General features: G+C 42.0%; 3 protein-coding genes and 1 pseudogene across 3 annotated transcripts; 1 reads left to right on the forward strand and 3 right to left on the reverse strand.

Moving 5' to 3' along the window:
• Positions 1-9,195: 9,195 nt before the first annotated feature.
• Positions 9,196-10,860, reverse strand: LOC129817050 (trace amine-associated receptor 13c-like). The gene has a single exon (XM_055872035.1). The coding sequence runs from the start codon at positions 10,634-10,636 to the stop codon at positions 9,674-9,676; it is 963 nt and encodes a 320-aa protein (XP_055728010.1). The 5' UTR covers positions 10,637-10,860; the 3' UTR covers positions 9,196-9,673.
• A 29,044-nt stretch (positions 10,861-39,904) lies between these two features.
• On the forward strand, positions 39,905-41,275 carry LOC129816194 (trace amine-associated receptor 6-like). Its single transcript, XM_055870433.1, has one exon. It carries the CDS (start codon positions 40,304-40,306, stop codon positions 41,273-41,275), a length of 972 nt encoding a protein of 323 aa, XP_055726408.1. The 5' UTR covers positions 39,905-40,303.
• Positions 41,276-59,996: 18,721 nt separating this feature from the next.
• LOC129816730 (protein DVR-1-like) lies at positions 59,997-70,582 on the reverse strand. The gene is made up of 2 exons (XM_055871549.1): positions 69,935-70,582; positions 59,997-60,921 (listed from the first exon to the last, which is right to left on the reverse strand). The coding sequence occupies exons 1-2, from the start codon at positions 70,209-70,211 to the stop codon at positions 60,059-60,061; spliced, it is 1,140 nt and encodes a 379-aa protein (XP_055727524.1). The 5' UTR covers positions 70,212-70,582; the 3' UTR covers positions 59,997-60,058.
• A 181-nt stretch (positions 70,583-70,763) lies between these two features.
• LOC129816195 (protein DVR-1-like) overlaps positions 70,764-72,089 on the reverse strand; it is a 6,015-nt pseudogene continuing 4,689 nt past the window's right edge.

Genomic DNA, 72,089 nt, shown 5'->3' on the forward strand with positions numbered 1-72,089 from the left:
GTGAAGACTGTGCCAGCACCACGCACCAGGCCTCCTGTGAGCCTCCCTAGCCCTGCACGTCCTGTGCCAGCTCAGCGCACCAGCTCTCCTGTGGCAGCCCCACGCACCAGCTCTCCTGTGGCAGCCCCTCGCACTCGCCCAGTGGTGAGTGTTCCCAGCCCAGTACCACCAGTGCCAACACCACGCACCAAGCCTCCTGTACGTCTCCAGAGCCCTGTACGCACTGTTCCTTCTCCCCGCACTCGCCCTGAGGTGCGTGCCCTCCGCCCGGTACCACCAGTGCCGGTGTAACGGATGTGAAATGGCTAGCTAGTTAGCGGGTACGCGCTACTAGCGTTTCAATCAGTTACGTCACTTGCTCTGAAACCTAGAAGTAGTGTTGCCCTTTGCTCTGCAAGGGCCGTGGCCTTTGTGGAGCGATGGGTAACGATGCTTCGTGGGCGACCGTTGTTGATGTGTGCAGAGGGTCCCTGGTTCGCGCCCGTGTCGGGGCGAGGGGACGGTTTAAAGTTATACTGTTACATTGATGCTGTTGACCCGGATTACTGGTTGCTGCGGAAAAGGAGGAGGTTGAAAGGGGGGTGAGTGTAACGGATGTGAAATGGCTAGCTAGTTAGCGGGTAAGCGCTAATAGCATTTCAATCGGTTACGTCACTTGCTCTGAGACCTGAAGCAGGGTTTCCCCTTGCTCTGCAAGGGCCGTGGCCTTTGTGGAGCGATGGGTAACGATGCTTCATGGGCGACCGTTGTTGATGTGTGCAGAGGGTCCCTGGTTCGTGCCCGTGTCGGGGCGAGGGGACGGTCTAAAGTTAAACTGTTACATTGATGCTGTTGACCCGGATCACTAGTTGCTGCGGAAAAGGAGGAGGTTGAAAGGGGGGTGAGTGTAACGGATGTGAAATAGTTAGCGGGTACGCGCTACTAGCGTTTCAATCAGTTACGTCACTTGCTCTGAAACCTAGAAGTAGTGTTGCCCCTTGCTCTGCAAGGGCCGTGGCCTTTGTGGAGCGATGGGTAACGATGCTTCATGGGCGACCGTTGTTGATGTGTGCAGAGGGTCCCTGGTTCGCGCCCGAGGTCGGGGCGAGGGGACGTACTAAAGTTATACTGTTACACCGGTACCACGCACCAGGCCTATAGTGCGCCTTGAGAGTCCAGTGTGCACTGTTCCTGCTCCCCGCACTCGCCTAGTGGTGCGTGTCTCCACTCCGGTACCACCAGTTCCGGCACCACGCACCAGGCCTACTGTGCGCCTCAGCAGGTCAGAGTCGTCCGTCTGCCCAGCGCCGTCTGAGCCGTCCGTCTGCCCAGCGCCGTCTGAGCCGCCCGTCTGCCCAGCGCCGTCTGAGCCGCCCGTCTGCCCAGCACCGTCTGAGCCGCCCGTCTGCGCAGCGCCCTCTGAGCCGCCCGTCTGCCCAGCGCCATCTGAGCCGCCCGCCTGCCCAGCGCCATCTGAGCCGCCCGCCAGTCAGGAGCTGCCAGAGCCGCCCGCCAGTCAGGAGCTGCCAGAGCCGCCCGCCAGTCAGGAGCTGCCAGAGCCGTCCGCCAGTCTGGAGCTGCTCTTCAGTCCGGAGCTGCCCTTCAGTCCGGAGTTACCTTTCAGTCCTGAGCTACCCCTCAGTCCTGAGCTACCCCTCAGTCCTGAGCTACTCCTCAGTCCTGAGCTGCCCCTCAGTCCGGAGCTGCCCCTCAATCCTGCCCCTCAAACCTATTAGATTAGGTGACTCTCCAAGATTTCTCCGGACAATTTTGTGCATTTTGACTACGTATTCACATTGTAAAACCACGATTTGTACCTCTAAATATGCACATTTTTGAACAAAACATATATGTATTGTGTAATATGATGTTATAGGACTGTCATCTGATGAAGTTTGTCAAGGTTAGTGAATAAATGTATTTCTTTTGCTGGCTTTTTCGCTATCGCTACCTTTGCGGTGAATGAATGCGGTTGTGTGGTTGGCTATTGTAGTAAGCTAATATAATGCTATATTGTGTTTTCGCTGTAAAACACTTAAAAAATCTGAAATATTGGCTGGATTCACAAGATGTTTGTCTTTCATTTCCTGTACACCATGTATTTTTCATAAATGTTTTATGATGAGTATTTAGGTATTTCACGTTGCTCTCTGTAATTATTCTGGCTGTTTTGGTGCTATTTGTGATGGTGGCTGCAATGTAAAACTACGATTTATACCTCACATACGCACATTTTTGAGAAAAAAAACATAAATGTATTGTATAACATGATGTTATAAGACTGTCATCTGATGAAGTTGTTCAAGGTTAGTGATTCATTTTATCTCTATTTGTGGGTTTTGTGAAAGCTACCTATGCGGTGGAAACATGGTGAAAACATGGCGTTGTGTGTTTGGCTATTGTGGTGAGCTAATATAAATACATATTGTGTTTTCGCTGTAAAACATTAAAAAAATCGGGAATGATGGCTGGATTCACAATATGTTTGTCTTTCATTTGCTGTATTGGACTTGTGATTTCATGAAATTATATTATATGATATCCCTGTCGTGTTAGGCTAGGCTATGCTAGTCAGCTTTTTTGATGAGGAGGATCCCGGATCCGGGAGGGTGACTCGTTAGAGGATATTATTAACTTCTTGTCAATATGGGGGCGCTGTTTTCACTTTGTAAAAATTTGTTCCCAAATTAAACTGCCTCGTACTCAATTCTTGCTCGTACAATATGTATATTATTATTACTATTGGATAGAAAACACTCTCTAGTTTCTAAAACCGTTTGAATTATATCTGTGAGTAAAACAGAACTCAAGTTGCAGCTAACTTTCTGTCAGGAAGTGAGAAATCTGAAATCGGGCACTCTGTTCCAGGGTCAGTTTATTAATTTGCATGTAATCTATGAGTCGACATGCACTGCATACGATTTCCCCTAGATGTCAGTAAGCAGTGAGAATTGGAATGGTGTAGCTAGGTAGATCTGAGGCCGTATAAAGGCTCTTGGAACGTGGGGTGCACTCTTTTCAACGTTCGTCATGGCGCAAGACAGACCTCAGGATGGCATTCTGAAAAGCTCTCGTTATAGGCCTTAGATATATCCGGCTCTGATTTTATTCCATATAGGTGTTAAAAACATCATAATGTAGTTATTTTAAACCGAGTTATATCAGTTTATATCAGTATATCAGTAGGAATTTTCTTTGTGCTGCGTTATGAAGAGTTGGACACGTCTGGGCCACATAGCTAATGTTTGCTGCTAATTCCTAAGTTGAAGACGACAATCTACAACCGAGCAACGATGATTCTGGACAAAGGACAACTTGCACAAGATTCTGATGGAAGCTCATCAAAAAGTAAGAACTATTTATGATGTTAATTCGTTGTTCTGTTGAAAAATGTTACACTACTATTCCGCCATTAATTTCGGTGCGGTCTCGCTTTAACGCACGCTGTATGTCGTAGTAACGTTAATTTTAAAAATCTAACACAGCGGTTGCATTAACTTCTTCTGGCTGCAAGCCCGAGGCCGCCCACAATATGACAACAGCCACTTCAAGTGCAGGACGCGAAATTCAAAATATCTTTTTTAGAAATATTTAACTTTCACATATTAACAAGTCCAATACAGCAAATGAAAGGTACACATCTTGTGAATCCAGCCAACATGTCCGATTTTTAAAATGTTTTACAGCGAAAACAGCACGTATATTTATGTTAGCTCACCACCAAATACAAAAAAGGACAGACATTTTTCACAGCACAGGTAGCATGCACAAAGCCAACCTAACTAACCAAGAACCAACCAAACTAACCAACAAACAACTTCATCAGATGACAGTCTTATAACATGTTATTCAATAAATCTATGTTTTGTTCGAAAAATGTGCATATTTCAGGTATAAATCATAGTTTACATTGCAGCTACAATCAGAAATTGCACCGAAAGCAGACAGAATAATTACAGACACCAACGCCAAATACCTAAATACTCATCATAAAACATTTCTGAAAAATACATAGTGTACAGCAAATGAAAGACAGGCATCTTGGGATTCCAGCCAATATTTCCGATTTATTAAGTGTTTTACAGCGAAAACACAATATAGCGTTATATTAGCTTACCACAATAGCCAGAAACACAAGCCATTTCCCAGCAGCAAAAGTTAGCGATCGTAACAAACCAGTAAAAGATATATAATTTTTGACTAACCTTGATAAGGTTCATCAGATGACAGTCCTATAACATCAGGTTATACATACACTTATGTTTTGTTCGAAAATTTGCATATTTAGAGCTGAAATCAGTGGTTATACATTGTGCTAACGTAGCTACTTTTTCCCACAACGTCCGGATTTTTTTCTGACACTTTTTCTGACACACATATTCTGACCAAATAGCTATTCGTAAACATAACTAAAAAATACATGTTGTATAGGAAATGATAGATACACTAGTTCTTAATGCAATCGCCGTGTTAGAATTCTAAAAATAACTTCATTACCACATAAGGCTTACGTTATGGCGACCGAGTGCCCAAAACCTAGGCGCAAAACTAATAGTACACAGTTCGACAGATATATGAAATAACATCATAAAATGGGTCCTACTTTTGCTGATCTTCCATCAGAATGTTGTACAAGGTGTCCTTTGTCAAGAACAATCGTTGTTTGGATTTAGAACGTCCTTTTTCTCTCTTGAATTAGCAAGCGCACTAGCCAAGTGGCGCGAAGCTCTCCTTTCTGAACAAAGGCACACAACGCAACACGCCTAACGTCCCGAATAAATTTCAAAAATCTAAAAAAACTATATTGAAAAAACATACTTTATGATGACATTGTCACATGTATCAAATAAAATCAAAGCCGGAGATAGTGGTCGCCTATAACGAAAGCTTTTCAGAAGGCAATTCCAGGTCCAACCTCGCGCTATCCTGAAAACAGGAAATGGGTGACACGTCATTCCAAGACGATTTATTCCAACTCAGACCAAGATAAACACTCCATTTCTTCTCTCACAGCCTCTTGACATCCAGGGGAAGGTGTATGACGTGCATGTATACTAATACGTATCATGCCCATTTATAGGCAGGACCTAGAAGAGAGCATCGATTTCAGATTTTCCACTTCCTGGTCAGGAAGTTTGTGCCAAATGAGTTCTGTTTTACTCACAGATATAATTCAAACGGTTTTAGAAACTAGAGAGTGTTTTCTATCCAATAGTAATAATAATATGCATATTGTAAGAGCAAGAATTGAGTACGAGGCCGTTTGAAATGGGCACCTTTTATCTGGCTACTCAATACTGCCCCTGCAGCCCAAACAGGTTAAGAACTAATGTATCTTTCATTTGCTGTCCAACCTGTATTTTTTAGTCAAGTTTATGATTAGTTATTGATTAGATTAGGTGCCTCTCCCAAGATTTCTCCCGACATTTTGTTGGCAGCTTGGCTACTATTCTCATTGTATAACCACGATTTGTGCCGCTAAATATGCACATTTTCGAACAAACAATATATGTATTGTGTAATATGATGTTATAGGACTGTCATCTGATGAAGTTTTGAGAAGGTTAGTGAAAAATGTAATATCTTTTGCTGGTTTATTCGCTATCGCTAACGTGCATGAATCAATGCTGCTGTGTGGTTGGCTATTGTAGTAAGCTAATATAATGCTAAATTGTGTTTTCGCTGTAAAACACTTAAAGAATCTGAAATATTGGCTGGATTCACAAGATCTTTGTCTTTCATTTGCTGTACGCTGTGTATTTTTCATAAATGTTTTATGATGAGTATTTAGGTAATTCACGTTGCTCTCTGTAGTTATTCTAGTTGCTTTGGTGAGAGTTGTGATGGTGGCTGCAATGTAAAACTATGATTTATACCTGAAATATGCAAATTTTTCGAACAAAACATATGCTATACAATAAATATGTTATCAGACTGTCATCTGATGAAGTTGTTTCTTGGTTAGTGACTATTTATATCTTTATTTGGTCGAATTTGTGATAGCTACCTATGCAGGAAAAAAATGGTGGAGAAAAAAAAGTTGTGTCTTTTGCTATGGTGGTTAGCTAATAGAAATACATATTGTGTCTTCCCTGTAAAACATTTTAAAAATCAGAAATGATGGCTGGATTCACAAGATGTGTATCTTTCATTTGGTGTCTTGGACTTGTGATTTCATGAACATTTTATTATATGATATCCCTGTGGCTTTATGCTAGGCTATGCTAGTCAGCTTTTTTGATGGGGGGGATCCCGGATCCGGGTTTGTGACTCGTTAGAGGTTTTAACAAGTGCAGTGAAGTTGATCTGTTCAATACAGCATGATATCAGATAACGTCCAAGTCTATCTCAATGGTGTAATGTGTAAGTAGTTGAGTGTAAAATGCAAGAATATGCAATTATGTGTACCACTTTATAATGTTCAGTAATAAACCATTTGTAAGGCATTTACAGTTTACTCACCTTTTATTATTAAGCACACATTTACTAAATGTTACTCACCTGGCTATTATGACATTTATAAATAACTACTATATGTTTTAATTATTCAACACAACAGTGCAGGAGACCGCAGTAGACACTCCAACCTCATTATACTGGGTACGAACACTACCACTGCTGTCACTACATCACTGCTGCCAGGTCAGGGGTCACGCCAGAGCAGCTCTCCCAGAAGCTGTTTTGTGTGAATGAATAAAGAGATTGGGTAACACACTAAATAATTAATAATGGATAAGTATATAGTTTATTCATAACTTCTTTATCATTACTCCTGCATCTGTTTTAGCAAGCTAGTTATTCACACATTTTTAAACAACTTTCATAGTATGTAATAATGTTTTATAAGATCATTCATAAGATGTTTAATACATGTCCTTATAAACCATTTAATAATCATTAGTAAAGTACATTTTCAGTCCCTAATCTAAAGTGAGGACTTTTCATACTTTCTAAATACTTTTAAATGTTTTGAACAGAGACCAGTGTAATTTATCACAAAAAGATGGATATTCCAGCAGTACCTGATGCTTCTTAAGTTCTATAAATGACCTAGAACATATCAATGGTTAAACAATAAGCACACAACACAGAGGATGTTAAAGGAAATATATTGAGTATTTTATTCCAACACAGTCACACTGTTGTAGTAGTGTGCTGAAGGAAGTCATGTGTTTGTCTGAAAATGATAACATTCTTGTTTGTTGGCCCTGACTACCTAAACCAAAGTGTTGATTGCAGTCACTCTTTAGAAAACAAATCACATTTAATATGTCACAAACATGTGTTTATCAGATGTTATTGCGGGTGTAGCGAAATGCTTGTGCATCTTGTTCTGACAGTGCAGCAATATCTAACAAATTCACAACAAATACCTAATACACACAAATCTAAGTAAAGACTGGGTTTAAGAATATATGGATGAGCAATGTCAGAGTGGCCCAGACTAAGATCAGTTCATAAACTGCTTACAGGGTAAGGGAACCAATATCCAAATACATCATTTAACTGAACATTACGTTTCAAGTGTTATTACCTTTAACACACTACAAAATCAAATCAAAATCACATTTTATTGGTCACATACACATGTTTAGCAGATGTTATTGCGGCTTTAGTAAAATAGTTTTTACAGTGCAGTAGTATCTAACAATTCACAACAATACACAGAAATCTAAAAGTAAAAGAAGGGAATTAAGAAATATGTAAATATTTTGACAAGCAATGTCTGAGTGGTATTGACAAAAATACAGTAAAATACAGTATATACATATGAGATGAGTAAAGCAGTATGTAAACATTATAAAAGTGACTAGTGTTCCATTATTAAAGTGACCAGGGATTCCATGTCTATGTACATAGGGCAGCATCCTCTAAGGTGCAGGTTTGAGTAACATGGTGGTAGTCACCTTGTGATGGGTATTTAACAGTCTGATGGCTTTGAGATAGAAGCTGTTTTTTGGTCTCTCGGTCACAGCTTTGATGCACCCGTAGTGATCTCGCCTTCTGGATGATAGCGGGGTGAACAGGCCGTGGCTCGGGTGGTTGATGCCCTTGATGATCTTTTTGGCCATCCTGTAACATTGGGTGGTGTAGGTTTCCTGGAGGGCAGGCAGGTTGCCCCCGGTGATGAGTTGGACCGCACCACCCTGTGGAGAGCCCTAAGTATTCAGACCCTGTACTCAGTACCTTGTTGAAGCATCTTTACCAGCGATTACAGGGTATGATGCTACAAGCTTGGCACACCTGTGTTTGCGGAATTTCTCCCATTCTTCTCTGCAGATCCTCTCAAGCTCTCTCTGGTAGAATGGGGAGCGTCGCTGCACAGCTTTTTTCAGGTCTCTCCACAGACGTTTGATCAGGTTCTAGACCGGGCTCTGGCTGGGCCGTTCAAACATGTTCAGAGACTTGTCCAGAAGCAACTCCTGCATTGTATTGGCTGTGTGCTTAGGGTCGTTATTCTGTTGGAAGGTGAACCTTTGACCCCGTCTGAGTTCCTGAGAGCTCTGGAGCAGGTTTTCATCAAGCCTCTCTCTGTACTTTGCTCCGTTGATTTTTTTATTGTTTACAATAGGGTTTACAGCGAAAACATATATTACACTGTTCACTGTTCCAAACATTTATAAAGTATTTATAAAGTATGAATAGTCCTCACTTTAGATGAGGGACTGCAAAACTACTTTACTAATAATCAGTAAATGGTTTATAAGGATATTTATTAAACATCTGATGAATGATCTTCTGAATCATTATTACATAATATAAAAGTTGTTTATAAATGTGTGAAAAACTAGCTTACAAAAATAAATATGGGAGTAATTATAAATAAATGATGAAAACTATTTACTAATCCATTATAAATTATTTAGTGTGTTACCCAATCTCTATAATCCTTCAGAGTAAACAGTATCTGAGAGAGCTGCTCTGGTGTGACCCCTGACCTGGCAGCAGTGATGTAGTGAGAGTACTAGTAGTGTTCATACCCACTATGTTGAGGTTGAAGTGTCTGCTGTGGTCTCCTGCTCTGTTGTGTTGAATAATTCATGTATATACTGTAGTAGTTATTCATAAATGTGAGAATACCTAGCTGAGTAACATTTTGCAAATGTGGCCTAAATATTAAATGGTGAGCAAACTGGAAATGCCTTACAAATGGTTTATTACTGAATGTTATTATAAAGTGTTACCCATAATTACATATTCTTACATTTTACCATCAACTACTTACACAATACAGAAGTTATTTAGACCTGGACGTTATCTGATATCATGCAGTATTGTACATTTCAACTTTACTACACTTGATGTAGACGTTGTGTCACAATTGAGCCACTAGAGGGAGATGTTAAACAACAAATAGAATGACTCATGACGTCCTCAAAATGTACTATGAGAATACTTACTTAGGATTTATCAATAAGTACAACGGAACAACGACAGACTTAGGTATTTGGAGTACACAATCCACAAGGACTACAATGTCTTTTATAAAACAAGTTTCTGCCTTCTTATGCCTTTTCCAAGTCGTTCCAATCCAATCCAGACAAATCATTCTGTATCAACACCACATGTATCTATGATGACAACACTGAGATAAGTCATGTCGGTGTATTGTTACATGAAATAATTACAACAATTGTAGAACAAAACTATATCAAACCTATGTTTGCCGAACTAGTGAATCATATTATAGGAACTATAAACGTCTTATCTTCAAAGTTAAAATAAGTTTAGCTGTCACTTTGAACCATGGATAAAAGAAAGCATAAATTATTGGATTAATTAAGGAATTAACAAGTGCCAAATAACTGGTGAAATATGATATTAAATGATCACCTAAAACTGAAGAAAAAAAGTAAATAAATAGAGATGGAATCCAACAAATGAAATAGGTGAAAACAACAATAGCTAGAGTTTTTGCTGCTTTTCTCTCAGACTTATTAGCCTGTACAGTTTTAACACCAGACACACTGGCAGCCTCTTTAGAAAATACCTTTCTGGCCTGTGATCTGGCCACCACAAAGATGTTCATATAAAGTGTTATAATAATAGAGCAAGGGACAACCGTTGTAATTACAAAGTCAATGATATTAACCCATGTTATTCCTTCAACAATAACACATTCTGTCAAACACCTACTGGGTACATGCACATTTACAAAGTTTTTTATTACAACAGCATCGTATATGATACAACAACACCAGGTAATGGATATACAACAGATAGTTCCTGTTATTGTTATTTTAGAGTGGTACAATAAGGGATCACACACAGCAACATAGCGGTCAATAGATATCAAGACCAAATTACCCAGAGATAAAGAAGTACATAAAAAAGTAAGGTAGAAATGAAACGCACAGAAATATTCCCCAAAACCCCAGCATGATTCCATTATTGCTATACTCATTACTGGTATCACAATCAGTCCCACCAGGAGATCTGACACAGCCAGAGAGAGGATGAGCAGGTTGGTTGGAGTGTGGAGCTGCTTGAAGTGAGAGATGGAGATGATCACCAGTACGTTCAAAAATACTGTAACCGCTGAAATCAATGAGAAGAAGATGTACAGTGTTATGTAGATAGATGTCGATAGCAAAGCCTTTCTGCAAGAAGAGTTTCCGTCTTGAAAACAGTAATGAACATCTTCCTTTTTCTCCATTTGTAATAAAAGGTAAAAATGCTGAGGTCCTGCTCCTGCTTGGTCCTGTGTGTGACCCTGTCAGGTCCGCCTTCTGACAAACTCTGAGCTCTGCCTCTCTATTTATCCCTGAGTTACTGACAGACACTCCCCTCCCAGGATCCTCTCTACACACACACACACACACACACACACACACACACACACACACACACACACACACACACACACACACACACACACACACACACACACACACACACACACACACACACACACACACACACACACACACACACACACACACACGTGAGCACAGAAACGAGCAAACGGTTGGATAAACAAATAATTAAAGAAAGCATGATGTAATGTAATACGGGATTGGATGTTGCTGTGCCCAGCTAGCCTGTCCTTCAGCCTTACTGATAGTTAGAGATGAGAGAAAAGGTACATTTTCTCCAATTCAATTCAAATCAAATGTTATTTGTCACAAGCACCGATCAGGTGTGGACCTTACAGTGAAATGCTTACTTACAAGCCGTTAACCAACAATGCAGTTTTAAGAAAAAATAAATGTTAAGTGAAGAATAGATCAGTAAAAAATAACAGTAACAAATAATTAGAGCAGCAGTAAAATAACAATAGCAAGGCTATATACAGGGTGTACCGGTACAGAGTCAATGGCCGGGGGCACCGGTTAGTCGAGGTAATTGAGGTAATATGTACATGTAGGTCGAGTTAAAGTGACTATGCATAGATAATTAACAGAGAGTAGCAGCACCGTAAAAGAGGCGGGGGGGGGGCAATGCAAATAGTCTGGGTAGCCATTTGATTGCCTGTTCAGCAGTCTTATTGCTTGGGGGTAGAAGCTGTTAAGCAGTCTTTTGGACCTAGTCTTGGCAGTCCGGTACCGCTTGCCATGCGGTAGCAGAGAGAACATTCTATGACTAGGGTGGCTGGAGTCTTTGACCATTTTTAGGGCCTTCCCCTAACACAGCCTTGTATAGAGGTCCTGGACGGCAGGAAGCTTGGCCCCGGTGATGTACTGGGCCGTACTCACTATCCTCTGTAGTGCCTTGCGGTCGGAGGCCGAGCAGTTACAAATACCAGGCAGTGATGCAACCAGTCAGGATGCTCTCGATGGTGCAGCTGTAGAACTTTTTGAGGATCTGAGGACCCATGCTAAATCTTTTGTCTCCTGAGGGGGAATAGGCTTTGTCGTGCCGTCTTCATGACTGTCTCAGTGTGCTTCGACCATGTTAGTTTGTTGGTGATGTGGACACCAAGGAACTTGAAGCTCTCAACCTGCTCCACTACAGCCACGTCGATGAGAATGGGGGCGTGCTCGATCCTCCTTTTCCTGTAGTCCACAATCATCTCCTTTGTCTTGATCACTGGCACCACACGGCCAGGTCTCTGACCTCCTCCCTATAGGCTGTCTCATCTTTGTCGGTGATCAGGCCTACCACTGTTGTGTCATCGGCAAATTTAATGATAGTGTTGGAGTCGTGCCTGGTCATATGGTCATGCAGTCATGAGTGAACAGGGAGTACAGGAGGGGACTGAGCGCGCACCCCCGAGGGGCTGTGTTGTGTTGCGGATGTGTTGTTACCTATCCTTACCACCTGGGGGCAGCCTGTCAGGAAGACCATTCTAAGCATTATTAATGGGAAAATATAGTAGGGGTGATGATTTGGTCACTAAAAGGTTTTTAAACATGGGAAATAGGATAACTGTGCAGACTAACTGTTTTTGGGGATGTCAGTGCTCAGTTTAGAACATAATCCACAACCGCAGGAAACGAGATGGTACGTCACATGTCAGCTGGCTTGTGTAGGAAAGCTGACTGTAGGGAAGTTGATGAGAGGGCATGACTTCATGGTGTACACGCTTATAGCACATTCAATCAGAATGAATAGTGGGATTCCATAGGAACATTCCATAGACGTTTAATAATGTCCATCTGAACTGAATTATGAACCATACTTCTTCAAGTTGAGGGACACTTCGTCTCAGTTCCATCATGGGGACAAGTACTTTTTGTCAGACATCAGAACAACCAAAATGTATTGTGACCCAATCACCCATTGATGTTTTTTTAATGTGACTAGAAATGTGATTTCCAGTTCAGTTTAGTTGTATCGATCAGTGATCTCAAAAGCACTTCAAGTAATTAGGGGCAGTTCAAAATGTACTGGGAATATTTTCATTGAACTTCCCCTTGTACTGTAAAAACAAATGTACACACCCTCTCCCCTCATAGAATTAACTCTAAATAATGCTTAGAAACGTGGTTATCGACACTTCAGCATACTTTGTGGCACAGTCGATGCCACGCAGGGCTACGGGCCAGAAGGTTGAGGGTTCACCGACCACCACGGACGAGCTCAATCTCCTTGCATGTTTCATTAGGCCTACAACGCGATGAGAGCTGGCAATTATAATCTAGGGAGATATTAGATATCCAACATTTTGATGCCAATCATATAAAATACATGGAACGCAACATAAGTTTTCACCAATAGTTTTCTGTGCCACTGCATCACACAACTAAAAACAAAGCATACCGACTTCGGGCGCTTCAATATCACGGCTTGCATTTTCAACATCACAATAATCAGACTTGACAATAGCGACAAACAGAAAATACATCCCTCCCTACCTTCTAGGCCTGACCAGTATCGAAGGCTTAGCTTTAAAATCTGTCAGGTTCATTAAATAGTACCCGCAAAACACCAGTCTCAACGTCAACAGTGAAGAGGCGACTGTGGGATGCTGGCCTTCTAGGCAGAGTTCCTCTGTCCAGTGTCAGTGTTCTTTTGCCCATCTTAATCTTTTCTTTTTATTTGCCTGTCTGAGATATGGCTTTTTCTTTGCAACTCTGCCTAGAAAGCAAGCATCCCGGAGTCACCTCTTCACTGTTGACGTTGAGACTGGTGTTTTGCGGGTACTATTTAATGAAGGATCATCAAAAGTCGTGCTTTAAATTCTCGGACAACACAAAGATTCCTAGATGCCCTTCCAGACGCCCTCCGCCTACCCAAGGACGTCAGAGTACAAAATCAGTTAACCACCTAACTGAGGAACTCAGTTTAACCTTGCGCAATACCCTTGATGCATTCGCACCCCTAAAAACAAAAAACATGTGTCATAAGATGCTAGCTCCCTGGTATACAGAAAATACCCGAGCACTGAAACAACTTCCAGAAAATTGAAAAGGAAATGGCGCTACACCAAACTGGAAGTCTTCCGACTAGCTTGGAAAGACAGTACCGTGCAGTATCGAAGAGCTCTCACTGCTGCTCGATAATCCTATTTTTCCAACTTAATTGAGGAAAATAAGAACAATCCAAAATGTATTTTTGATACTGTCGCAAAGCTAACTTAAAAGCAGCATTCCCCAAGAGAGGATGGCTTTCACTTCAGGAGTGATAAATTCATGAAATTCTTTGAGAAAAAGATCATGATCATTTGAAAGCAAATTGCGGACTCCTCTTTAAATCTGCGTATTCCTCCAAAGCTCAGTTGTCCTGAGTCTGCGCAACTCTGCCAGGACCTAGGATCAAGGGAGACACTCAAGTTTTTTAGTATTATATCTCTTGACACATTGATGAAAATATTCATGGCCTCTAAACCTTCAACCTGCATTCTGGACCCTATTCCAACTAAACTACGGAAAGATCTGCTTCCTGTGCTTGGCCCTCCTATGTTGAACAAAATAAACGGCTCTCTATCCACCGGATGTGTACCAAACTCACTAAAAGTGGCAGTAATAGAGTCTCTCTTGAAAAAGCCAAACCTTGACCCAGAAAATATAAAAAACTATCGGCCTATATCGAATCTCCCATTCCTCTCAAATGTTTTTGAAAAAGCTGTTGCACAGCAACTCACTGCCTTCCTGAAGACAAACAATGTACACGAAACGCTTCAGTCTGGTTTTAGACCCCATCATAGCACTGAGACTGCACTTGTGAAGGTGGTAAATTACCTCTTAAGGGGTCGCTGTTCTCACTTTGTAAAAAATCGTTCCCAAATTAAACTGCCTCGTACTCAATTCTTGCTCGTACAATATGCATATTATTATTACTATTGGATAGAAAACACTCTCTAGTTTCTAAAACCGTTTGAATTATATCTGTGAGTAAAACAGAACTCATTTTGCAGCAAACTTCCTGTCAGGAACTGAGAAATCTGAAATCGAGGGCTCTGTTCCAGGGTCAGTTTATTAATTTGCATGGAATCTATGGGTCTACATGCACTGCATACGCCTTCCCCTAGATGTCAGTAGGCAGTGAGAATTGGAATGGGGTGTCTAGCTAGATCTGAGGCCAAACAAGAGCTCTTGGAACCGTGGGTGTAGTCTTTTCACCGTTCGTCTTGGCGCGAGACAGACCTCAGGATTGCGTTCTGAAAAGCTGTCGTTATAGGCCTTAGATATATCCGGCTCTGATTTTATTCGATATATGTGTTAAAAACATCATCAACTAGTTATATTAAACCGACTTATATCAGTTTATATAAGTTTATTCCGATTTTCGGTATTTTCTTTGTGATGCGTTCTGGGGATTTTGACACTTCTGTGCCGCATGGCTAACGTTGGCTAGCGTTCTACAGATGAAGACGACATTCTACAACCGAGCAACGATTATTCTGGACAAAGGACAACTTGTACAAGATTCTGATGGAAGCTCATCAAATAGTAGGAACGATTTATGATGTTTTTTCGTATATCTGTCAAATGTTTAGACGTAATTTGGGCGCTGATTTTGGGCGCTGTATCCCTATAACGTAGGCTGTAAGTCGTACTAAAGTTAATTTTAGAAATCTAACACAGCAGTTGCATTAAGAACTAGTGTATCTTTAATTTGCTGTCCAACATGTCTTTTTTAGTAAAGCTTATGATTAGTTATTTGATTAGAATAGGTGCCTCTCCAAGATTTCTCCTGACAATATTTCTGCATTTTCACTACGTATTCACATTGTTCAACCACGATTTGTGCCACATTTTCGAACAAACCATATATGTATTGTGTAATATGATGTTATAGGACTGTCATCTGATGAAGTTTGAGAAGGTTAGTGAAAAAATGTATATCTTTTGCTGGTTTATTCGCTATCGCTAACGTGTCTTGAATGAATGAATGCTGCTGTGTGGTAGGCTATTGTAGTAAGCTAATATAATGCTATATTGTGTTTTCGCTGTAAAACACTTAAAAAATCTGAAATATTGGCTGGATTCACAAGATGTTGGTCTTTCATTTGCTGTACACCGTGTATTTTTCATAAATGTTTTATGATGAGTATTTAGGTATTTCACGTTGGTTTCTGTAGTTATTCTAGCTGCTTTGGTGAGACTACTGCAATGTAAAACTATGATTTATACCTGAAATATGCACATTTTTCGAACAAAACATATGCTATACAATAAATATGTTATCAGACTGTCATCTGATGAAGTTGTTTCTTGGTTAGTGACTATTTATATCTTTATTTGGTCGAATTTGTGATAGCTACCTATGCAGTAAAAAAATGGTGGAAATATGCGGTTGGGTCTTTTGCTATCGTGGTTAGCTAATAGAAATACATATTGTGTTTTCCCTGTAAAACATTTTAAAAATCAGAAATGATGGCTGGATTCACAAGATGTGTATCTTTCATCTGGTGTCTTGGACTTGTGATTTCATGATATTTAGATGCTAGTATTTACTTGTGGCGCTATGCTAGGCTATGCTAGTCAGCTTTTTTACTGATGAGGGTGCTCCCGGATCCGGGATTGTGACCAAGTAGAAGTTAATGGCATCAGGCCGAGGCTCTGCATCCGTCCTCGTGCTCCTAGACCTTAGTGTTGTTTTTGATACCATCGATCATCACATTCTTTGGAGAGATTGTAAACCCAAATTGGTCTACACGGACAAATTCTGGCCTGGTTTAGATCTTATCTGTCAGAAAGATATCAGTTTGTCTGTGTGAATGGTTTGTCCTCTGACAAATCAACTGTACATTTCGGTGTTCCTCAAGGCTCCATTTTAGGACCACTATTGTTTTCACTATATATTTTACCTCTTGGTGATGTCATTCGGAAACAAAATGTTAACTTTCACTGCTATACATATGTCATGACGCTGGCCTGGGGGTAGGTTTATGACAGTCATAAATACCTCTCCCCCTTTTTTCTCCTCTCTCTACCCTACTGATGTGACTATTGGAAATCCCTTGGTTAACATAGAGATTCTGGGAACATCAGAAGGTGGGGGGAAATGAACTATATTTTGGTAATCCAACCAGTTGAACATATGCGTTGGTACATATGCGTTGGTACTTCTCTGCGCTACGGATCCCTTTTACGGGATCATTTTCCTAAACAACCGCTGAATTGCAGGGCGCAAAATATTACAAAAAATATTTATAATCATGCAATCACAAGTGAAATATACCAAAACACAGTTTAGCTTGTTGTTAATCCACCTATCGTGTCAGATTTTGAAAATATGCTTTGCAGCGAAAGCAATCAAAGCTTTTGTGAGTGTATCAATCAATGCTACAACAGCTAGCCCCAAATTAGCATGGTCACGAAAGTCAGAAAAGCAATCAAATTAATCGCTTACCTTTGATAATCTTCGGATGTTTGCACTCACGAGACTCCCAGTTACACAATAAATGTTATTTTTGTTCGATAAATATTACTTTTATAACAAAAAAACGCCATTTGGGTTGCGCGTTATGTTCAGAAAACCAAAGCCTCTTTCCGTTCGACGAAAATTCCAAAAAGTATCCGTAATGTTCGTAGAAACATGTCAAATGTTTTTTATAATCAATCCTCAGGTTGTTTTTAATAAACATAATCGATAATATTTCAACCGGACCGTAACCTATTCAATAAAAGAAAGAAAGAAAATGGAGAGCTACCTCTCTCGCGCGCATGAACTAATCAGAGGACACCTGTCACGCCCTGACCATAGTTTGCTTTGTATGTTTCTATGTTTTGTTTGGTCAGGGTGTGATCTGAGTGGGGATTCTATGTTGTATGTCTAGTTTGTCTGTTTCTGTGTTTGGCCTGATATGGTTCTCAATCAGAGGCAGGTGTTAGTCGTTGTCTCTGATTGGGAACCATATTTAGGTAGCCTGTTTTGTATTGTGGGTTGTGGGTGATTGTTCCTGTTCCTGTGTTTTTGTATGTTCACCGTTCAGGACTGTTTCGTTTCGTTCTCGTGTTTTGTTGTTTTTTGTGAGATTATTCGTGTTCATTAAAATGGATAATCATCACGCTGCATTTTGGTCCTCCTCTCTTTCTCCTAACGACGATCGTGACAACACCTGACTACATTTGAAAAATCTTGCTCATTTTTCAAAATAAAAGCCTGAAACTATGTCTAAAGCCTGATCACAGCCTGAGGAAGCCATTGGAAAAGGAATCTGGTTGATACCCCTTTAAATGGAAGAAAGACGGGCCAGGAAACACAGATAAAATAATTAAAAAATCACTTCCGGGTTAGATTTCCTCAGGTTTTCGCCTGCAGAATCAGTTTTGTTATACTCACAGACAATATTTTGACAGTTTTGGAAACTTTGGAGTGTTTTCTATCCTAATCTGTAAATGATATGCATATTCTATGATCTGGACCTGAGAAATTTGTCCGTTTACCTTGGGAACGTTATTAAAAAATATATATATAGTGGGGCAAAAAAGTATTTAGTCAGCCACCAATTGTGCAAGTTCTCCCACTTAAAAAGATGAGAGAGGCCTGTAATTTTCATCATAGGTACACTTCAACTATGACAGACAAAATGAGAAGAAAAAAATCCAGACAATCACATTATAGGATTTTTAACGAATTTATTTGCAATTTATGGTGGAAAATAAGTATTTGGTCAATAACAAAAGTTTATCTCAATACTTTGTTATATACCCTTTGTTGGCAATGACAGAGGTCAAACGTTTTCTGTAAGTCTTCACAAGGTTTTCACACACTGTTGCTGGTATTTTGGCCCATTCCTCCATGCAGATCTCCTCTAGAGCAGTGATGTTTTGGGGCTGTTGCTGGGCAACACGGACTTTCAACTCCCTCCAAAGATTTTCTATGGGGTTGAGATCTGGAGACTGGCTAGGCCACTCCAGGACCTTGAAATGCTTCTTACGAAGCCACTCCTTCGTTGCCCGGGCGGTGTGTTTGGGATCATTGTCATGCTGAAAGACCCAGCCACGTTTCATCTTCAATGCCCTTGCTGATGGAAGGAGGTTTTCACTCAAAATCTCACGATACATGGCCCCATTCATTCATTCCTTTACACGGATCAGTCGTCCTGGTCCCTTTGCAGAAAAACACCCCCAAAGCATGATGTTTCCACCCCCATGCTTCACAGTAGGTATGGTGTTCTTTGGATGCAACTCAGCATTCTTTGTCCTCCAAACATGACGAGTTGAGTTTTTACCAAAAAGTTATATTTTGGTTTCATCTGACCATATGACATTCACCCAATCTTCTTCTGGATCATCCAAATGCTCTCTAGCAAACTTCAGACGGGCCTGGACATGTACTGGCTTAAGCAGGGGGACATGTCTGGCACTGCAGGATTTGAGTCCCTGGCGGCGTAGTGTGTTACTGATGGTAGGCTTCGTTACTTCGGTCCCAGCTCTCTGCAGGTCATTCACTAGGTCCCCCCGTGTGGTTCTGGGATTTTTGCTCACCGTTCTTGTGATCATTTTGACCCCACGGGGTGAGATCTTGCGTGGAGCCCCAGATCGAGGGAGATTATCAGTGGTCTTGTATGTCTTCCATTTCCTAATAATTGCTCCCACAGTTGATTTCTTCAAACCAAGCTGCTTACCTATTGCAGATTCAGTCTTCCCAGCCTGGTGCAGGTCTACAATTTTGTTTCTGGTGTGCTTTGACAGCTCTTTGGTCTTGGCCATAGTGGAGTTTGGAGTGTGACTGTTTGAGGTTGTGGACAGGTGTCTTTTATACTGATAACAAGTTCAAACAGGTGCCATTAATACAGCTAACGAGTGGAGGACAGAGGAGCCTCTTAAAGAAGAAGTTACAGGTCTGTGAGAGCCAGAAATCTTGCTTTTGTAGGTGACCAAATACTTATTTTCCACCATAATTTGCAAATAAATTCATAAAAAATCCTACAATGTGATTTTCTGGATTAATTTTTTTCATTTTGCAAGTGTACCTATGATGACAATTACAGGCCTCTCTCATCTTTTTAAGTGGGAGAACTTGCACAATTGGTGGCTGACTAAATACTTTTTTGCCCCACTGTATATATGACCCCTAGCGTTAAGAGGTTTAATGGAAACATCTAGGAGCAACAATGTCTCAGTCACGAAGTGGTAGGCCACACAAGCTCAAAGCACGGGAAGGTGGGAATCCTCTGTCCTCGGTTGCAACACTCACTACCGAGTTCCAAACTGCCTCTGGAAGCAACGTCAGCACAAGAACTGTTCGTAAGGAGCTTCATGAAATGGGTTTCCATGGCCGTGTAGCGGCACACAGGCCTAAAATCACCATGCGCAATGCCAAGTGTTGGCTCGAGTGGTGTAAAGCACGCCACCGTTGGACTCTGGAGCAGTGAAAACACCTTCCCTGGAGTGACAAATCTGGATTTGGCTGATGCCATGAAAATGCTACCTGCCCCAATGCATGTTGCCAATTGTAAAGTTTGGTGGTGGAGGAATAATGGTCTGGGGCAATTTTTCATGGTTCAGGCTAGACCCCTTAGTTCCAGTGAAGGGAAATCTTAACACTACAGCATACAATGACATTCTAGACTTTGTGACAACAGTTTGGGGAAAGACCTTTACTGTTCCAGCATGAAAATGCTCCCATGCACAAATTCAGGTCCATTCAGAAATAGGTTTGTTGAGATCTGTGTGGAAAACATGACTGGCCTGCAGAGAGCTTTGACCTCGACCCCATTGAACACCTTTGGGATGAATTGGAACGCCGACTTCGAGCCAGGCCTAATCATCCAACATCAATGACAAACTTCACTAATGGTCTTGTGGCTGAATGGAAGCTGAATGGAAGTCCCAGCAGCAATTAGCTATCATCTACGACCAACTCCGTATTATTGCCCATGATTTTGGAATGAGATGTTCAATGAGCAACTGTCCACATACTTTTGGCAATGTAGTGTCTAAAAAAGTTCAGGAAAATCTAGGAAACAGAACTAGAGAAACAGGAAGGTGGAAAAGAACGCTGGTAAGACCTGACTAGACAAGACGAACTGGCAACAGACAAACAGAGAATACAGGTATAATACACAGGGGATGACGGGAAGATGGGCGACACCTGGAGGGGGGTGGAAACAAGCACAACGACAGGTGAAACAGATCAGGGTGTGACAATCACACCTGTAATATCGCAAACGGACATGGCAGTTTCACCGATACGAATTCCATCTTTAAAGGAACTGGCAACTTGTCATCTCCCGTCTGGATTACTGCAACTCGCTGTTGGCTGGGCTCCCTGCCTGTGCCATTAAACCCCTACAACTCATCCAGAACGCCGCAGCCCGTCTGGTGTTCAACCTTCCCAAGTTCTCTCACGTCACCCCGCTCCTCCGCTCTCTCCACTGGCTTCCAGTTGAAGCTCGCATCCGCTACAAGACCATGGTGCTTGCCTACGGAGCTGTGAGGGGAACGGCACCTCAGTACCTCCAGGCTCTGATCAGGCCCTACACCCAAACAAGGGCACTGCGTTCATCCACCTCTGGCCTGCTCGCCTCCCTACCACTGAGGAAGTACAGTTCCCGCTCAGCCCAGTCAAAACTGTTCGCTGCTCTGGCACCCCAATGGTGGAACAAACTCCCTCACGACGCCAGGACAGCGGAATCAATCACCACCTTCCGGAGACACCTGAAACCCCACCTCTTTAAGGAATACCTAGGATAGGATAAAGTAATCCTTCTCACCCCCCCCCCCCCCCCCCCCTTAAAAGATTTAGATGCACTATTGTAAAGTGGCTGTTCCACTGGATGTCATAAGGTGAATGCACCAATTTGTAAGTCGCTCTGGATAAGAGCGTCTGCTAAATGACTTAAATGTAAATGTTAAATGTAAAGGGAAATGTCACTCAAAAACAAGAATCAAAGTGTCGACGGCCACAACATCATGATGATGCAAAATATTGTATGATGCAAAACGCATCGTACTGAATGATGATGTGGCCGGTGACACTTTGATTCTTGAAAGTCCAATATCTTGAAAAGTTGACATAAGACATACAAATTATTTTGGGACTCTATCAACAGTGGACTAATAAAACAAATAACTAAAGATGGTTTTGAGTGTAATTTCCCTTTAAGGGCGTAATTGCTAACCTCTTGGCAACTCCACACTATTAGCCACAACCCAAGGTCAGCGGTGGAGAGCCACACAGCCACCCTGGGCTCTAATCGATTTGACACAATGCTGCAAAACTCGCAGAGCCGTCAGCAACGCAGCCAAGGAGTACAGCCTGGAGGTATATGGTACGTAAACAACAACCTCAAAATGCTACAAAATGTATATGGACGTGTGTGTGTGTGTGTGTGTGTGTGTGTGTGTGTGTGTGTGTGTGTGTGTGTGTGTGTGTGTGTGTGTGTGTGTGTGTGTGTGTGTGTGTGTGTGTGTGTGTGTGTGTGTGTGTGTGTGTGTGTGTGTGTGTGTGTGTGTGTGTGTGTGTGTGTGTGTGTGTGTGTGTGTGTGTGCGTGCGTGTGTTAATACACAGTATGTGTGTTTTGTCCCTCCAGTCTCCCCCATTATCTGTGGTCAGAACCAGGTCCAGAACATGTGAGTGTGGAGGTGAACAACCCTGTGTCTCTAACCTGTGATTTCCCTCTTCCTGCTGTCACCTGGCTGAACGATGGAAACACAACAGAGCAGGAGACCACAGCAGACACTTCAACCTCAACATACTGGTTATGAACACTACCACTACTCTCACTACCACTACTCTCACTACTACTACTCTCACTATCACTACTCTCACTACCACTACTCTCACTACCACTACTCTCATTACCACTACTCTCACTACTACTACTATCACTACCACTACTCTCACTACCACTACTCTCACTACCACTACTCTCACTACCACTACTCTCACTACCACTACTCTCACTACCACTCTCACTACCACTACTCTCACTGCCACTACTCTCACTACCACTACTCTCACTACCACTACTCTCATTACCACTACTCTCACTATCACTACATACACTAACACTACTCTCAACACTACTCTCACTACCACTACTCTCACCACTACTCTCACTACCACTACTCTCACTACCTCTACTCTCACTACCACCACTCTCACTACCACTACTCTCACTACCACTACTCTCACCACTACCACTACTCTCACTACCACTACTCTCACTACCACTACTCTCACTACCACTACTCTCACTAACACTACTCTCACTACCACTACTCTCACCACTACCACTACTCTCATTACCACTACTCTCACTACCACTACTCTCACTACCTCTACTCTCACTACCACCACTCTCACTACCACTACTCTCACTACCACTACTCTCACTACCACTACTCTCACTACCTCTACTCTCACTACCACCACTCTCACTACCACTACTCTCACTACCACTACTCTCACCACTACCACTACTCTCACTACCACTACTCTCACTACTACTACTCTCACTACCACTACTCTCACTACCACTACTCTCACTACCACTACTCTCACCACCACTACTCTCACCACTACTCTCACTACCACTACTCTCACTACCACTACTCTCACTACCACTACTCTCACTACCACTACTCTCACTACCACTACTCTCACTACCACTACTCTCACTACCACTACTCTCACCACTACTCTCACTACCACTGCTCTCACTACCACTACTCTCACTACCACTACTCTCACTACTACCACTAATCTCACCACTACCACTACTCTCACTACCACTACTCTCACTACCACTACTCTCACTACCACTACTCTCACTACCACTACTCTCACTACCACTACTCTCACTACCACTACTCTCACCACTACTCTCACTACCACTGCTCTCACTACCACTACTCTCACTACCACTACTCTCACTACCACTACTCTCACTACTACTACTCTCACTACCACTACTCTCACTACTACTGCTCTCACTACTACTACTCTCACTACCACTACTCTCACTACCACTACTCTCACTACCACTACTCTCACTACCACTATTCTCACTACCACTACTCTCACTAACACTACTCTCACTACTACTGCACTCACTACTACTACTCTCACTAACACTACTCTCACTACCACTACTCTCACTACCACTACTCTCACTACCACTACTCTCACTACCACTACTCTCACTAACACTACTCTCACTACCACTACTCTCACTACCACTACTCTCATTACCACTACTCTCACTACCACTACTCTCACTACCACTACCACTACTCTCACCACTACCACTACTCTCACCACTACCACTACTCTCACTACCACTACTCTCACTACCACATCTCTCACTACCACTACTCTCACTACCACTACTCTCACTACCACTACTCTCACTAACACTACTCTCACTACCACTACTCTCACTAACACTACTCTCACTACCACTACTCTCACTACTACTACTATCACTACCACTACTCTCACTACTACTACTATCACTACCACTACTCTCACTACCACTACTCTCACTACCACTACTATCACTACCACTACTCTCACCACTACCACTACTCTCACTACCACTACCACTACTCTCACTGCCACTACTCTCACTACCACTACTCTCACTACCACTACTCTCACTACCACTACTCTCACCACTACTCTCACTACCACTACCACTACTCTCACTACCACTACTCTCAATACCACTACCACTACTCTCACTACCACTACTCTCACTACCACTACTCTCACTACCACTACTCTCACTACCACTACTCTCACTACCACTACTCTCACTACCACTACTCTCACTACCACTGCTCTCACTACCACTACTCTCACTACCACTACTCTCACTACCACTACTCTCACTACTACTACTCTCACTACCACTACTCTCACTACTACTGCTCTCACTACTACTACTCTCACTACCACTACTCTCACTACCACTATTCTCACTACCACTACTCTCACTACCACTATTCTCACTACCACTACTCTCACTACTACTGCTCTCACTACTACTACTCTCACTACCACTACTCTCACTACTACCACTAATCTCACCACTACTACTACTCTCACTACCACTACTCTCACTACCACTACTCTCACTACCACTACTCTCACGACTACTCTCACCACCACTACTCTCACTACCACTACTCTCACTACCACTACTCTCACTACCACTACTCTCACTACCACTACTCTCACTAACACTACTCTCACTACCACTACTCTCACTACCACTACTCTCACTACCACTACTCTCACTACCACTACTCTCACTACCACTACCACTACTCTCACTACCACTACTCTCACTACCACCACTCTCACTACCACTACCACTACTCTCACTACCACATCTCTCACTACCACTACTCTCACTACCACTACTCTCACTAACACTACTCTCACTAACACTACTCTCACTACCACTACTCTCACTACCACTACTCTCACTACTACTACTATCACTACCACTACTCTCACTACCACTACTATCACTACCACTACTCTCACTACCACTACTCTCACCACTACTCTCACTACCACTACCACTACTCTCACTACCACTACTCTCACTACCACTACCACTACTCTCACCACTACCACTACTCTCACTACCACTACTCTCACTACCACTACTCTCACTACCACTACCACTACTCTCACTACCACATCTCTCACTACCACTACTCTCACTACCACTACTCTCACTACCACTACTCTCACTAACACTACTCTCACTAACACTACTCTCACTAACACTACTCTCACTACCACTACTCTCACTACCACTACTCTCACTACTACTACTATCACTACCACTACTCTCACTACCACTACTATCACTACCACTACTCTCACCACTACCACTACTCTCACTACCACTACCACTACTCTCACCACTACCACTACTCTCACTACCACTACTCTCACTACCACTACTCTCACTACCACTACCACTACTCTCACTACCACTACCACTACTCTCACTACCACTACTCTCACTACCACTACTCTCACCACTACCACTACTCTCACTACCACTACTCTCACTACCACTACTCTCACTAACACTACTCTCACTACCACTACTCTCACTACCACTACTCTCACTACCACTACTCTCACTACCACTCTCACTACCACTACTCTCACTACCACTACTCTCACCACTACTCTCACTACCACTACCACTACTCTCACTACCACTACTCTCAATACCACTACTCTCACTACTACTACTCTCACTACCACTACTCTCACCACTACCACTACTCTCACTACCACTACTCTCACCACTACTCTCACTACCACTACTCTCACTACCACTACTCTCACTACCACTACCACTACTCTCACTACCACCACTACACTAAAAATGTTTTAGTTCTGTACTTGTGAAAATGTCTTGTTATTTGACAAAACACTACAGAGAGGGTGTAGGATTGAGACTTGGGGGAGTTTAGGGGGGAGGATTAGTCTGAAAACCTACCTCTTAATGATTATCTTTATCAATAACACAACCCCCCCCCCCCCCCCCCATGTGCTAAATGACTAAAATGTCAAATGTGTAGCAGAGGTGAGTCAGACACATGGTCTCGTAATGAGACCTGTTTAGGGGTGAGGGTTGTACTGAGGCTGAGGGCTAATGGAAGTTGTGCTCATGTAACCGGTGTGAAATGGCTAGTTAGCGGGATGCACGCTAATCACGTTTGGATCGGTGACATCACTCTCTCTGAGACCTTGAAGTAGTTGTTGCTTGCTCTGCAATGGTCTCGGCTTTTGTGGAGCAATAAGTAACGATGCTTTGAGTGTGACTGTTGTCGATGTGTGCAGAGGGTTCCTGGTTCGAACCCAGGTAGGGGCGAGGAGAGGTACAGAAGGAACACTGTTACACTCACACAAACGACAATAGAGCTTTACTTAGGTTCACTTTGAATGCTTATGCTGTATTGGGGCCTTATTAGGGCCCTGGAGAAAAGCATTTGTGTGTCTCCAACACCTTTAATTGGTAGAATTCCTTAGAGTTTTGGACCTCATTGTTCCAGAGCCTTGCATACAGGGGATAACAGGACCCTCTGGTGTCAGAAACTTTAAAATGTAAAACTAACATCATTAAAGAGTTACACAGTAGAGACAATATAGTCCCAGTGACATCAGAACAGATTGAGTTTTGCTGATGCAATATGCTCTTTGAGAATCATGAAGACTAGAGAGGTGAAATGACAGTGTACTAGATGAATGTGTGTGTGTGTGTGTGTGTGTGTGTGTGTGTGTGTGTGTGTGTGTGTGTGTGTGTGTGTGTGTGTGTGTGTGTGTGTGTGTGTGTGTGTGTGTGTGTGTGTGTGTGTGTGTGTGTGTGTGTGTGTGTGTGTGTGGATGACTGTGTGTGTTGTGTGTGTGTTTCTGGCTGACTGTGTGTTTGTTTGTGTGTGTGTGTGTGTGTGTGTGTGTGTGTTTGACACCTTTATTTGGTAGAGTGATATAAGTGTCATTATTACAGAGCCTTGCATATTAGTGGTAACAGGTCCCTCTTGAATCTGAGACCACAATATCTAATTAGACAAAAAATATGATAGGGTCAGAATACTGCAGGGTGATGTCTGGTAAATATTATGTGGCCCAATGATGTAACTGTCTCCCTCAACTTGAATCATTGTTTCATAATTCACTTCAGATGGACATTTGTACAAGTCTATGGAATGTTCCTATGAAATACTATTAGAACATACACCATAAAGATGTACCGTCTTATCAACTGCCTGACTGTTATTTTCTTATGCACTGGCCAAATTGCACATGCCATGATGTGTCCTGTAGTTTCACAAGGCCATCCGTCCAAATCTTATTTTGTTGTCTTGAATATTGGAAGTCTAAAGAACTTCAGTTTCACATGTTGCATTTCAATGGCAGGGCTGGCTTCTAACGCTTCCCCTTAGTTTTGTATCTTATGATAGCTAGCTTGTTGATGAACATTTTTCAGAAACATAACCTCTGTTTGGAGCTCCATCTATGCAAAATAGTTGATTGGTTTGATAAGTGACAACCTGTCACCAGTTCCCAGAACCTTTATAAAACCTTATGAAAGGGTTCTTTATGGCACCATGAATGTTTCAATTAGAAACTTACGATCATGGTTCTTTACACCTTTAACTGTCTCTTCTTGAGAAACATGTTGAATTTCCAATAGCGAAAAAAAAATCAACTTGATGTTGATTTTGGAAACAACCAAACTCTACCAGACAGTTGAGAAGTCAAGAGGATCATACCAGCGATGCCGTTATAGAATGGCAATTTGCATAGCATTTTTACTAATCTCAACAATATTACAAAAATGACTTTGGGTCTATTTCCAATGGCTTTTACTCTGTATGTAGTTAAGCATTGTTCAAATTGAATGAGGACTGATGTCAAATGTGTATAAATGTCACGGCTTCCGCCGAAGTTGGTCCCTCTCCTTGTTCGGGCGGCGGTCGAAGTCGCCGACCTTCTAGCCATCGCTGATCCTCTTTTCATTTTCCATTGGTTTTGTCTTGTCTTCCATCACACCTGGTTCCAATCCCATTCATTACATGTTGTGTATTTAACCCTCTGTTCCCCCTCATTGTCCTTGTCGGTGATTGTATGTTTGTAAGCTATGTGCAAGATATGATCTGGTGTGCGACGGGTTTTGTACTCAATTGTATTATTTTGGTTTTCTGAGTTTTTGAGCACTTATTAAACTGCTCTGTTTTATACCGTTTATACTATACAGTTCAATCTCCTGCGCCTGACTTCCCTGCCACCAGCACGCACCCTTACAATAAATTATGTTAATTGCATATGTGTGTATGAAATGAATCCATTTTCAGGTGGTGTTGGTTTTCTTACATTTCAATTAATCCAGGTCCTTCCACCATGTTTTCACCATGGTCAGACTACATTTTGAGATAATATATGACAAAGTGCAGTTTTTATTACTATTATAGGTATTATTTTACAGGCGACCTTAAGTATGTATATTGATTCATTAATCCCATGGGTCATGAAATGCGGTTACACCAATATATGTTGCCTAATATAGTGTGTTGTCATCAATACTGCCTGACTGTTATTTTCTTGCATCAATTAACTTCTTTCAGCTAGGCGGCAGATTTTTATTTAATTTTTTTAATAACTTTCCCAAGGTAAACTGACTATTTCTCAGGCCCAGATCGTAGAATATGCATATAATTTACAGATTAGGATATAAAACACTCCAAAGTTTCCAAAACTGTCAAAATATTGTCTGCGAGTATAACAGAACTGATTTTGCAGGCGAAAACCTGAGGAAATCCAACCCGGAAGTGCATTTTATTTATTTTTTATCCCTGTTTCATTGCCTGCCCCTCTTCCATTTAAAGGGTATCAACCAGATTCATTTTCCAATGGCTGCCTCAGGCTGTGACCAGGCTTTAGACATAGTTTCAGGCTTTTATTTTGAAAAATGAGAGAGATTTTTCAAAACGAGTCAGGTGTCCTTTGATTAGTTCCTGCGCGCGAGAGGGGTAGCTCGACATTTCCTTTCTCTCTTTTATTGAATAGGTTACCGTCCGATTGAAATATTATCGATTATGTATGTTAAAAACAACCTGAGGGTTGATTATAAAAAACGTTTGACATGTTTCTACGAACATTACGGATACTTTTTGGAATTTTCGTCTGCCTTTCAAGAACGGAACGAGGCTGTGGTTTTCTGAACATAACGCGCAAACCAAATGACGGTTTTTGGTTATAAAACTAATATTTATCGAACAAAAAGAACATTTATTGTGTAAATGGGAGTCACGTGAGTGCAAACATCCGAAGATTATCAAAGGTAATCGATTAATTTTTATTGCTTTTCTGACTTTCGTGACCATGCTAATTTGGGGCTAGCTTTTGTAGCATTGATTGATACACTCACAAAAGCTTGGATTGCTTTCGCTGCAAAGCATACTTTCAAAATCTGACACGATAGGTGGATTAACTTCTTTGGGCTGCAAGCCCGAAGCCGGGCACAATATGACAACAGCCACTTCAAGTGCAGGGCGCGAAATTCAAAATATATTTTTTAGAAATATTTAACTTTCACACATTAACAAGTCCAATACAGCATATGAAAGATAAACATCTTGTGAATCCAGCCAACATGTCCGATTTTTAAAATGTTTTACAGCGAAAACACCACATATATTTATGTTAGCTCACCACCAAATACAAAAAAGGACAGACATTTTTCACAGCACAGGTAGCATGCACAAAGCCAACCTAACTAACCAAGAACCAACCAAACTAACCAAGAAACAACTTAATCAGATGACAGTCTTATAACATGTTATACAATAAATCTATGTTTTGTTCGAAAAATGTGCATATTTGAGGTATAAATCAGTTTTACATTGCAGCTACCATCACAGCTACCGTCAGAAATAGAACCGAAGCAGCCAGAGTAATTACAGACACCAACGTCAAATACCTAAATACTCATCATAAAACATTTCTGAAAAATCGATGGTGTACAGCAAATTAAAGACAAACATCTTGTGAATCCAGCCAATATTTCCGATGTTTTAAGTGTTTTACAGCGAAAACACAATATAGCATTATATTAGCTTACTACAATAGCCTACCACACTACCGCATTCATTCATCAAGGCACGTTAGCGATAGCAATAGGCACGTTAGCGATAGGGAATAAACCAGCAAAAGATATTAATTTTCACTAACCTTCATAAACCTTCATCAGATGACAGTCCTATAACATCAGGTTATACATACACTTATGTTTTGTTCGAAAATGTGCATATTTAGAGCTGAAATCAGTGGTTATACATTGTGCTAACGTAGCATCTTTTTCCCAGAATGTGCGGATATTTTTATGACACTCCAACTATTCTGACCAAATAACTATTCATAAACGTTACTAGAAAATACATGTTGTATAGGAAATGATAGATACACTAGTTCTTAACTTCTTGGGGATATAGGGGGTGCTGTTTCGCATTAGCATAATTTGCTCTACAGATTAAACTGCCTAGTACTCAATTCTTGCTCGTACAATATGCATATTATTGTTATTATTGGATAGAAAACACTCTCTAGTTTCTATAGCCGTTTGAATTATGTCTCTGAGTGAAACAGTCATTCTACAGCACTTTTCCTCCCAGTGTGTGAGATTTCAGAAATCTTGGCCTCTGGTTCCAGATCAGTTTTAAAGTCCCTGTAAATCCTATGAGGATACAAACACTGCCCACGCCTTCCTCTAGATGTCAGTAAGTGGTGACAATTTGAATGGAGTCGATTGCGCAATCAGGGACTCTATAAATCACCAAATACCGGAAGTAGCGTTCTTTTGGACCCTGCGCTCAACGCAAGAAGGACGTCGGACTGGCCTTTTTCCAAGCCTTGGTTTAGCCAGTAATATAGCGCCGGTCATGTTTTTACTCGTTATAGGTGTTAAAAACATCATAAGGTAGTTAATTTAAACCGTTTTATAGCAATTTATATCCGTTTAGTGCGATTTTGAGGCATTTCTATGTGATGCTCTTTGAAGCTTTGGGCACGTTTCGGGGTCCCGGTCGAGCGTTAGTGGGCATTTCGACGGACAGAGGACATCTTTCGACCAAAAGAAGATTAGACCCAAGAAAGGATACATTGCCCAAGATTCCGATGGAAGATCACCTCATAGTAAGAAATATTTAAGATGATAAATCGTTGTTCTGTCGAAAAAAATTTAACGCATATTCCGCCATTTTGTTTGGTATAGCTTCGCTTGGCGAACCCTGTATTGCACAGTAAGGATAATTTTAGAAATGTAATTCAGCGATTGCATTAAGAACTAATTTGTCTTTCGATAGCTGTCCAACTTATATTTTTTTAGTCAAGTTTATGAATAGTTATCCATGAGACAAGATCACTGTGAAAGATGGCGTCCGACATTTTCAGGCTAGTTTTGCTAGTATTGTCATTGTATAACCACGGTTGTTTGTGGCTAAATATGCACATTTTCGAACAAACTCTATATGTATGTTGTAATATGATGTTACAGGAGTGTCATCGGAAGAATTCTGAGAAGGTTAGTGAAAAAATTTATATATTTTGGCGATGATAACGATATCGCTCTCTTTGGCTTGAATCAATGGTCGGGTAACGTTTGCATATGTGGTATGCTAATATAACGATTTATTGTGTTTTCGCTGTAAAACACTTAGAACATCTGAAATATTGTCTGAATTCACAAGATCTGTGTCTTTCCATTGCTGTGAGTTGTGTATTTTTAAGAAATGTTTTATGATTAGTAATTAGGTAATACACGTTGCTCTGTGTATTTATTCTAGTCGAGTTGTGATGGTGGGTGCAATTGTAAACTATGATTTATACCTGAAATATGCACATTTTTCTAACAAAACCTATCCTATACAATAAATATGTTATCAGACTGTCATCTGATGAGGTTTTTTCTTGGTTAGTGGCTATCAATATCTTTATTTGGCCGAATTGGTGATAGCACCTGATGGAGTAAGAAACTGATGGAGTTAGGAAAGTTGTGTCTTTTGCTAACGTGGTTAGCTAATAGATTTACATATTTTGTCTTCCCTGTAAAACATTTTAAAAATCTGAAATGGTGGCTTTATTCACAAGATCTGTATCTTTCATTTGGTGTCTTGAACTTGTGATTTAATGATATTTAGATGCTACTATTTAATTGTGACGCTATGCTAGCGATGCTAATCAGTGGGGGGTGGGTGGGGGGTGCTCCCCAAGTGGGACGCAAGCGTCCCACTGTCCCAGAGAGGTTAATGCAATCGCCGTGTTAGAATTGTAAAAATAACTTCATTACGACATCCAGCTTAGGTATAGCGAGAGAGTGCCCAAACTCTGGGCGCAAACGACTATTTCACATGTTCGACAGATATATGAAATAGCATCATAAAATGAGTCCTACTTTTGATGATCTTTCATCAGAATGTTGTACAAGGGGTCCTTTGTCGGGAACAATCGTTGTTTGGATTTAGAATGTCCTCTTCTCCAGTCAATTAGCACGGAAAGCTAGCAAAGTGGCGCTAAGCTCTCCTTCCTGAACAAAGGCACACAACGCAACACGCCTAACGTCCCAAATAAATTTCAATAATCTAATAAAACTATATTGAAAAAACATACTTTACGATGATATTGTCACATGTATCAAATAAAATCAAAGCCGGAGATATTAGTCGTCCATAACGACAGCTTATCAGAAGGCAAATCCAGGTCCCTTCAGGCGCTTTTCAGAAAACAGGAAACTGGTGACACGCCATGCCGAGAGCTATTATTCGACCCCAGATCAAGTTACACACTCCATTTCTTCTCTCACTGCCTGTCGACATCTAGTGGAAGACGTATGAAGTGCATGTATTCTAATAAATATCAAGGACCTTTATAGGCAGGCCCTAGAACAGTGCATTGATTTTAGATTTTCCACTTCCTGTCAGGAAGTTTGCTGCAAAAGGAGTTCTGTTTTACTCACAGATATAATTCAAACGGTTTTAGAAACTAGAGAGTGTTTTCTATCCAATAGTAATAATAATATGCATATTGTATGAGCAAGAATTGAGTACGAGGCCGTTTAAATTGGGCACGATTTTCCCCCAAAGTGAAAACAGCGCCCTCTGTCCTCAACAGGTTAAAGTTAAGCCTTCGATACTGCTCAAATCAAATCAAATCAAAAGGATTTATAAAGACCTTCTTACATCAGCTGATATCTCAAAGTGCTGTACAGAAACCCAGCCTAAAACCCCAAACAGCAAGCAATGCAGGTGTAGAAGCACGGTGGCTAGGAAAAACTACCTAGAAAGGCCAAAACCTAGGAAGAAACCGAGAGGAACCAGGCTATGAGGGGTGGCCAGTCCTCTTCTGGCTGTGCCGGGTGGAGATTATAACAGAACATGGCCAAGATGTTCAAAATGTTCATAAGTGACAAGCATGGTCAAATAATAATCAGGAATAAATGTCAGTTGGCTTTTCATAGCTGATCATTAAGAGTTGAAAACAGCAGGTCTGGGACAGGTAGGGGTTCCATAACCGCAGGCAGAACAGTTGAAACTGGAATAGCAGCAAGGCCAGGTGGACTGGGGACAGCAAGGAGTCATCATGCCCGGTAGTCCTGACGTATGGTCCTAGGGCTCAGGTCCTCCGAGAGAGAGAAAGAAAGAGAGAAGGAGAGAATTAGAGAGAGCCAAGATTTTCAAAATGTTCATAAATGACAAGCATGGTCAAATAATAGTCAGGAATAAATGTCAGTTGGCTTTTCATAGCCGATCATTAAGAGTTGAAAGCAGCAGGTCTGGGACAGGTAGGGGTTCCATAACCGCAGGCAGAACAGTTGAAACTGGAATAGCAGCAAGGCCAGGTGGACTGGGGACAGCAAGGAGTCATCATGCCCGGTAGTCCTGACGTATGGTCCTAGGGCTCAGGTCCTCCGAGAGAGAGAAAGAAAGAGAGAAGGAGAGAATTAGAGAGAGCCAAGATTTTCAAAATGTTCATAAATGACAAGCATGGTCAAATAATAGTCAGGAATAAATGTCAGTTGGCTTTTCATAGCCGATCATTAAGAGTTGAAAGCAGCAGGTCTGGGACAGGTAGGGGTTCCATAACCGCAGGCAGAACAGTTGAAACTGGAACAGCAGCAAGGCCAGGTGGACTGGGGACAGCAAGGAGTCATCATGCCCGGTAGTCCTGACGTATGGTCCTAGGGCTCAAGTTCTCCGAGAGAGAGAAAGAAAGAGAGAAGGAGAGAATTAGAGACAGCATACTTAAATTCACACAGGACACCGGATAAGACAGGAGAAATACTCCAGATATAACAGACTGACCCTAGCCCCCGACACATGAACTAATGCAGCATAAATACTGGAGGCTTAGACAGGAGGGGTGTTGATAATTGGATATGGAGAAGGGTGAGCCGGTCAAGGATCGATTCAGACAAGGTGATAAATTGTATGACAAGCGACAGTTTAATTATGAGTAAAGATATCTGGTACAAGCGTATACGGTCTCGTTCCTTTAGCTCATAGAGAACCTCCAGAAAAAAGCCCAGATAACAGAATGCATAGACATTTTATACAACACAGAAAGTAGGTTGAGTCTGGAAGTTCTGGTCCTTTGGTTGGTTCTGGACAGGTTGTTGTCTTCTCAGATTGGTCCTGATGAGCTGGGCGTCATCCTTCTGAGTCTTATAGCAAAAGTTCTTTGTTATCAAATGTTCAGCTAAGCAGGAGATTTTGTGTGTGCGTAGTCAGCCCCCTGTCCTTGGGTATGCGTGTGTGTGTCTTATTATCTCGTGAAATGCAGACCCAAGCACTCTTTTGATCAAGGCCTTTCCTGCCTTATCAGTGTTTATGAAAGGTCTGTGCCAGCCATCTGTCTTTGGGTGTGTGTGTGGTTCTCTGTATCTGTTTATGAGTGTGTGAGAAACCCTGCTTAGAAAGAAGTTAGTTATAACAATGTAATAGCAATATGCTTGTGTTATTTTAAATGTTATTTATTACAAATGTCAGGAGACACTGTGGCCCCATCAAACGGATGGATATAACCCCACCCACTTTGCCATAGCACAGCCCCCACACATCTAGAGGGATATCTTCTGTGCAACAAAAGTATGCTGAAGTGGCAATGTCGATAACCACGTTTCTAAGCATTATCTAGAGTTATTTCAATGAGGGAGGAGGTTGTGTACATTTTTTTACAGAACAAGGGGAGGTTTATTTGAAAATATTCCCAGTACATTTTGAACTGCCCCTAATTACTCTAAGTGCTTTTGAGATCACTGATCGATACAACTGAACCGAACTGGAAATCACATTTCTAGTCACATTAAAAAAAACATCAATGGGTGATTGGATCAGAATACATTTTGGTTGTTCTGATGTCTGACAAAAAGAATTTGTCCCCATGATGTAACTGAGACAAAGTCTCCAACTTGAAGAAGTATGGTTCATAATTCAGTTCAGATGGACATTTCCAAACGTCTATGGAATGTTCCTATGGAATCCCACTATTCATTCTGATTGAATGTGCTATAAGCGTGTACACCATGAAGTCATGCCCTCTCATCAACTTCCCTACAGTCAGCTTTCCTACACAAGCCAGCTGACATGTGACGTACCATCTCGTTTCCTGCGGTTGTGGATTATGTTCTAAACTGAGCACTGACATCCCCAAAAACAGTTAGTCTGCACAGTTATCCTATTTCCCATGTTTAAAAACCTTTAAGTGGCCAAATCATCACCCCTACTATATTTTCCAATTAATAATGCTCAGAATGGTCTTCCTGACAGGCTGCCCCCAGGTGGTAAGGATAGGTAACAACACATCCGCAACGCTGATCCTCAACACAGCGGCCCCTAAGGAGTGCGCGCTCAGTCCCCTCCTGTACTCCCTGTTCACTCATGACTGCATGACCATATGACCAGGCAAAACTCCAACACTATCATTAAATTTGCCGATGACACAACAGTGGTAGGCCTGATCACCGACAAAGATGAGACAGCCAATAGGGAGGAGGTCAGAGACCTGGACGTGTGGTGCCAGTGATCAAGACAAAGGAGATGATTGTGGACTACAGGAAAAGGAGGAGCGAACACGTCCCCATTCTCATCGACGTGACTGTAGTGGAGCAGGTTGAGAGCTTCAAGTTCCTTGGTGTCCACATCACAAACAAACTATCATGGTCCAAGCACACTAAGACAGTCATGAAGAGAGCACGACAAAGCCTATTCCCCCTCAGGAGACTGAAAAGATTAAGCATGGGTCCTCAGATTCTCAAAAAGTTCTACAGCTGCACCATCGAGAGCCTCCTGACTGGTTGCATCACTGCCTGATATTTGTAACTGCTCGGCCTCCGACCGCAAGGCACTACAGAGGGTAGTGAGTACGGACCAGTACATCACCGGGGCCAAGCTTCCTGCCATCCAAGACCTCTATACCAGGCTGTGTTAGAGGAAGGCCCTAAAAATTGTCAAAGACTCCAGCCACCCTAGTCACAGACTGTTCCCTCTGCTACCGCACGGCAAGCGGTACCGGACTGCCAAGTCTAGGTCCAAAAGACTGCTTTAAAACTTCTTGTCAATATGGGTGCGCTGTTTCCACTTTGTAAAAAATCGTGTCCAAATTAAACTGCCTCGTACTCTATTCTAGATCGTACAATATGCATATTATTATTACTATTGGATAGAAAACACTCTCAAGTTTCTAAAACCGTTTGAATTATATCTGTGAGTAAAACAAAACTCATTTTGCAGCAAACTTCCTGACAGGAAGTGAAAAATCTGAAATCGAGGCTCTGTTCCAGGGCCTTCCTATTCAATTGCTTGAAATCTATGGATATACATGCACTTCATACGCCTTCCACTAGATGTCAACAGGCAGTGGGAGGTGGAATGGGGTGTCTAGCTTGATCTGAGGTCGAACAAGAGCTCTTGGAATGACATGACCACAATTTACTTTGTCTACCAAGGCACGGGAAGGACATCAGCATTGGCTTCTGAAAAGCGTTCGGTATAGACGGCTAATATCTCCGGCTTTGATTTTATTTGATACATGTGATAATATCATCGTAAAGTATGTTTTTTCAATATAGTTTTATCAGATTATTCAACGTTTATCGGGAGTTTTGGAGTTTTCCGTTCTCTGCGTTAGGTGAAGATGGACATCTTCGCGCCACCTGGCTAGCTAAGGTTGCTAATTCGACAGGAGAAGAGGACATTCTAAAACCAAACAACGATTTATTCTGGACAAAGGACTCCTTGTACAAGATTCTGATGGAAGCTCAGCAAAAGTAAGAAACATTTATGATGTTATTTCGTATTTCTGTGGAAAATGTTTAGTCCTATTTTCCTTCCTTTTTGCGGGCGCTGTCTCGCTATAACGTAAGCTGTTTGTTATGGTAAAGTTATTTTTAAAAATCTAACACGGCGATTGCATTAAGAACTAGTGTATCTTTCATTTGCTGTCCAACATGTATTTTTTAGTAAAGTTTATGATGAGTTCTTTGGTCAGATTAGGTGACTGTCCAAAATATCTCCAGATAATTTGGTGAATCGATGCTACATATTCACAACGTATAACCACGGTTTGCAGCTCAAAATATGCACATTTTCCAACAAAACACAAGTGTATTGTGTAACATGATGTTATAAGACTGTCATCTGATGAAGTTGGTCAAGGTTAGTGATTCATTTTATATCTTTTGCTGGTTTTTGCGAATGCTATCTATGCGGTGAATAAATGCGGTTGTGTGTTTGACTATTGTGGTAAGCTAATATAATGTTATATTGTGTTTTCGCTGTAAAACACTTAAAAAATCTGAAATATTGGCTGGATTCACAAGATGTTTATCTTTCATTTGCTGTACACCATGTATTTTTCATAAATGTTTTATGATGAGTATTTAGGTATTTCACGTTGCTCTCTGTAATTATTCTGGCTGCTTCGGTGCTATTTGTGATTGTAGCTGCAATGTAAAACTATGATTTATACCTCAAATATGCACATTTTCGAACAAAACATAGATTTATTGTATAACATGTTATAAGACTGTCATCTGATGAAGTTGTTTCTTGGTTAGTGACTAATTATATCTCTATTTGGTCGGTTTTGTGATAGCTACCTATGCGGTAAAAAAATGGTGGAAATATGCGGTTGAGTCTTTTGCTATTGTGGTTAGCTAATAGAAATACATATTGTGTTTTCGCTGTAAAACATTTAAAAAAACGGAAGTGATGGCTGGATTCACAAGATGTGTATCTTTCATTTGCTGTATTGGACTTGTGATTTCATGATATTTATATGCTAGTATGTGCTTATATGCTTTACTTGTGGCGCTATGCTAGGCTAGTCAGCTTTTTACTGATGAGGATGCTCCCGGATCAGGGATGGTGCTGAAGTAGAGGTTAACAGCTTCTACCCCCAAGCCATGACTGATGAACAGCTAATCAAATGGCTACCCAGACTATTTGCATTGCCCCCCTCCTCTTTTACGGTGCTGCTACTCTGTTTATTATCTTATGCATAGTCACATTAACTTGACCTACATGTACGTATTACCTCAATTACCTCGACTAACTGGTGCCCACACCAATTGACTCTGTACCGGTACACCCTGTATTTAGCCTTGCTATTGTTATTTTACTGCTGCTCTAATTATTTGTTACTATTATTTTTCACTTAACATTTATTTTTTCTTAAAACTGCATTGTTGGTTAACGGCTTGTAAGTACGCATTTCACTGTAAAGTCCACACCTGATCGGCGCTTGTGACAAATAACATTTGATTTGATTTTAATTGAATTGTTCTCAACTAACATCAAGGCGGTGGCCCGTTCCTGTAGGTTCATGCTCTACAACATCCGCAGAGTACGACCCTGCCTCACACAGGAAGCGGCGCAGGTCCTAATCCAGGCACTTGTCATCTCCCGCCTGGATTACTGCAACTCGCTGTTGGCTGGGCTCCCTGCCTGTGCCATTAAACCCCTACAACTCATCCAGAACGCCGCAGCCCGTCTGGTGTTCAACCTTCCCAAGTTCTCTCACGTCACCCCGCTCCTCCGCTCTCTCCACTGGCTTCCAGTTGAAGCTCGCATCCGCTACAAGACCATGGTGCTTGCCTACGGAGCTGTGAGGGGAACGGCACCTCAGTACCTTCAGGCTCTGATCAGGCCCTACACCCAAACAAGGGCACTGCGTTCATCCACCTCTGGCCTGCTCGCCTCCCTACCACTGAGGAAGTACAGTTCCCGCTCAGCCCAGTCAAAACTGTTCGCTGCTCTGGCACCCCAATGGTGGAACAAACTCCCTCACGACGCCAGGACAGCGGAGTCAATCACCATCTTCCGGAGACACCTGAAACCCCACCTCTTTAAGGAATACCTAGGATAGGATAAAGTAATCCTTCTGAACACCCCCCCCCTTAAAAGATTTAGATGCACTATTGTAAAGTGGCTGTTCCACTGGATGTCATAAGGTGAATGCAACAATTTGTAAGTCGCTCTGGATAAGAGCGTCTGCTAAATGACTTAAATGTAATGTAAATGTAATTGGAGAAAATTTACCTTTTCTCTCATCTCTAACTATCAGTAAGGCTGAAGGACAGGCTAGCTGGGCACAGCAACATCCAATCCCGTATTACATTACATCATGCTTTCATTAATTATTTGTTTATCCAACCGTTTGTTCGTTTGTGTGTGTGTGTGTGTGTGTTTTTCCTCACGTCTGTGTGTGTGTGTGTGTGTGTGTGTGTGTGTGTGTGTGTGTGTGTGTGTGTGTGTGTGTGTGTGTGTGTGTGTGTGTGTGTGTGTGTGTGTGTGTGTGTGTGTGGAGAGATGCTGGGGAGGGGAGTGTCTGTCAGTAACTCAGGGATAAATAGAGAGGCAGAGCTCAGAGTTTGTCAGAAGGCGGACCTGACAGGGTCACACACAGGACCAAGCAGGAGCAGGACCTCAGCATTTTTACCTTTTATTACGAATGGAGAAACATGAAGATATTCAATACTGTTTTCAAGACGGAAATTCTTCTTGCAGAAAGGTTTTGCTATCGACATCTATCTACATAACACTGTACATCTTCTTCTCATTGATTTCAGCAGTTACAGTATTTTTGAATGTACTGGTGATTATCTCCATCTCTCACTTCAAGCAGCTCCACACTCCAACCAACCTGCTCATCCTCTCTCTGGCTGTGTCAGATCTCCTGGTGGGACTGATTGTGATACCAGTAGTGACTGTAGCAACAATGGAACCATGCTGGGGTTTTGGAAAATATTTCTGTGTGTTTCAATTCTACGTTACTTTTTTATGTACTAATTTATCGCTGGGCAATTTGGTCTTGATATCTATTGACCGCTATGTTGCTGTGTGTGATCCCTTATTGTACCACTCTAAAATAACAATAACAGGAAGTATCTGTATTATATCCATTACCTGGTGTTGTTGTATCATATACGATGCTGTTATTTTAAAAAACTTTGTAAATGTACAAATACCCAGTAGGTGTTTGAATGAATGTTTTATTGTTGAAGGGTCAATCTGGGTTAATATAATTTACATTGTATTTACAATGGTTGTCCCGTGCTCTATTATTATAACACTTTATATGAATATCTTTGTGGTGGCCAGATCACAGGCCAGAAAGGTATTTTCTAAAGAGGCTGCCAGTGTGTCTGGTGTTAAAACTGTACAGGCAAATAAGTCTGAGAGAAAAGCAGCAAAAACTCTAGCTATTGTTGTTTTCACCTATCTCATTTGTTGGATTCCATCTCTATTAATTTACTTTTTTTCTTCAGTTTTAGGTGATCATTTAATATCAAATTTCACCAGTTATCTGGCACTTGTTAATTCCTTAATTAATCCAATAATTTATGCTTTCTTTTATCCATGGTTCAAAGTGACAGCTAAACTTATTTTAACTTTGAAGACGTTTATAGTTCCTATAATATGATTCACTAGTTCGGCAAACATAGGTTCGATATAGTTTTGTTCTACAATTGTTGTAATTATTTAATGTAACAATACACCGACATTACTTATCTCAGTGCTGTCCTGATTGATACATGTGGTGTTGATACAGAATGATTTGTCTGGATTGGATTGGAATAAATTGGAGATGGCATAAAGGCATAAGATTGTTTTATAAAGGACATTGTACTCCAAATACCTAAGTCTGTCGTTGCTCCGTGTTACTTATTGATAAATAGTATGTAAGTGTTCTCATAGTACATTTTGAGGACGTCACGAGTCATTCTGTATGTTGCTTAACATCTCCCTCTAGTGGCTCAATTGTGACACAACGTCTTCATCAAGTGCAGTAAAGTTGAAATGTACAATACTGCATGATATCAGATAACGTACAGGTCTAAATAACTTCTGTATTGTGTAAGTAGTTGATGGTAAAATGTAAGAATATGCAATTATGGGTAACACTTTATAATAACATTCAGTAATAAACCATTTGTAAGGCATTTCTGTTTGCTCACCATTTAATATTAAGGCCACATTTGTGAAATGTTACTCAGCTAGGTATTCTCACATTTATAAATAACTACTACAGTATATACATGAATTATTCAACACAACAGAGCAGGAGACCACAGCAGACACTTCAACCTCAACATACTGGGTATGAACACTACCACTACTCTCACTACATCACTGCTGCCAGGTCAGGGGTCACACAAGAGCAGCTCTCTCAGATACTGTTTACTCTGAATGAATATAGAGATTGGGTAACACACTAAATAGTTTATAATGGATTAGTAAATAGTTTATTCATAATTTATTTATCATTACTCCCATATTGTTTTTTGTAAGCTAGTTTTTCACACATTTATAAACAACTTTTATAGTATGTAATAATGATTCAGGAGATCATTCATCAGATGTTTAATACATTTTCTTATAAACCATTTACTGATCATTAGTAAAGTAGTCTTGCAGTCCCTAATCTAAAGTGAGGACTATTCATACTTTCTTAATACTTTATAAATGTTTTGAACAGTGACCAGTGTAATTTATCACAATAAGATGGACATGCTATTGGTAGATATTCCAGCAGGACCTGATGCTCTCTAAGTTCTCAAAATGACCTTGAACAAATCAATGGTTAAACAATAAGCACACAACACAGAGGATGTTAAAGGAAATATATTGAACATTTTATTCCAAAACAGTCACACTGTTGTAGTAGTGTGCTGAAGGAAGTAATGTGTTTGTCTGAAAACGATAGCATCCTTGTTTCTTGGCACTGACTGATTGCAGTCACTCAGTAGAAATCAAATCAGATTTTGTTGGTGAAAAACATTTGTTTATCCGATGTTATTGCGGGTGTAGCGAAATGTTTATGTACCTAGTTCCGACAGTGCAGCAATATCTAACAATTTCACAACAAATACATAATACACACAAATCTAAGTAAAGACTGGAATTAAGAATATATGCATATATGGACGAGCAATGTCAGAGCGGCATAGACTAAGAGCAGTTCATAGACTGCTTACTGGGTAAGGGAACCAATATCTAAATACATCATTTAACTGAGCATTACATTTAAAGGGTTACTACCTTTAATACACTACAAAATCACATTTTATTGGTCACATATAAATATTCAGCAGATGTTGCGGCTGAAGCAAAATGCTTTTGTTCCTTTATAGGTCACACAAACATGTTTAGCAGATGTTATTGTGGGTGTGTGAAATGTTTTCTTCCTAGCTCCAACAGTTCAGTAGTATCTAACAATTCACAATAATACATACACATCTAAAAGTTAAAAGAATGGAATTAAAAAATATTTATATTTTGACAAGCAAGGGTATCTGAGTGGTTGTTGCGTCAAAAAACAGAACACTCAAAACATGAGCACAATGGGAGCTCTTCCTTTAAAGAACTCCAGGCCTCAAGAGGGCAGATAACCCAAAAAACACGGGTGGAACTAAAAAATTGAGCCAGGATTTCTGGAGGGACTACTTTTACATGCGCACCTGGCAGATAAGCATGGGTATAAAATGTTTGGTCCTCAACATACACACAGCTCATTGTTCAACCCTAAAGACGCAACTGGTATGTAATGTTTGGAATTATTTATTATGTTGCATCCAGTGCTTAGCACAATTTACATGTTTAACTCTGGTAGGAGTGGTGACTTCTTTTGTTGTGGATATTTTCTGACTGCAGAAGTAATTGCTAGAAGTGCTAGATTAAATTGTTTAAACGTTTACTTTATTCAAAGCCATGCTTTGTTGCTGTGTCATGCATTGTTTAGTGTAAAATTATTCCTTATTCCTCTGTCATTCAACTACTCTATTCAACAAATCAACTGTTTCAACATATTCAACAAATGGCATCAAAACCATAATAAAACACTGGAAAGGAATTGAGTTGTCCCTTTGCATCCTTCACGGGTTGAGCAAGCCGTTTTCAAGTTTGGGCAGAGCTGAAATAATTATAACACCTAGACAACTTGACAGTTGATAACCAACGTGGCAGTGAAGACAAAAGGATTAACGGCCTGAAGTCAGGAAAGCTGTCGTCGCAGAGAGGAGGATTGGCTTACATCTCAAAATGGCGGAGGAAACTCTTGGGAAAACAGTGAAGGAGCTGAAGCAAGAAAGAACTTTGGCTAAGAGTGCTTTTACCAAGCAAGCAAACTTCCTTAGCAGAGGTGCAAAACACATGACTAAGAGCGAACTGCGAGAGGAGTTCAAGAAGCTCACGTCGGAGGCAAGGAAGGTCAGTGAGACAAATGATGAATACAGGGCTGGACTTCTGGCAGACATTGAAGCTGAAACCGATGAGGGTGAAGAAGCTGACCTGAGCAAGCAGCAGCAGACTGAACTTGAGAAGACATTCCAAGAATGCGAAGTACAATTGGATGAGGTCAGGGGGATGATCCAGTCCAACCTATGGCCTAGATACGGGGAGGACGAGGTGAAGTCTGCAATCAAAGAAGCTGAGACCGCCTGTGATGGAGTTGCTCAAATACCTGTTATTGCTGTAAATAGAGATGGCTTCGAGCTACGGTGGGATGGTGCGAAGGCACAAGTCCAAGATGCAATCACAAGCCTAGCAGAGTGGGAGATGTGGATTCCAGTAGCAGAAAAAGAACGGCTGGAAGCCAGAGTAAAGGATCTGAAAGCATTCAGAAACAACCTTGAAGCAAGGAGGGCAGGATTTCTCACAGCGCAAAGAATTGCAGAAGAGGATAAAGATAGAGGGAGAGCGCAGATGCCCGTGCCAGCTCCACAGCCGACACTGAGAATAAAACCAACCTGTTTACCCAGGTTCAGTGGGTATAAAAGGAATTTCCATCGATGGAGGAGAGACTGGGAGAGTCTACAGAAGCAGGGGGAACCAACAGGCTCAGTCGAAGTAAAGAAGATCCAACTCCTTGACAGTGTAGATGAGAGAATGTGTAGAGACCTCCGTTTGTCTACTTACAATACTGCTGAGGACATGTTCAGGGTGCTTGAGAACAGGTATGGAAACAAGTCTACAATTGCCTTGGAGATAATTGAGGATCTAGAGAAAATTCCTGCTTTAAGAGCAAATCAGCCAAGGAAAGTTATCGACATGATCCAAACTATAGAGAAGGCACTGGATGATCTCACAGAGCTTGGAGGCACAGGAGCCATCAACAACCCTCTAGTGATCAAATCCATAGAAAGCAAGTTACCTGACAACATCAAGCGAGATTGGCTTGTCTTCATGGTTAACCCGAGGAATAATGTCACGCCGGACAATCACTTTGAAAACCTTCTTAAATTCCTGAAAACACAGGAGGAAATTCTTGAAAAATTAGAGCAGCTGGGAGTGAGTGAAAAGCCAGAAAATAAATATGCTTGTGTGGAGAGAAAATATGCTTCCACACGTTCCACAAGGAAAGGCGGCTGTGTTGTCTGTGGAGATGAAAAGCATAGAGAAAAGATCTTCTTTTGCAAGCGTTTCAAAGAACTGAAGCCGGTGGAAAAGTTGGATGCTGTAGAAAAGCTGGGGGCCTGCAAGAGGTGCTTGGTCTGTCATGGAGAAGATGATGAATGCAAAGACACTTACCTGTGCAGGAAAAGAGACTGTAAGAAAGACCATCATTTCTTTCTTTGTCTGAAGGGAGATTTCAAGAGGAGTGACTCAGACAGAAGACAATCCAATGTGAGAAGGTATACGGTTACAGAGGAGCAGGAGGAATTTGTATCTAAGCTCTCCCCAGAGATGGCAGAGAAATTCAAGAAAGCATTCACCAACATCACTGCGAAAACAAACTGTGTCGAAAAGAATCAGCTTGGAGTGACTGAGTCAAGTGCAGTAGAAGAATTGCCAGTTATTCTAATGCTGCTCAAGGTAACTGCCAATGCAGGACAAAAAATTGGAACCCTGATCGACTTGGCATCGGACACAAACTACATCACTCACAGAGCTGCCAGAAGATTAAATCTTCGAAGTGAAAACATCACTTTAGTCGTTCATGGAGTCGGAGGAATGGCCATGAAGGTTAGAATATATAGAAGATATCTCCTCAGAGTGAGGGTCAAAACGCCCATAGGCACGGAAAGAGCTCATGAGCTTATCTGCTATGGTTTGAATGAAATTGCCAACATCCACAGAGTCATCAAACCTGAGCAACTCAAGAAGTTCTTCCCAGAAGTCAATCTAGGAGATCTGAGTAGACCGGAGAGTATTGAGCTACTGATAAGCCACCGCGAAGGAAGACTTGCTCCGCAAAGAGTGAAGGTGATTGGAGACCTTGTCTTGTGGGAAGGCCCGCTAGGAAAGACTGTTGGTGGAGCACATCCAGATCTGTTTGAAGAAGTGGATATAGCCGCACACAGGTCTGAAACACACTTTGCTCGATCCATGAGAGCAACCGCTGTCAAGTATCAAGAGATAGCTAAGCTGTTCACAGCTGAAACCAAAGGCACAGTTGCTCGCAGAGAGTTCTTGGAGTGGTGGAAATGGGACAGCATTGGAGCAGCTTGCGACCCAAAGTGTGGAGGATGCCGGTGCGGCAACTGTCAACCAGGAGGCAAAGAAATGACTGAGTGAGGAAAGAGAGTTGGAGATCATAAGGAAAGGCCTCACCTACATCAAAGCAGATGCTCACAGTGATGAACCCCACATGGACACAAAATACCCCTAGATTCAAGATCCAAGTTCCCTCCCTGACAACAGGAGTGGGGTGGAAGCCACCTTCTTGAGAACAGGAAAGCAACTCAAAAAAGAGCCAGAGTGGAGAATAGCATACACAGCTCAAGTCCATGAAATGGTGGAGAGAAGAGCAGCGAAGAAACTCACCAAAGAGCTCATTGCCAGCTGGAAGGGGCCAATATGGTATGTCAGCCACTTGGTGGCGGCAAACCCGCACTCTCTCACAACACCTGTGCGACTGGTATGGAACAGCAGCCAGAAGTTTAGAGGGGTCAGCATGAATGACCTTCTGCTGAAAGGGCCTGATGTCCTCAATCCCATCCGAGCAGTACTACTCAGGTTCAGGAGAGGCGTCCATGCTGCCCTCGGCGACATTAAGAAAATGTACAATTCTGTGTGGTTGGAAGACCTGGAGATGCACCTCCACAGATTTCTCTGGAGAGACACTGAGGAGGAAGAGATTGAAGAGTATGCGATCACCAGAGTCAACATTGGCGATCGACCAGCAGGGTGCATTGCGCAATTGGCTATGAGAGAGACAGGCAAACTGCCCATGTTTGCTCACCTGGAGGAGGAACGTAGGATCCTTGAAGAGGATACCTATGTCGATGACATCCTGACTTCCCATAATGACTTGCAAAAGCTGGACCAGAACACCAAAAGGGTTGAAGAGATCCTGAAGGCAGGCGGCTTCGTCCTCAAGCCCTGGGTCCGGTCAAATCAAAGTGGGAGGCAGGAGATCGTACCAGGAGAACAAGGAGCGCAGTCAAGCACAGCACTCATTCTCCCAAACCAAATGAGGGAAGGAGACAATAAAGCCCTTGGAGTTGGATACCTTGTTGAGGAGGATAAACTGTACCTCATGACTTCAATCAATTTCTCAAAGAGGAAAGGGAAAATGAGAGTCGGCCAAAATCTACTTGATGAAGAGGTGAGAGGGAAAACTCCAAACCCACTGACGAGGAGAGAACTGCTGAGCCAGGTAGCTAGCCTGTATGACCCAATAGGCCTCGTCACACCTGCCAAACAAAAGGGCGCCATTCTTGTCAGAAAGGCGTTTCAGGAAGCTGGAGGAAAAACTCTGACCCGAGACACTTGGGACAAACCTTTGTCTGAAAATTTGAGGGAAGAAGCCATCCAATTCTTTGAGGAATACACACATCTTGGCCAAATCACCTTTCACAGAAGCCTCACACCAGTCAACTGGATTGGAAAACCTTGGGGAATAACATTCTCTGATGGAAGTGACAAGAGCTATGGAGCCGTAGTGTACTTAAGATGGGAGACCCAGCAAGGCATCAAAGTCAGACTGGTTGAATCCAAAGCAAAGCTCACACCATTGGACCAAAAGGGAGAACCAGTAAAAGCTGAAATCTGCGGTGCTGTCTATGCAGCACGACTTCGAAAGTACGTTGAAAAGCACAGTCGAATAGAAATTGAACGATGGCTCCATCTACTGGACAGTCAAACTGTGTTGGGAGCAATCCAGAGAGACAGCTATGGATATCAAACTTTCTTTGCGAATAGAGTTGGAGAGATCCAGAAATCCACATCCGTAGAAGACTGGTGGTGGATTCCAGGAGGCCTGAACAGTGCTGACATCATAACAAGAAGGGCAGCCCCAGAAGACCTCCAGGAAGATTCCATGTGGCAGGATGGACCAGCATTCCTGAGGCAACCTGTGAAAGAGTGGCCACATAAGTCAGCCAAAGAAATTGGCCAAGGAAGGCATAAACAAACTTCGAAGGAAAGCTTTCTCGGCAGCACTGACCAGAGCGCAGGTCAAGAGAAACCAGAGTGATGCACAGCAAAATGAGCCAGATGAACCCAAGACTCAGATCCGAAGATCACCAGCCGGCTCTGCGGTAACCAAACTGATTGACATCAGGAAATTCAGCAGTCTGACCAGGCTGATCCGAGTCATTGCCTGGGTTTGGAGAGCCGCAACGAGATGGAAAGAAATGTTGACCAAGAATTCAGCCTCAGATAAACCGAAGTGGGAGGACGCTCTTTCAACAAACTGGAGGTCCAGAGCCAAACAAGCTGTACTCACTGTCGGGAAGTGTGAAGATGCACTAAGAGACTTGTTCCTTGCAGCTCAAGAAGGTATAACCTTTCAAGACACCACTCTCAACAGACTCGCTGTTTACAGAGATAAAGAGACTGGGCTCTTAGTTTGTGGAGGAGGGTTCCAGATCTTTGATGAGGACGAAACTGCCGTACCAATTCTACCATATGAGGCATGGATATCCACTCTCCTAGCTCAAGAGGACCATGGTGCAAACCATGAAGAAATAGCAGGCACACTCCTCCGGATGAGGAAGAAAGCCTGGGTGATAAAAGGCCGGAAGCTGGCTAAAAAGAGAGTTGACAACTGTGTGGTGTGCAGAAAGGCCAGGGCCAGAAAGTGCCAACAGATCATGAGTGACCTTCCATCCGAGCGGATAACACCAGCCAGACCATTTGAGTACACAACAGTGGACTTATTTGGACCGTATGAAGTCAAGGACGAGGTGAAAAAGAAAAACCAAGCTCAAGGTGTGGGGTATTGTCTTCTGTTGCATGGTATCCAGAGCTATACACACAGATGTTGTCAGTGACCAGTCGACTGAAGGCTTCCTACTGGCTTACCAAAGATTCACGGCACTGAGAGGGCACCCGAAGAAATTGTGGTCAGATCCTGGAAAGAACTTTGTGGGTGCCAGACCTGCCCTCAAAGAACTCTACCTCTTCTTGGATCAACTAGGTAAATCTGAGCTTGAAAATGAAGCTTCCAAGCATGGGACAGAATCGAGCTGGAAAATCCACCCAGCAGACTCCCCTCACAGGAATGGAGCTGCAGAAGCAGCTGTTCGTACTGTGAAGCGGGCTTTGCACAACCTGGGAGGAGAAGGACTCTTCACATGGAGTGAGTTTCAAACATTTCTCTACACGGCTGCTAACCTTGCCAATGAGAGGCCCATAGATGCAAGAACTCAAAGCCGGGAGGACTGCATAGAATACATCAGCCCAAATTCCCTTCTGCTTGGACGGATTGGACCCAGAGGAGATCTTGGATGCTTTGATTTTGAAAGCTACCCATACAAAAGATTGAGAGCTATCCAAACAGAAGTTGACCGGTTCTGGAGGAAGTGGAGTCAGTTAGCTGGGCCCAATCTATTCGTGAGGAGTAAATGGCACACAATACATAGGAATGTGGCTGTTGGAGATGTTGTCTGGCTGGCTGACCAAAATGCCTAGCCAGAGTCATCAGTGTCAACATTGACAAGAAGGGCATCGTCAGAGATGTGCATGTCAGAACTTTTCCCAGCTACCCAGTCCCAACTGTGAAGCCTGCTCAAGAGAAGTCAAAGAAACTCTCAACTAAAATACCTGCTACAGTTCTTCATAGGGATGTCAGACGCATCATTGTTTTACTTCCTGTTGAAGAAGGAAGAGCCTGATAGCTGAAATCGAACATGCCCCAACACAGAGGTTCGTGTGACCTCCTTGGGTTCAAGAACCAGGAGGTCAAGTGGGAGGTGTTGCGTCAAAAAACAGAACACTCAAAACATGAGCACAATGGGAGCTCTTCCTTTAAAGAACTCCAGGCCTCAAGAGGGCAGATAACCCAAAAACACGGGTGGAACTAAAAAATTGAGCCAGGATTTCTGGAGGGACTACTTTTACATGCGCACCTGGCAGATAAGCATGGGTATAAAATGTTTGGTCCTCAACATACACACAGCTCATTGTTCAACCCTAAAGACGCAACTGGTATGTAATGTTTGGAATTATTTATTATGTTGCATCCAGTGCTTAGCACAATTTACATGTTTAACTCTGGTAGGAGTGGTGACTTCTTTTGTTGTGGATATTTTCTGACTGCAGAAGTAATTGCTAGAAGTGCTAGATTAAATTATTTAAACGTTTACTTTATTCAAAGCCATGCTTTGTTGCTGTGTCATGCATTGTTTAGTGTAAAATAATGCATGTTTATTCTCTGTTTAAGGTTATCAACCTATTCCTATTCCCTATTCCTTATTCCTCTGTCATTCAACTACTCTATTCAACAAATCAACTGTTTCAACATATTCAACAAATGGCATCAAAACCATAATAAAACACTGGAAAGGAATTGAGTTGTCGCTTTGCATCCTTCAAGGGTTGAGCAAGCCGTTTTCAAGTTTGGGCAGAGCTGAAATAATTATAACACCTAGACAACTTGACAGTGGTATTGGCAAAAAATACAGTAGAATACAGTATATACATATGAGATGAGTAAAGCACTATGTAAACAATATAATAGTGACCAGTGATTCCATGTCTATGTACATAGGGCAGCATCCTCTAAGGTGCAGGGTTGAGTAACTGGGTGGTAGTCACCTTGTGATGGGTATTTAACAGTCTGAGGGCCTTGTGTCCCAGCTTTGATGCACCTGTACTGACCTCGCCTTCTGGATGATGGCGTGGCTCGGGTGGTTGATGTCCTTGATGATCTTTTTGGCCTTCCTGTGACATTGGGTATTGTAGATGTCCTGGAGGACAGGCAGTGTGCCCCCGATGGGCACACTGCAGACCGCACCACTCTCTGGAGAGTCCTAAGTATTCAGACCCTTTACTCAGTACCTTGTTGAAGCACCTTTGCCAGTGAATACAGGGTATGACGCTACAAGCTAAGCACACCTGTATTTGGGGAGTTTGTCCCATTCTTCTCTGCAGATCCTGTCAGGTTGGATGGGGAGCGTCGCTGCACAGCTATTTTCAAGTCTCTCCACAGATGTTCGATCGGGTTTAAGACCGGGCTCTGGCTGGGCCACTCAAAGACATTCAGAGACATGTCCCGAAGCCAATCCTGCGTTGCCTTGGCTGTGTGTTAGGGTCGTTGTCCTGTTGGAATGTGAACCTTCTCCCCAGTCTGAGGTCCTGAGCGCTCTGGAGCAGGTTTTCATCAAGGATCTCTAGTCTTTGCTCCGTTCATCTTTCCCTCAATCCGGACTAGTCTCTCAGTCCTTACTGCTGATAAACATCCCCACAGCATGATGCTGTCACCACCATGCTTCACCATAGGGATGGTGCCAGGTTTCCTCCAGACGTGACACTTGGCATTCAGGCCAAAGAGTTCAATCTTGGTTTCTTCAGACCTGAGAATCTTGTTTCTCATGGTCTGAGAGTCCTTTCTGTGCCTTTTGGCAAAACTCCAAGGCCGTTATGTGCCTTTTACTATGGCGTGGCTTCCATCTGGCGACTATACAATAAAATCCTGATTGTTGGAGTGCTGCAGAGGTTTGTCCTTCTGGAAGGTTCTCCCATCTCCACAGAGGAACTCGCTCGTGTTCTTGGTCACTTCCATGACCAAGGCCCTTCTTCCCAATTGCTCAGTTTGGCCGGGCTGCCAGCTCTAGGAAGAGTATTTGTGGTTCCAACCTTCTTCCATTTAAGATTGATGGAATCCACTGTGTTCTTGAAATTTTTCGTGCCCTTCCCCAGATCGGTGCTTCGGCACAATTCTGTCTCGGAGCTCTACAGACAATTCCTTCGACTTCATGGCTTGGTTACTGCTCTGACACTTTAATAATGGGAATTGATGGAAATTATGTAAAAATGTATCACTAGCCACTTTAAACAATGCCACTTAATATAATGTTTACATATCCTACATTACTCATCTCATATGTATATGTATATACTGTACTCTATATCATCTACTGCATCTTGCCATCTTTATGTAATACATGTATCACTAGCCACTTTAAACTTTGCCACTTTATGTTTACATACCCTACATTACTCATCTCATATGTATAGACTGTACACTATACCATCTACTGCATCTTGCCTATGCCGTTCTGTACCATCACTCATTCATATATCTTTATGTACGTATTCTTTATCCCTTTACACTTGTGTGTATAAGGTAGTAGTTGTGGAATTGTTAGATTACTTGTTGGTTATACTGCATTGTTGGAACTAGAAGCACAAGCATTTCGCTACACTCGCATTAACATCTGCTAACCATGTGCATGTGACAAATAAAATTTGATTTGATTTGGCACAGGACTACCTGGCCTGTTGACTCCTCACTGTCAGTTGTGGGACCTTATATAGACAGGTGTGTGCCTTTCTCAACAACAAAAAAACATTTTAACTAGGAAAGTCAGTTAAAAACAAGTTTATATTTACAAAAGACGGTCTACACGGCCAAACCCGGACCAGTTGTGCGCCGTCCTATGGGACTACCAATCGCAGACAGTTGTGATACAGCTGGATTTGAACCAGGGTGTCTGTGGTGACACGTCTAGCACTGAGATGCAGTGCCTTAAACCACTCCGCCATTCAGGAGCCAAATTCAATCATTTTGTAGAAACATCTCAAGGATGATCAATGGAAACAGGATGCGCTTTAGCTCAATTTCGAGTCTCATAGCAAAGGGTCTGAATACTTATGTACATAAGGTTTTAACATTTGAAAACATTTCTAAAAACCTATGTGGGGTATTGTGTGTAGATTGATGAGGGGGAAAAAAAAATCGCTTAATCCGTTTTAGAAAAAGTTTAACGTAACGAAAATTGGAAAATGTCAAGGGGTCTGAATACTTTCCGAATGCACTATGAAAATACCCTCAAATAAAAGGTGACATTCTATGTCGCGTCAAATTAAACATTTGACCTCATTTCCAAAGTAAAGAATAAAGAGCAACATTTCTTTAAATGTTTTCCTGCAGAGAGAAACAGAGGACAGGGATTACTTTCAGTATGTACCGTGGCCAGAGGAAGTCAGTATAATTCACAATCTGTGACAGAGGAATAACTTGACTTATTCTATACTGAACAAAAATATAAACGCAAGATTTTACTGAGTTACAGTCATAAGAAAATCAGTCTATTGAAATGAATTCATTAGGCCTTAATCTATGGATTTCACATGATTGGGAATACAAATATACATCTGTTGGTCACAGATACACTATAAATAGAAAAGTATAGGGACACCCCTTCAAAACAATCATGTGGGGCGGCAGGTAGCCTGGTGGTTGGAGTGTTGGGCCAGTAACCGAAAGGTTGCTAGATCGAATCCCTGAGCTGACAAGGTAAAAATCTGTTGTTCTACCTCTGTACACTCTACCCACTGTTCCTAGGTCCTCATTGTAAAAAATAATTTGTTCTTCTAGTTAAATAAAATAATTAAGTAAATTTAAAGGCTGTTGATTGTGGCCTGTTGAATGTTTTCCTACTCCTCTTCAATGGCTGTGCAAAGTTGTTGGATATTGGCGGGAACTGGAACATGCTCCCGTACACGTCAATCAAGAGCATCCCAAACATGCTCAATATGTGACATGTCTGGGGAGTACGCAGGCTATTGAAGAACTAGGACATTTTCAGCTTTCAGGAATTGTGTACAGATGAAGACGGACATGTGTGAATTATCAAGCTGAAACATGAGGTGATGGCGGCGGATGAATGGCAGTACAATGGGCCTCAGGATCTCGTCACCGTATCTCTGTGCATTCAAATTGCCATCAATAAAATGGAATTGTGTTCGTTGTCCGTAGCTTATGCCTGCCCATACCATAACCCCACCTCCACCATGGGGCACTTAACACAATGTGGAACAAGTCAAGAGGTCTGAATACTTTCCGAATGCACTGTATATCATAAGATAGTGTTGTCATTACAATTATTTTGAAGACCACAATATCCTTAACTATTTCAAAATGTTCAGTGATGGTTACAGAAATGTTTTACTTGCTATGACTGTGATATGCGTTCTTTTTTATCAACCTTGTTTAAATGCACTGACTGTACGTTACTAAGGACAAGAGCACCCGCTAAATGACCAAAATGTAAAAATGAAAACTTGCAAAGAACACTGGGTAATAAGTAGCTGCATGGGCAATTCCAGTAATATACTGTAAATTAGATTACAGTAACATTTAGTACCATAAAATTAATTGCCATAAAATTGATTAGTCACTGTACCGTAAAATAAATTACAGTATTACTGGCCAATTGCTTCCAGTAAGTTACTGTATATTTTATAGAAATGTTTTACAGTGTGGTTCCATTTGCACCTGCTGGGACAGCACCAGTCTGCGGTTGGCCTCGTGACACCTTGTACAGGGACATGCTGAGGGCCTATGGGACCAGGAGGATCTTGGGATCTTCATTTCCAACTGAGCTACTCCCCGGCTGCAGGACGGACATGTTGAAAAACAGATGTTTCTCCACACAGCCGTGGCAGCTGCCGCTCCAGCCTGACACCAGTCTACCTGCAAGGGACAGACAAAACATTAGGTTTCAATTTAGAATGTCAAATCAAATTTTATTAGTCACATGCGCCGAATACAACAGGTGTAGACCTTAGTGAAATGCTTAATTACGAACCAACAATTCAGACAATGCAGTTTCAAACAAATACAGATAAGAAAAACAAATAAAAGTAACAAGTAATTAAAGAGCAGCAGTAAAATAACAATACCGAGACTATATACAGGGTGGTACCAGTTAGTTGAGGTAATATGTACATGTAGGTAGATTTAAAGTGACTATGCATAGATAACAGAGTAGCAGCGGTGTAAAGGGGGGGGGGGGGGGTGCACAAATAGTCTGGGTAGCCATTTGATTAGATGTTCATGAGTCTTATGGCTTGGGGGTAGAAGCTGTTTAGAAGCCTCTTGGACCGAGACTTGGCATTCTGGTACAGCTTGCCATGCAGTATTAGAGGGAACAGTCTATGACTAGGGTGACTGGAGTCTGACAATTTTTAGGGTCTTCCTCTGACACCTCTTGGTATAGAGGTCCTGGATGGCAGGAACCTTGGCCCCAGTGATGTACTGGGCCGTTCGCACTACCCTCTGTAGTGCCTTGCGGTCAGAGTCCGAGCAGTTACAATACCAGGCAGTGATGCAACCAGTCAGGATACTCTCGATGGTGCAGCTGTAGAACCTTTTGAGGATCTCCGGACCCATGCCAAATATTTTCACTCTCCTGAGGGAAAATAGGTTTTGTCGTGCTCTCTTCACAACGGTCTTCATGTGCTTGTACCATGTTAGTTTGTTGGTGATGTGGACACCAAGGAACTTGAAGCTCTCAACCTGCTCCTCTGCAGCCCGTTGATGAGAATGGGGGATGTGCTCAGTTCTCTTTTTCCTGTAGTCCACAATCATCTCCTTTGTCTTGATCACGTTGAGGGAGAGGTTGTTGTACTGGCACCACACGGCCAGGTCTCTGACCTCCTCCCTACAGGCTGTCTCGTCATTGTTCAGGCCTACTTAATGGTGTTGGAGTCGTGCCTGGCCATGCAGTCATGGGTGAACGGGGAGTACAGGAGGGGACTGAGCACGCACCCCTGAGGGGCCCCTGTGTTGAGGATCAGCGTAGTGGATGTGTTGTTACCTACCCTTACCACCGGGGGGCAGCCCGTCAGGAAGTCCAGGATCCAGTTGCAGAGGGAGGTGTTTAGTCCCAGGGTCCTTAGCTTAGTGATGAGCTTTGAGGGCACTACAGTGTTGAACGCTGAGCTGTAGTCAATGAATAGCATTCTCACATAGGTGTTCCTTTTTTCCAGGTGGGAAAGGGCAGTGTGGAGTGCAATAGAGATTGCATCATCTGTGGATCTGTTGGGGCGGTAGGCAAATTGGAGTGGGTCTAGTGTTTCTGGGATAATGGTGTTGGTGGGCCATGACCAGCCTTTCAAAGCACTTCACGGCTACAGACGTGAGTGCTACGGGTTGGTAGTCATTTAGGCAGGTTACCTTAGTGTTCTTGGGCACAGGCACTATGGTGGTCTGCATAAAACATTACAGACTCGGACAGGGAGAGGATGAAAATGTCAGTGAAGACACTTGCCAGTTGATCAGCGCATGCTTGCAGTACATGTCCTGGTCATCCATCTGGCCCTGTGGCCTTGTGAGTAAGACCTTTTTAAACAGGTCAACATTCACATATCACGCTCTCCGCAGCCTCACACAGTCTTCCGGAACAGCTGCTCTCATGCATGCTTCAGTGTTATTTGCCTCGAAGCGAGCATAGAAGAAGTTTAGCTCGTCTGGTAGGCTCGTGTCACTGGGCAGCTCTCGGCTGTGCTTCCCTTTGTAGTCTGTAATGGTTTGCAAGCCCTGCCACATCCGACGAGAGCCAGAGCCGGTGTAGTACGATTCGATCTTTGTCCTGTATCGATGCTTTGCCTGTTTGATGGTTCGTCGGAGAGCATAGCAGGATTTCTTATAAGCTTCCAGGTTAGACTCCCGCTCCTTGAAAGCGGCAGCTCTATCCTTTAGCTCAGTGCAGATGTTGCCTGTAATCCATGGCTTCTAGTTGGGGTATGTTCGTACGGTCACTGTGGGGACGACGTCATCGATGCACTTATTGATGAAGCCAACGACTGATGTGGTGTACTCCTCAATATTCCAGTCTGTGCGAGCATAACAGTCCTGTCGCTTAGCATAACAGTCCTGTCGCTTAGCATAACAGTCCTGTCGCTTAGCATAACAGTCCTGTCGCTTAGCATAACAGTCCTGTCGCTTAGCATAACAGTCCTGTCGCTTAGCATAACAGTCCTGTCGCTTAGCATCTGCTTCATCTGACCACTTTATTGATCTAGTCACTGGTTCATCCAGCTTTAATTTTTGCTTGTAGGTGATCTAGAGTTTTAATTCCCTCTGGTTGCACATTTAACATGCTGGTAGAAATGAGGTAAAATGGATTTAAGTTTCCCTCCATTAAAGTCCCCGGCTACAAGGAACGCCGCCTCTTTTCTTGCTCATGGCGGAATACAGCTCATTCAATGATGTCTTACCACCACAGACTGAGGCTGGCACTATGTAAACAGCTACGAAAAATACAGATGAAAACTAGGTAGATAGTGTGGTCTAAAGCTTATCTTGAGATACTCTACCTCGGGCGAGCAATAGCTTGAGACTTCCTTAGATATCGTACACCAGCTGTTATATACAAAAATAAATAGCCTGCCACCACTTGTCTTCGCAGGCGCCGCTGTTCTATCCTACCGATACAGCGTATAATCAACTAGCTGTATGTTGATAGTGTTGTCTTTCAGCCACAACTCCGTGAAGCATAAGATTAGCTTTGAATGTCGTGTTGGTAGTTTAATCTTCCGCATAGGTCATCGATTTTATTCTCCAAAGATTGCACGTTTGCTAGCAGAATGGAAGGAAGTGGGGGTTTATTCGATCGCCTACAAATTCTCAGAAGACAGCTCGCCCTTTGGCCCCTTTTCACCCAAATCACGAGGATCTGGGCCTGTTTCCGAGAAAGCAGTATATCATTCGCGTCGGCCTCGTAAGACTCGTTAAAAGGAATAAAAGGATTCTGCCAGTCTGTGGTGAGTAATCGCAGTCCTGATGTCCAGAAGTTACTTTCAGTCATAAGAGATGGTAGCGGCAAAATTATGAACAAAATAAGTAAAAAAATAAGTTGCAAATAAACTAACATAAAAACACAATCGGTTGGGGACACGTAGAACGTCAGCCTTCTTCTCCGGAGCCATTTCACGTCACAGTCAACATAGGCCTTTATCTGCAATAAACAAACCAAATGCTTTTTGACTTTGTCCCCCTCATTTGTCATTGGTTAATTTTGACCCAACGCCAATGGGAGTGAACTCCAGACAATTGTTTTCAAAAACCAAAATGGTCTTAAAATATCAAACATGTTCAAATATGGATTGTGTAGGCCCATGTAGCTCAATAATTACTTGATCTCAAATTGAGTGTTTTGGACCTCATTATTCAAGAGCCTTGCATACAGGTGATAACAGGACTCTCTGATGTGAGAAACTTAAACAAGTCAAACTAACATCATTATTAAAGAGTTGTTCACTTACCCACTACACAAAAAAGGGTTCCACAAGGGTTCTTTGTATGCTGATACTGTACATAGAGGGTTCTAGGATGAACCCTCCAAAGATTCTAAGGTGAGACATGGAATTGTTTTAAGAAGATTATACTATGGATCATTTAGTTATTTAAAAAAAATCTATTTTAGAATAAGGCTGTAATGTAACAAAATGTGGAAAAAGTAAAAGGGGTCTGAATACTTTCCCAATGCACTGTTTACATGGTAAAACAGATAGTCCAAAAATAGATCAAAAGGAAGTATGTTTTGAAGTGTCTGTCCTATGTCTATTTGTTGGCACTAAAGTATTTCCATTCATTTTTTAAAACCTGGTACGGGGTTACCTTGAGGCCAGTTTCCTGAGTCTTGTGGGCATCATACAAAACAACCGGACTCTTAGTTATCGATGGTGGGGTCATATTAGTTCGTAGTCCAAACCATTCGGATACTACAGACAGATGTTGTCCCATCGGCGGTACCGACTTCAGACAAGTCCCGTGGAAGCTTGTGGGCATAGAAGAGACGCTACAGACATTGTCGTGAAAATACCGATTTTCAGGATGTCTCCTGTCTGACAAACATCGCTGTAGCTCTGCCACCGCGACATCGGTGGACGCGGTGGATTGAAATGCAGCCTATGCCAAAAACCATATATCTCTAGCTTCAAGATGGATTTTGATGGGGAGGCCTAGGCTTGTTTTGGCATGGGCAGCACCATTGAGGGCGTTCACCATTTTAAATAGTCAACACATTATCAAACACGCCACAGGATATACCCATTGGACTGTGGGCTCTGCTGGGAGTTTACCTCATAGCCTATGGGATATTCATTTGGCGAGGTGGAGGATGGTAAATGTGATCTGCATAACATACCTTTGTAACTCCTTGTCTGTATACCTGCAAACAGACAAAAGTGAGCAGTTCCGTCATCTGCATCCAATACAGATATTCAACATATCATTACCTCTGTTGATTCATATCCATTGAATTATGTCCCATTTTAGAAAGATTTGCACCAATATGAAAAGCTAGATGGTATCATAACAAAACAATCATACAAGGGACAAACTTAAATTGAGGAGATCTTTACTTGATTCATAAGGTGTATTCATTTTTAAAAATGGTAAGACAGATGTATTAAAAAAATACTCAAATAAAAAAAGTTTACATTCTATACTGTTGCCTCATATGAAAATGTTGAGCTCAAATCCAAAATGCTAGATTGAGTCGAGACACATTTTATTTTACCACTTTTCTCCCCAATTGGTAGCTAAAGTATTGTTCCATCGCTGCAACTCCCCTACGGACCCGGGAGAAGCAAATCATGCAGCAACAAGATATGAATTATGTGGATAATAATAAAATAAATTGTTGGGGTTGATACATTTTTCATTAGCAAATCAAGTCTGACATTTTAAAGCAGAAATTAAAAACTTTAGAAGCCTTTTTAAACCTTGAATGCACTACAAGATTGCATTTCCTGCTCAGCAACAAAAGGGTGATCAAATTAAGATCCTACATCTGTATATGACAGAGAAGTAGGTATCCTCTATAAAGTAAATTCATATCTGAACTTTATGTGTTGGGTGAAAAGTGTGCATCTGCCAAACTGAAAAGAGATCATCTGGAATAATACCAAAGCCTTTTCATTACAGGAGAATCAATGAATAAGCGTTTATTACAGGTAAAAAAAAAAGACAATTCAAACTTCTCTAAAATACACTACACCAACCAGCCATCACACCTAATGCATTTCATCTGCAGCCACACTCATCCACCACCATGTCCTGGTAGTGACGTAGGACTACGTTGTCGTTGTTGTCGTAGTAGAGCATGGATACAGGTGACAGGCGGATGGGTACGCAGCAGGGCTGGGGTGTGCCGTGGGGGTCCAGGGAGTGCACCAGTGTCTGCAGGATGGCATGGTTGGTGCCATTCAGGCTCTCGCTCAGTGGGAACGGGCACTCTCCGTGGCAGTAGTTGGCCAGGTAGCCCTGCGGAGCGATGATCCAGTCCTGCCAGCCCACGTCCTTGAAGTCGATGTAAAGGCGGCGCGGCTTACACACGTTGCTGGGTGTAACCGGCAGGTAGACGGCGCTCCTCTTCTGCCGAGAGCGGCACTGGAGTGGATTCAGGGATACAACCACCAGGGAGGCATGGAACTCTGGGAGGGTTACGGTCGGCCCTAACAGGACGGCGTTCGCCAGGTTCTGGGCCATGAAGAAGTCCGTCGCCTGGGTGTGGACGGGGTGTGGCTGCAGCTCCAGCACCAGGCCATAGTTATGACCCGGTTTACGCCAGTTCTCTGCCAGCGCTGTGAGGTCCAGGGTGAGGGATCCGGCCTCTGGTTCCAGCTGCACCGACTGGGACAGCACCAGCCTGCGGTGGGCCTCGTGGCTCGCTCCCCTCAGGGTCACACGCAACACCTTGTACAGGGACACGCTGAGCGCCTGTGGGCCCCGGAGGAACCTTGGTGTGCGGAACACGTCCCACTGGAACTTGATTTCCAGCTGTGCCAGAGAGAGCTGCTCCACGGGCTGCAGGATGGACATGTTGAAGAACATGTATTTCTCCACACAGTTGTGGCAGCTGCCGCTCCAGCCTGACACCAGTCTACCTGCAGAGGACCAACAAAAACAAAAAAAAATCATTAGGTCTACACTCTAGAAGTAGGACCGAGGTTTCAATTGACAACTTCATTAGCATTGTGAAGCCTATAGCCAATAAACAAAGCAAATGCTCTGACTTTGTCCCCGTCATTTTTTTTTTTCTTCCCCCCCCATTGGTTCATTTACCGAGGTAAAAGACAGTTTGAAGTTGGATATTCACGCTTTCAAACCACTTGAGCCACAGACTCCAAATAAGTGTCATGATGTTGGAAAAATTGCACACAACATTGCACAGGTCTTATTTTCACAATTTGGACATTAATTCACTTACCAAAGCGAATAAACATGCGGAAATGTGAGCAGCATTTTGTATTCCTAGTTGAATTAGTTAGGGAGCGTCGACAAACGTATCTTACATTCAAATTTCAATAGCTCCTTGGTCATGTGACCTACTGACCTCAAACAAGGTTCAGAATGTCCACTGACTATGCCGTCATATCGCACACTCTGATGTTTGTCTACTTTCATCTCATTAAAAAAAAATGGTTTGAAGTTAACAAATGTTCCAGCCTCGCAATAACTATCTTTCACATGGACACTGAAAAGATCCGCAAATGGCTGTATGTGGTATGGACCAAGGACAGGAGAGGTGTTCGAACAGAGGTGCTGAAATGAAGGCACAGGTAGGCCTCATGAAAAACAATGTTTCATATGCTCGTTTTAATCACACTAATAGGCAGTGATTTGTCAGTCACAGTGAGCTTGATGTGAAAAATAATACTTTTCATAGCATCACTTTCATATACTGTACATTAAGACATTAGAACGCAGTTTACATAACCTGATAATGACTTGATATTTGAGTGCATTTTTATTTTATTTTTTTATTTCACCTTTATTTAACCAGGTAGGCTAGTTGAGAACAAGTTCTCATTTGCAACTGCGACCTGGCCAAGATAAAGCATAGCAGTGTGAACAGACAACACAGAGTTACACATTCACCACAAGCCACCTGCAGACAACTTACAAAATGCAATAGTGCATTTGAGGGTTTGTTTTTCTGATGAAAGTAGTTATTTTATGCACGGCCTACTATTTCTAACTGGAAAAAATTTGTGAGTAAAATCCTTTTTCCAAAATTGATTTAGGTACATTTTTGTGAAGAGGTATGAGGGTTGTGATATGGGTAATTTAATAGTAATCATTTAATTAATCATTTCTATATTGCTTCCCCGGTATCTGCATGAACCATGTTTTTGGTTGACCCTGCTGGACAGAAAGAGAAGGAGGAATCAGAACACGCTGCATTCAAATTCAGATCTTAGTTATTCCATTGTACTGGATCTAATACATATTTCTGTAACGGATGTGAAATGGTTAGTTAGCGGTGCTGCGCGCTAATAGCGTTTCAAATCGTTGACGTCACTCGCTTTGAGACCCTGAAGTAGTGGTTCCCCTTGCTCTGCAAGGGCCGCGGCCTTTGTGGAGCGATGGGTAACGATGCTTCGTGGGTGTCAGTTGTTGATGTGTGCAGAGGGTCCCTGGTTCGTGCCCGGGTCGGGGCGAGGGGACGGACATAAAGTTAAACTGTTATGAATGTATTTAAAATGCAAATGTAATTGTAATAATTTTTTATGACATACTGTGAAAAACGCTTGGCTGCTGGCTCTGTCACTTTCAGACATGCGCAGAGCAGACTGAAAGGGGAAGGGTAGCTCTTCACTTGAACCACAGGGGTTCTCTGTAAAGAGAGAGTAATCCAAAAGGCACAGACACACCGCATGACTTTCAATTGGCACCGTTGACCTGTATGTATTCTCTCCTGATTGGCTCTGTGGTGCACAGTCTGGCAGTCTGACTAAAGTGCCAGAGGTATGAGGAGAGACATCCTCCTTTGTATTGATGGGAACAAATATTTCCTAACACTTTGAGTCCTATTATTGGACAGTTAGAAGACAATACATCAATGCAATTTATTTAATTGTTTTACTAATTACTGTCCATGAGTAACCTCAACCTTGTGGGTCTTTGGGCCAATAAAGTGCCAACTCAATTCTACCACTGACTAGTCGCTCATGCCCCTATGAACAGGGACACAGGGCAATAGTTTTTCATCTAAACCAGTCCTTTTTTACTGGAGTACACTAACCCCTAATTGGGGCTCTTTTCTTGACACAGTGGCAGTTTACCAGATAAGTCAGGTAGATCAAAAAGTAGATTGTTGTAAGGGTGTATTACAGCCTGTGCGGGCCCCATTGTCATATCCATTCTGGATTCTGAGTGGTAATATCATTGCTGAAAAATGCCTGTATGTATGTATATACATTTTCCACCAAGACAGAACTGCCAAAGGGGGTGGAGTTGCAATCTACTGCAGAGACAGCCTGCAGAGTTCTGTCTTACTATCCAGGTCTGTGCCCAAAGAGTTCGAGCTTCTATTTTTAAAAATCCACCTTTCCAGAAATAAGTCTCTCACTGTTGCTGCTTGTTACAAACCCCCCTCAGCCCCCAGCTGCACCCTGGACACCATATGTGAATTAATTGCCCCCCCTTTATCTTCAGAGTTTGTACTGTTAGCTGACCTAAACTGTGATATTCTTAACAACCCGGCCATCCTACAACCTAAGCTAGATGCCCTCAATCTCACACAAATGATCAAGGAACCTACAAGGTACAACCCTAAATCCGTGAACTCGGGCACCCTCAGATATCATCCTGACCAACCTGCCCTCTAAACACACCTTTGCTGTTCTCAACCAGGATCTCAGCGATCACTGCCTGCGTCAATAATGGGTCCGCGGTCAAACGACTACCCCTCATCACAGTCAAACGCTCCTTAAAACACTTCAGCAAGCAGGCCTTTCTAATCGACCTGACCCTGGTATCTGGGAAAGATACTGACCTCATTCCGTCAGTAGAGGATGCCTGGTTATTATTTAAAAGTGCTTTCCTCACCATCTTAAATAAGCATGCCCCATTCAAAAAATGTAAAACCAGGAACAGATATAGCCCTTGGTTCACTCCAGACCTGACTGCCTTTGACCAGCACAAAAACATCCTGTGGCGTACTGCAATAGCATCGAATTGCCCCCGCGATATGCAACTTTTCAGGGAAGTTAGGAACAAATATACACAGGCAGACAGGAAAGCAAAGACAAGCTTTTTCAAACAGAAATTTGCATCCTGTAGCACAAACTCCAAAAAGTTCTGGGACACTAAAGTCCATGGAGAATAAGAGCACCTCCTCCCAGCTGCCCACTGCTCTGAGGCTAGGAAACACTCACCACCAATAAATCTATGATTATCGAGAATTTCAATAAGCATTTTTCTACAGCTGGCCATGCTTTCCACCTGGCTACCCCTACCCCGGTCAACAGCTCTGCACTTCCCACAGCAACTTGCCAAAGCCTCCCCCATTTCTCCTTCACCCAAATCCAGACGGCTGATGTTCTGAAAGAGCTGCAAAATCTGGACCCCAACAAATCAGCTGGGCTAGACAATCTGGACCATCTCTTTGTAAAATTATCCACCGCAATTGTTGCAACCCCTATTACTAGCCTGTTCAACCTCTTTTTCGTATCGTCTGAGATACCCAAAGAATGGAAAGCTGCCGCAGTCATCACCCTCCTCAAAGGGGGAGACACTCTAGACCCAAACTGCTACAGACCTATATATATCCTGCCTTTCTAAAGTCTTCGAATGCCAAGTTAACAAACAGATCACCAACCATTTCTAATCCCACCGTACCCTCTCCGCTATGCAATATGGTTTCCGAGCTGGTCATGGGTGCACCTCAGCCACGCTCAAGGTCCTAAACGATATCATAACCACCATCGAAAAGAGACAATACTGTGCAGCTGTATTCATCAACCTGGCCAAGGCTTTCGACTGTCAATCACCACATTCTTATCGGCAGACTCAACAGCCTTGGTTTCTCAAATGACTGCCTCGCCTGGTTCATCAACTATATAGAGTGCAGTGTGTAAAATCGGAGGGCCTGTTGTCCGGAACTCTGGCAGTCTCTATGGGGGTGCCGCAGGGTTCAATTCTCGGGCCGACTATTTTCTCTGTATACATCAATGCCATACAACTCTCCTTCGGTGGCCTCCCAACTGCTCTTAAATACAAATAAAACTAAATGCTCTTCAACCGATCGCTGCCTGCACTTAGAATATGTGGACAACTACAAATACCAAATGTCTGGTTAGACTGTAAACTCTCCTTCAAGACTCACATTAAGCATCTGCAATCCAAAATTAAATCTAGAATCAGCTTCCTATTTCGCAACAAAGCATCCTTCACTCATGCTGCCAAACATACCCTCGTAAAACTGACTATCCTACCGATCCTTGACTTCGGCGATCTCGTTTACAAAATAGCCTCCAACACTCTACTCAGCAAATTGGATGCAGTCTATCACAGTGCCATCCGTTTTGTCACCAAAGCCCCATATACAACCCACGACTGCGACCTGTATGCTCTCGTTGGCTGGCCCTCGCTTCATATTCGTCGCCAAACCCACTGGCTCCAGGTCATCTATAAGTACTTGCTAGGTAAAGCTCCGCCTTATCTCAGCTCTCTGGTCACCATAGCAGCACCCACCCGTAGCACGTGCTCCAGCAGGTATATTTCACCGGTCACCCCCAAAACCAATTCTTCCTTTGGCCGCCTCTCCTTCCAGTTCTCTGCTGCCAATGACGGGAACAAATTGCAAAAATCACTGAAGCTGGAGACTCATATCTCCCTCACTATCTTTAAGCATCAGCTATCAGAGCAGCTTACAGATCATTGCACCTGTACATAGATGGGCTATTTACAGATGGGCTAACTACCTCATCCCCAAATTGTTTTTTATATATATATATATATATATATATAATTGTTTTGCTCCTTTGCACCCCAGTATCTCTACTTGCACATTCATCTTCTGCACATCTATCACTCGTGTTAATTTGCGAAATTGTAATTATTTCGCCACTACGGCCTATTTATTGCCTTACCTCCCTAATCTTACTTTATTTGCACACACTGTATATAGACTTTTCTATTGTGTTATTGACTGCATGTTTGTTTATTCCATGTGTAACTGTGTTTTTGTTTGTGTCACACTGCTTTGCTTTATCTTGGCTAGGTCGCAGTTGTAAATGAGAACTTGTTTTCAACTAGCTTACCTGGTTGAATAAAGGTGAAACTTAAAAAAAATACTGTATGTGGGAATGTCTTATGTCCGTCCTACATGTAGTGTTGGTACATGGCATATTCCTCAACTGCATATATCATAAAACTTATATTTGCAATGGCAATTTATGTTCAACAACTGACATTTTCAGATATTATTTTGACAAACACACTTTGGTGCTTACAATTCATTCTCTATTGTCATAGATTTGGTGGGCACTGTCATATTTGTGATATGACTTTCTTTAAGAACATACTGATACAACTTTCACTTAGTCTACAAACGCTCTACATTTATTCACTCTGATAAGGTTGGATCCTATATGCAACTTTTATTATTGTCCTGTAAATGGTTCAGTGCCTATAATTTAGGCTGTGTGTAGAATGGGGGATAAATGAAATTACCTCGACTACTAAATTACTACTAGATTATAGTGATAAGGAAAACAGCATACAAACGTGGCTTGTGTATTCATTTGCCTATAGCTAAATCAGAATTCCATTATGTTTACATAAAAAAAAGGGAATACTTCAAAATGAGAAGATCCTGCCATGGTAAAGACAACTGGGTGGACATAAAGTGGAAAGGAGGGGAAATAACTCCCACCATGCATCAGGACACCTTCAGCTGCGGGGTCTATGTAACGCAGGTTTGATAGTTATATTTTCAATAATGAATGGTTAGCTGTTATGTGACAATTAGGTCAAAAACTCTATTTTATGGTGAAGATGGCCAAGCAAGTTGCACAGAACTTCCCCAACATCCCCTCCCAAATTGATATGGAACCTTCAAAAACGCATGGCGCAACTGCAAAAAGAATGAGGATATACTAAAACATGTCTGGTATGTAATGACATTTAATTCAAAGTAAATGTAAATTCTTTATTTTTATGTGGTTGTGTGGTACAGCCATATGTTCAGTTCATGGCTATGCTTTCAGAGTTCAACAAAGCCAACAACTGCTTCAGGTGGGCCACTGATGAAGAACCTGGATGTGGCCCAAAGACTGACTGGGTTAGTAACTTTATTTAACATGTTTATCATCTTTTGACAACAGTGACGGCATGTAAGACAATTTATGATATAACACAATGGATGGCTAATCTGTCATAATGTATTGATATTATTTATAACGTGTTACGCTTTGGTTTGTTTTAGATTGAATGTTTTGCATGCCAACGGTGGTTCCATGTGCCTAGGAATGAAGACAAAGGAGTTCAACAGAGTAAAGAACACAAACAGGAAGTGCAGTCTTTGTTGTTGAAAATGTATGCTATACCCCATCCACACTGAAGAGGCTCTGACATGTACATCAACCAGGGATAAAGAGGAAGTTAACACTGTGAAATGTTTCATACTTATTTGAAGTGTCTGTTGACATGTTGGAAAAGATTAAAGGTCTACAAGGTCTGTTTAATTTGTCAATATTACATTTTTATTCATTGATTTACTGGCCACCATTACTGTGATTACATGTTCAGTATATGTATTGACCAGCAAACCCACTGCAGCCTACCTCACTAGCTTACTCTCCATCCCTGCTTTGGACAATTAATAGCATGACTCTCATACTTTGCCCTTTATGGTTGATATGAATGATGAATGGCGATATCTGTCTCTCGCCTATTGTGTACCACTTAAATACTGTGGTATTATAAGTATAATAATAAGTACTTATAGCTACCAATTATTATAGATAAATATTAAAGAAAAGAGTAAACACTGGACTGAACCCCCTAATTGTCAAACTAATATTAATGTACAACAATATAGAAGATACATGACTAGAGGTTATGCAATATGGGTGTATATCCACTGCACGCTTCTTAGGTGTGTAATTGACATGACCAACGAGCTATTGAAATTATAAAACATTGAAAAATGTACATTAGACTGCGTGATTTTAGAGTACACAAACAAGACTGTGGAATATATAGGGGTAGTCAGTGTACATTCTGCACCATGTTTGAAGTCGGTAGGTCACAAGACCAAGGAGCTATTGACATTTGAAATGTAGAAAAATGTATGTACATTTAACATTTACATTTAAGTCATTTAGCAGACGCTCTTATCCAGAGCGACTTACAAATTGGTGCATTCACCTTATGATATCCAGTGAAACAACCACTTACAATAGTGCATGTAAAATGATGTGAGATGAAAATGGACAAACTAAAGGCTGTGCAATGTGTAGGTACTCAGTAGACATTCTGAACCCTGTTTGAAGTCACCAGGTCACATGACCAATGAACTACTGAAATTCAAAAATGTAAATATATCATTTAAAATAGTGTGAGATGTAAAACGACAAAAAAAGTGTAAAGTTTTAGGAGTAATGGTTAAAAAAGTTACTGAAATTTGAAAATGTAGATTTGTCACTATGTTGACGGTCCATTACTGCTGTTGGTGGCCGTAAGGAAAACGACAGGCGAATATCCAACCTGAAACTGACTTTACCCTCGGCGGTTTATTTTGGCCCCAAAACAAAGTGAGTGAAGGAACTCTTAAATAACTAACATGTTCGAAAATGGATTGTGTATGACTATGTTACTCAATAATGAATTGATCTCAAATTGTAATTTTGAGAATATTTTCAAACCCGATATTCCCTCTGTCATCCACTGATTTTAAAGGGGCAACCTGCCTTTCCCCCACTTAACATTCTGCTTGACTAGTTGGGCCCAAGCTTGCGGTACAACATTAAAACCTATTCAGTGTCTACAAACAGGCTCTCAAAGTGCTTGATAGGAAGCCCAATAGCCATCATCACTGTTACATCCTCAGAAAGCATGAGCTCCTGAGTTGGGAAAATCTTGTGCAATACACCGATGCATGACTTGTATTCAAGATCCTAAATGGCCTGGCTCCCCCTCCACTCAGTATTTTTGTTAAACAGAAAACCCAAACATATGGCAGCAGATCCACAAGGTCTGCCATGAGAGGTGACTGTATAGACCCTTAAGGAAAAGCACCTTTAGTAAATCCGCTTTCTCTGTGAGGGCTTCCCATGTCTGGAATACACTGCCATCAGACACACATAACTGCACCACATAACACACTTTCACAAAATGCACGAAGACATGGCTAAAGGTCAATCAGATTTGTGAACATAATCCCTAGCTGTGTATTGCTGCTTTCCATGTTGTCTGTAGCTTGTGAGGTGTGGAAACACTGTTGTTTTTATGAATTTTGTCTTGCTGCTTTCTGTTCTATGTTGCTCTGTCTGTATGCTACGTCTTGCCCCATGTTGCTCTGCGTGTGCTCACTGCTCAATGATTGTTTATATTGTAATTATTTTTAATAACCTGCCCAGGGACTGCGGTTGAAAATTAGCCGGCTGACTAAAACCGGCACATTTACTGAAACGTTGATTAATGTGCACTGTCCCTGTAAAAATAAACTCAAATTCAACAATAACAGTGTTAACCGCGCCACGTTTTAGGTAAACAGCGGAGAAGATTTGGCTGTAGAAATGTAACCTAACCACTCAAATTCATACAGACGCAATGAAGGTCCATCCATTATATCACAATGATAGTTTTAACCATGTTTTCAGGCTATACAGTTTACAATTACATTTAGATGTTACTTAATTGTTTTACAAACAGGGTAAGACAAGCTTATATATTTGGGGTTTTGTAGAGGGTACAACCGTTGAACTAAACTCATGGGGCATTACTTATCAGTAATATCAATCAATGAGTAGCCTTTATATCGTTAATTTAAAAGTAAAAAAAAAAAAAATGAAGGTAACAATCGCAGAGTGACCCTTTTAACCACACAGAACAAAGTACTATGAGCGAGCGGCATGGTGGAAGGAAAGACAAAGGAATAAAACTCACCTTGATCCTGCACAAATCGAACAATGTTCCCGCGAACTCCATACTCAGACACCATGCACCGGTCGCTTTCGTGGGTGTCGTTCTCCCGGGTGCTGGTACGTTTGAACATCCTCCACAACACGGAGGGAACGCGGCGGTGTGCTGACGGCTTTGGCCGAGCTGAGAGGCCCAACGAATTTAAAAACAAGCGCTCCTGAGTCTTCAAATCTTCTCCATTTCCTAAAGCAGACGCACTAACGGATAAAATAGCTAGGGCTAAAATAACCAAAGTCTCCATTCTTCGCGTTTGACCTGGATTTAGGCTTTTCTACAAACAAACTAGCCTAAACTACCGCGTGTGTTTTGCTTTTCTTTCTATGTCTGTCACACATTTGCTTGTGAATTTAAAAGTTCCTGCGTGCCAATGTGTGATTGATCATTGGCGCTGATTGATTGGCATCCCGGATGGTTTCTATCGACACCTAGGTGCGAGACTGCATAGACAATCTATGCTAATGACGACTTATCTCACAGATAAAGAGCAGTTGACTAAAATCTAAAAAAGTTATATTCAAGTTAGCCTACCTCAATTATGCCTGCTTTTCTTGAGTTTCTATCATTATGACAGAATGAAAACAATTGTATTTCTGCTATCTCTATCCAAATTAATCTCTGTCTCATGTCTCCAGATGTAATGTTTCATATTTCTAGGGACACTAGAGGTGCTTATTTCCACTGTGATGATGCCAGGTTTCCCAAATTGGGATCAGGGAGCCAATGGCAATCATTCAGATGTGCTGTCCAATCCAATATCACAATATCACTGGTTCATTGATGATGATTTCCTGCATCAGTTAACAAGGGCCATGGCAATGGCTGCCTCCTCTGGGTCAGACACAAACTGGCCATAGACCAAACAAAACACTTATTATTTAACAGTAATGAGTTATTTAACTGCCTACAGATGTGTGAAATATTACCAACAGTGATGGATATGTTATCTCCAGCAGGGCCATAGCTATATATGAGTACATTTTTTATTTATTTTAAAATATATTTTAAGGACTCAGGGTCTCAAATGACTGGTCAGAGTTAGAATAGTAAAATGAACAGGGTGCAGTTTAGAAACTTGATTGCACATCAGCAGTCTTGCTCTTGTTATGTGTCACTCACTGACAGACACTCAATTAGTCCATGTCAGTTAAAACATTTTTAGATTGGTAAATTAGTCAAGTTAGTCTAGCCAGCTATCTAAACTTGAAGTAATCATGGTCAAATTATCGACCTGGAACGTGCCCATGGGCCCTGACCTCCAGTGGGCCCCCATTGATTTTGTTAGTCACTCTCACTCAGATATATTGGCATGGCATAAATCACGGCAAAGTGTGTAGAATTGCAGGACATTTGCTGTAAAACTGCAACAGCAAAAGCAGTTCTGTAAAGCAAATGTATTTGTTTACCTTTTGTTAATAAAATAGTTTTTTCTGCTAACAGATCCATCTGTACGTATTCAATTATAGTTTTTAATCCCGGTTCTGAGTTAATGTGTAATGGCTAATTGTATAGCTAATAGGGTATGTGCAGTGCTAGGATTAGTTACTTGAAATAGTTATATATTATGCTGAACAAAAATATAAACGCAACATGTAAAGTATTGGTCCCATGTTTCATGAGCTGAAGTAAAAGATCTCAGAAGTTTTCCATATGCACAAAAAGCTTATTTCTCTCAAATTTTGTGCCCACATTTGAGTGATTGGTGGTGCTTGGTGGTGGATGCATCATGTTATGGGTAGGCTTGTCATCAGCAAGGAATAGGGAGTTTTTCATGATAAAAATAAACAGAATAGATCTATGCACAGGAAAAATCATTGTGGAAAACCTGGTTGTCTGCTTTCCAACAGACACTGGGAGACAAATTCACCTTTCAGCAGGACAATAACCTAAAACACAAGGCCAAATATACACTGGAGTTGCTTACCAAGATGACATTGAATGTTCCTGAGTGGCCTTGTTACAGTTTTGCCTTAAATCTACTTACAAATCTATGGCAAGACTTGAAGATGGCTGTCTAGCAATGATCAACAACCAACTTGACAGAGGATTCTTTTTAAAACTCTTCAACATGTGCAAATATTGTAAATTCCATGTGTGCAAATCTCTTAAACACTTACCCAGA

Source organism: Salvelinus fontinalis, chromosome 19, assembly GCF_029448725.1.
Source record: "Salvelinus fontinalis isolate EN_2023a chromosome 19, ASM2944872v1, whole genome shotgun sequence".
Taxonomy (NCBI): Eukaryota; Metazoa; Chordata; class Actinopteri; order Salmoniformes; family Salmonidae; genus Salvelinus; species Salvelinus fontinalis.

Bases quoted from the DNA above. Each gene is read 5' to 3' on its own strand.
- LOC129816730 (XM_055871549.1), bottom strand. From the start codon at position 70,211: ATGGAGACTTTGGTTATTTTAGCCCTAGCTATTTTATCCGTTAGTGCG. The intron at 60,922-69,934 runs GTGAGTTTTATT...GGTCCTCTGCAG, and splicing joins TCGATTTGTGCAGGATCAAG to GTAGACTGGTGTCAGGCTGG.
- LOC129817050 (XM_055872035.1), bottom strand. From the start codon at position 10,636: ATGGAGAAAAAGGAAGATGTTCATTACTGTTTTCAAGACGGAAACTCT.
- LOC129816194 (XM_055870433.1), top strand. From the start codon at position 40,304: ATGGAGAAACATGAAGATATTCAATACTGTTTTCAAGACGGAAATTCT.